This window comes from Chenopodium quinoa, unplaced genomic scaffold, assembly GCF_001683475.1.
Source record: "Chenopodium quinoa cultivar QQ74 unplaced genomic scaffold, ASM168347v1, whole genome shotgun sequence".
Taxonomy (NCBI): Eukaryota; Viridiplantae; Streptophyta; class Magnoliopsida; order Caryophyllales; family Amaranthaceae; genus Chenopodium; species Chenopodium quinoa.
Genome location: NW_018743574.1, coordinates 5,677,797 through 5,749,885, shown reverse-complemented (window position 1 = coordinate 5,749,885; position 72,089 = coordinate 5,677,797). Strand labels below are relative to the sequence as shown.

Genomic DNA, 72,089 nt, shown 5'->3' with positions numbered 1-72,089 from the left:
TTTAGGAATTAGGAGTATGTATCATGTATGAAATGATATTTGATTACATGGCCGCCTGAAATGGACTGATTAAGGGGGAAAAAACAAGAGAAAAAAAATTGAAAGGATTAATGGCTAACAAGGTATTAGGAGTAAATAAATTATCACGAGTTGACAGTTTCTCATTGTTCCGGCGCAACAAGCCGTCAAGCCTATATGAGGTAACCTCCATGCAATGGGCTCCATCCATTTGTCTATGTGTCTTGCTACAAATGGGTGCATTGTGGTATAGGTTAGTGTTATTGTGTGTTGTTTCCTCTATTGTATTATTTTGTTGCGCAAATGGAGAAGGCTAACTTGGATTCAAGTGTAACACGAGCAATTGGCGTTAGGTAATTTGTTTTGTGTACATCAAGCCATATCGCGTGACCGCTTGTTAAAGAACAAATTAACTCACATAATATTGATCGAGTAATTAACCCCTATAACACTGATGAATTAACCTTTTAACATTGAAGAAATAACCCCTGTATCACTAACCAAATAACCCCCATGGCCCAACCACATATAAGAATGTGTGAAAACCTAATCACCCTCAGCTCTAAATCTTATTGAGTACTCCTTTTGTTTTTTTTTTATGTGACATATATAATTCTTAAACTTATATACTTAAACCACTTAAAATAATTCACAATTTTTTGTATGCGGTCTGCTATATCGCGGCAGGGGTTATTCAAGTTATCCGGTCAGGGGTTACTTGAGTTAATCTTGACCGAATAACCCCTTAAGTAACCCCTGACCAAGTAATCCATGACCGAACCCCTCGAATAACCCCTGAATAAGTAACCCTTGATTGAATCTTGAAGTAACCCGTGAACGAACTCCTTAAGTAACCCCAGCCATGACCGAATTACTCGACTTATCCTTGATCGAACTCCTTATATAACCCCTTGGCCGAGTAACTAAGTAACCCCTGACCGAGTAACTTGAGTAATCCATGATCGAGTAACCTCGCTCTCCTCAAGTAACCCTTATTAACCGAGTGAACCTCTCGAGTAACCCCATGTCCAAACCCCTCAAGTAACCCCTGACCGAGTAAGTCTTGTCCGAACCCCTCAAGTAACCCTGAGTCCTTGATCGAGTAACCCCTGAATGAATAACTCGAGTAACTCCGAGTAATCCCTAACACACGGTGTTGCCTGCCGCACCAAAAAGTTGCTACTTAAATTAGTTTTTTCTCCTTTGGCTCTTGTGTTAAATGATTTATCTTCTCAAATAACGAAAACATAAAATAAAAAACTATTTAGTGCGTACACACGGATTCATTCTAGTCCTTTTAAAAAATAATAGAGAAAGAATTTTGTAATTAAGTGAAATCTATTGAGATATTTTACTTTGCGTTTAAAGAACATTCGACCAAAGCAACCAACCAATATCGATCACTTATTCCTTTTCTTAATATTTAATAAGAATCGTCTTATTAAGTACTCGTAAAAATTTCAAGTAATCAAGTTACAATTAGCACCACCACCTCCAACTTAATAGACAAACAACGTTAGTGGAGAACCACAAAACGGTGGACTCCTTTGTCAATGATTTTTGTCCATGGAACCCTTTGGTGATGACACCTGTCCTCATTCTTGATCTCCCACTTAGTTTTTGATTTTTGTGTACCAAATGAGTGCTTCACATTTGGACCTGTAATTGCTTTAATCACTTCAAAAAAAAAAAAAAAAATTAAAAATATCCATTTACTTATCAACTTCCTTACATAACTAATTACTCCTCCTTTCTCAAAATTTATAATTTTGGTTGAATTTATTTTGACTTCCCAAATCATAGTTTTCATCAAAGTATCAAACTTTACTTAAATTTTTTTAAAAAGAAATTAAATTCAGTGATTTTGATTTTTTATGTTCTAGTGAACTGAATTATGGCTTCAAGTGTGATTTACAATTCATTAACAACCTCAACAACCGTTTTCTTAAGAACCCACTTACCAACAATACTCTCATCTTCAAACGATGAACAACATCAACCTTCTTCATTGATATGCAACTGTAAATACCTGTTAAAGAAGTCAACATTTAGTGGGCAGAAAAAGAAAAAAGACAACTATGTGAAGGCAACAGCAGTGGCGGAGTCCTTTAAAACAACTCCGGCAGCCGAAAAAGAGAAGAAGCTTCGGATACTGGTGGCCGGAGGTGGGATCGGAGGGCTGGTGTTTGCGTTGGCGGCGAAGAAGAAGGGATTTGATGTGGTGGTGTTTGAGAAGGATTTGAGTGCAATAAGAGGAGAAGGGCAATACAGGGGACCAATTCAGATACAGAGTAATGCGTTGGCTGCTTTAGAAGCAATTGATATGGATGTTGCTGAGAAAGTTATGGCTGCTGGTTGTGTTACTGGTGATCGGATTAATGGTCTTGTTGATGGGGTTTCTGGTAATTGGTAAGTCCGTCTTTTTTTTCTTTTTATTTATTTTTGCTGAACTTAAATTATTTGAAACAAGTAGCACGAAAATAGGTTCGATTTGAGAGAATAAAGTCCAAGTCATTTCTGTGTTTTATTACCTCACTTGTTTTTCTTATGCATGTTTTATTACACACTTCAATGTAATAAATCTAATAATAATAACAATTTTTTATTTATGCTTCCTTCCGTGAACATTGATTGTAACGAATTGACGGTCTCTAATTAAAAAGTCACATAATTGACTTCATTACTCACTCAGTATAACATTATTGTAATTATCGGTATATTATATTGGTATTAAGTTTGAAAGGTAGCTCAATTCGTAGCTAGTTTCTCTTGTATTACAGTCATCATAGTCACGAAATCAAACCTTAGTTGATAAACGTAGGTACAATAGAGATATGCATGTTGTACTAGATAATGTGCTTTGAGCGATGGTACATGTAAATGATGCACAAGTTTGGTCGATCAGGTACTGCAAATTCGATACCTTCACTCCTGCAGTGGAGCGAGGTCTTCCAGTCACTAGAGTCATAAGCCGTATGACATTGCAACAAATTCTTGCTCAAGCGGTTGGAGAAGAAGTGATTATGAATGAGAGTAATGTTGTGGATTTTAAGGATGATGGAACCAAGGTATTTTAGGAACATAAAACACATGCCTTTATTGAATAGGCTTGGACATTTGATAAGCATTGCATTTCTATCTTCAATTCTTGATCATCTTATTTGTGTAATCCGTGTATATTTTGATTTCTGAATTTGTTATGACAAATAGGTTACTGTGACGCTTGACAATGGGAAGACTTATGAAGGAGATCTCCTAGTTGGAGCTGATGGAATTTGGTCAAAGGTAATTCAAGTCTCACAAAAGTTATAAGAATTAGAAATGTTTATGCAGATATCATTCTTTTCCTGATTTAAATTGACGTATTCCCCTGTGGATAGGTGAGGACAAACTTGTTTGGGCATACAGACGCTGTTTACTCAGGATACACTTGTTACACAGGCATTGCAGATTATGTGCCAGCAGACATTGAATCTGTAGGGTATGTTCTATTTACTATACTTAAGATTCTATCTCGTGGCTACTCTGTCAAGTATCGCCTCTTCTTTGAAAACTTTACTGTAGAAAGGAGAAAGATGTGATCAACCAGTTGCTTTTGCTACAACATAAGAGTAGTAGCTCAATTATTTCATTAGGCTAACTCTCTCTTTTCTTTTCCCTCCCCAGGTATCGAGTGTTTCTGGGGCACAAACAGTACTTTGTATCATCAGATGTGGGTGCAGGCAAGATGCAGTGGTATGCATTTTACAAGGAAGATCCTGGAGGTGCTGATCAGCCCAATGGTAACTACATATTCTCTTTCTCTTGCATTCCAACCTTCCTGGTTATTTTTTGTTACATGAAGAAGTATAACTTAGTATGTTCATGTTCTAACAATACAAGTTGTTGCACAGCTTATAGTGAATATCAGCATTACACTATAGTACCAATTTGGAGATCCCACTTAGTGCAGAACCAAGTCGATACGTTATTCTAAGTATAACCTGTCTTGCAGGTAAAAAACAAAGGTTGTTTAAAATGTTTGAGGGATGGTGTGACAAAGTAATTGATCTTATTGATGCTACTGATGAAGAGGCTATTCTTCGACGTGACATTTACGATAGACCACCTAGTTTTACCTGGGGGAAGGGTCGCGTAACTTTATTGGGTGACTCGATCCATGCTATGCAGCCCAATTTGGGCCAAGGAGGATGCATGGCCATCGAGGTAAAATTAATTTGTAGTTAGCTGCGCAAGAAGCCTAATCCATTGGCCAAAGTAAACTTGTTTTTATTGCAGACTAAAATAAAATTTCTTGGTTGATACAGGACAGCTATGGGCTAGCTCTTGAGCTGGAGAAAGCATGGCGTAAGAGTTCTGAATCTGGAGCACCAATTGATGTTGTTTCCTCGCTAAAGAGGTAAAAGCATTTATAAAAGAAAAGCAAGCATAACACAATTCCAATATTACAGTTGAAGTTGTCTATTGTAATGTACAGTCTATCCCCCATTCCCCCTTATAGTCTTGACTCTCTTGAGAGTAATTTTTTAGCCTATGTTCAATATGCAATAGATGTGATGTATTGTTTTAAACACACTGTCGAATAATCGTGATATGAATTATATCTGAATTAAGTTTAACTTACTCTGAAATAGTCTTGAAATTTTGATCAAAATGTATGAAATTGAATATTGGACAGAACAAATTTCTTAAAAATGTCTGGGAGTACTTATGATTCAGAATTTTATGATCTTGAATTATGGTTGGGTATATGTCTAAGATGATCTCTACAATACATTTGTTGCTATCCTTTGTCAGTTATGAGGGAGCTCGAAGAATTCGAGTAGGCATAATTCATGGATTGGCTAGAATGGCGGCAATTATGGCAACAACTTACAAAGCATATCTAGGTGTAGGACTTGGTCCATTGTCGGTAAGAACTCTGTTTCCTGAAGTTAGTTAATTGACTTAATTCATCATGCAGTGCCATTCGGTAACTTGATTCTTGCAATCTGCAGTTTTTGACAAAATTCAAGATACCTCACCCAGGAAGGGTTGGTGGTCGTGTTTTCATTACCCCAGCAATGCCTCTAATGCTGAATTGGGTTTTAGGTGGTAACAGGTTAGTAATTTTAACTTATTACTAATCTGAGAGCCTGTGGCATAATACATAGCATAGCCTCTGAAATCTAGCTTGTTCTTACATTCTTTGTGCCTATAATCTCCACAATATTGTCAAAGTCCTCAAATTCATTAATGAAATAAACATGGTTAACTTTCCTCCTGTTGGCTATGTTATTACTATGATCTGGTTGCTCTTGTCAGACATGTACGTATCCAAACCTTGCCTTTTTGTCAGTTATAAACTGACAGATTATCAGGACCTGTGGAACATCCTAATGGACAGGCTTTGCCAGTTTATGTTAAATTCCATAGTTTTGGTCTAATTAAAAGTTTGTCCATTTGTCCATACTCCGTACCCTTGTTAGAAGGTCAGAGATCCAACATGAGTCTTTGTGGTGAGATAAAGAGCCTGAGTAGCATAGCCTATACGGATGCACATGTTTTTCTTCTGCTTTTCCTTTCTATAAGTAATAGAAGAAAATCCAAGCCTGGGACATGTTTCTGGATCCCTGGTTGATCTCCACACGTTTTAATTGAAAGCCAGCAAGTAGTACGAGTATGTTTTTTTTTTTTTTTTGGTTCTATGCATGTTAATTGAAAGAAAAAATGTACAAGTTTATGAAAATTTAGCTTTCCCTTTTGTCATATAGTGGTTTGTCCAATACTTCAAACACGTATGATTTATAAATTATAATCATACTCTCCTACTCCCCTTCTGCAGTGAAAAACTTGAAGGAAGAATACCACAATGCAGATTGTCTGAAAAAGTAAGTATGAAAGAGCACTACAAACTTGTTCCTTGTACTAATTCATTGCAAATTTTTTCCCCTATTTTTTAATGTTCCATACACTCAGCACTTATTTGTTTTAAAATAAATAAATGTAAGGCAAACGACCAACTACAAAGATGGTTTGAGGATGATGATGCCTTGGAGCGTGCTCTTAATGGAGAGTATGTCAAGTAACCCTGCATTTTTTCTTCTATCTGATTTGTAAGAATATATTCATAAACAACTAGTAAATTCCCTTTTTCTTCTTGTTCACAGATGGATTCTCCTCCCTCAAGGAAATGTTGCTGAATCTTTAGAACCTATTTGTTTGAGTACAAAGGAAGACGAGCCATGTATAATTGGGTATGCTCCTTATCTCTTCTTAGAGTTCAATTCACTTCATAGAGGAGAGTTTAGATTGGATATATGACTATTTTTCATTAGCTTGGCTATGTACATTAATTTGGGTCATAACACCCTAAACCTTTAAGGACATTTTGAAATCCTCTTACTAGCCATCTACTTGCTACATACATGGTTTCAAAGGCAAAATATTTAATGGAATAGACAATAATACAAGATGGTAATGCTAATGAGATTATGTGTGATTTTGCACACAAATTGTGTGCCCAAGTTCATGGTAATACCTTTTTATCTCCAAGTATGTGACTTTCATCGTAATATATTTTCACATCTGAACACATTACACATACTTACCCTTATTGATACTCGTTATACTACCTACCAAAAGGGTCAGTAGAGTACTAATTGCGTAATATTCATTGCTTTAGGATGGTTATTCTATAGTTCTCATATTCATAATTTTTTTTTGCCTTTATTTGATGTTAGGAGAGCATCTCATAAGGATTCCTCGGGTATGTCAGTAGCTGTGTCTTCACCTCAGGTAATAAACTTTCATTCTTTACCTCAAATTCTCTTTTTTGAAAATTTCACCTTTGCTCTTCTATACATGTGTCATTGATTTTGCTCTCAAATTTCTCTATTCAGGTTTCAGAAAGACATGCTCAAATCAGCTGCAAAGACGGAGCATATTACTTGACAGATTTGCGTAGTGAACATGGAACATGGATCACAGAGTAAGTTGATTACTGGAATATAATTGCAGTGGCCTGAGAATTCTTCCATCCACTGAGTACATACTGACTCTTTTTTGTTTTTTTTCTCAGTAATGATGGCCGACGTTATAGAGTACCTCCTAATTTCCTTACAAGATTTCATCCGTCAGATATCATTGAATTTGGATCCGACAAAAAGGTGCTGTAGACATCCTCCCCTTCTCCATATATACTTCAATCTCCCCATCTTACATAAGTGTCAGTAAATAATAGTGGCGGACTCAGGAATTTCCGACTGGTGAGTCACAATTGATAACCAAATATGTAAAAAGAAAAATTTACCAAAATTCTCAAGAAAAATTATTTACAAAGATCATCCAAATAGAAAATTGACAAGATTACAGTACTAACTAATAATTAACAAGCTTAAAATTGACAAGACTAAAATTAACAAACTAATAATTAACAAGCTAATAATTGACAACATGACAAGCTTAGCTCTCTAATAATTAACAAACTAATAATTGACAAGATTAAAATTTGTACAAGCATTAGGTTCACATTTCATCAAAAACCCAACAACATTAACAAAAGGTTCAAAGTTAGTATTTTTTTTAAAAAAAAAAAACTTAGAAAATAATTTATTTATTTTTTTTTTTTAAAAAAACTTAAAAAATATTTTGGGCCCTGGTGAGTCATTTGACCCACCAGGCATAAGGCCAAGTCCGCCAATGGTAAATATGAGTTTTCAGTCCTAAGCTTATGATAATATTGGAATTTTATGATAATGCTGGGGTAAAGTTATCAACTTCTCATTAATTATAAAAAATATATATATGCCAACATAATAATTTCATAACAGATCAAAACATTAACATCAGGAAAAACCAAAAAAATACAGTTTTGATCCATAAGTTTTATTCAGCAAAGTTCTGTTTCTGTTGATAATAATCAGTTTTAATAATCAGCAAGATGTGAATAAAGCAATGTCTGAAATTTCATATCGTTTTTGCGTTCTTCTTCCCTTTAGCAGGCAGTGTATCGAGTGAAAGTGATGAGGACGTCTCCAAGGGTGGAACAAAATAAGCCTAATGCAGCAGTACTGCAGACTGTGTGAAAACCTTGTCAAGTTTCCTGTGTTAATTTGTTGATATGGCCTCAATGTACAGAATTCTTCAGGAAGATTGCAAAAGTGATCTCAGCCAAATCACCCCACACGTAATTAGAAGCTAGAACTCTATGTTAGCTGTGTAATATGATCTTCTAAATTCTTCATGTTGTACAACTGTACGAATTATGCTACCATGTTTGCTTCTTAGGTTTTGAAGATCGACTGAAATTATACGAGTGTATATTTGATTGAAGTTTTGCTTAATTATTGATATCATCTTTGGTATCCTGCATGTTTCCCTGAATTCCCCCTCTTTTATTCTGTCTTCCCAGTTCCTCTTCTGCTATTATGAGAGCTAAAAATGTATTAATGCATGCAACATTAAGCCTAATATATGTAGAAATCAAATGTAATTTCATATAAATTTTTTTCAAGTGCATCAATTAATCTTTTAGCCCTAAACTTCAAATTGGTCGCTCAGTATTCTATTATTGATCTTATTGACATAGTATTCAGACACCTCAACTAACTCATTAACAGATTTTTGATGTTCACCGGGCTTAGCGGAACATATAAATAAACTAAAATTACTCGTAAATTAAAGTGAGATTCGAAGACTTTTCTTCTGAATTCAAAGGGTTCGTATGACTTTTACTCAACCGTCTAGATCTTTTTAAAATTAAAAGCAAGTAAATAATTGGTCTTGTAGTACTCTAAACTTTTACGAAGTAGCAAATTATGTAAAGACAACTTTAGTACCTTCATTCATTCATATGATGTGATTCATTATGTCTTTATGTGATAGAGATAATAATTCAAGTATAGGTTGTTTGGCTATATATATCATAAAACCATGCAACGTATTGTAATATAAAATGAACCGTACTCAAATGTCATATTCACCCATAAATGCCACCGAAAATAATCAAACCATGAATTGTCTCATTTATACATGAGTTTGATTAAAATGATTCAAGAATGAAAAGTATAATTCAATTGAGATGTTAACTCAAAAACCACAATTTCATCTGGTGGGCCCATTTTTCTTGGACTGGGCCTAGTTAAGATGTTAGAGGATAGGAACTGTTTTTCTTACAGGACAATAATGTCTCATAAACTACAGACACCAAATTGATTAATAAATCAAAAAGCCCATACTTTGTATTCATTTCCATATTGGGGGCCCATTTACAATTTTTGCACAAAAGTCCAAATATTTGCTTAATTTTCTTTTTATCTTTTTAAAGAGAAAGTAAAATGCATGTGGAAGTAATTTATGTCTTCATGTGCCACACTGTTAATGTGGTACGTACTAATCACCTATTGTTTTTTTTTTTTGAGCACGTGACCAATGCAGAGGAGGACACGTGATGAAGAGAGAATAGCGGTGAAAGTTGCACATGAAGCTTTGCTTACAACGGTCGGTTTAGCCTTATGGCCGGTAATTGGCCGTTGGCATTTATTTCTCACAAGTCATTCAATGATGCTTAGATATTGTTGGAAATCTATCAAATAATGTTCATATTATTATCGGACATGGATATGTTGTAAATCATAGTATGGCTTATTTGTATATGTAAAGGTTAGTTAGGAGGGTCCAAAAGTTTGTATGGTACTCATAGTAAAGCAAATATTCGTCGTCCTACATAACAACTTTTATAATTGACTAAGTGTATAGTGATAAGAATTATTTTAAGAAAATGCGTATGATAACGTTATAATTGGATAAACTGTTTTCAATAGACTAATAACTAATATAAAATCTCAATATATGAATCTCATAAGCTGTATTTCATATGTTAATTTTTATAATTTTTCTATCTATTATACATTGACTCGTGCCAAGTAAGATAAATGATGAACTTGTTCTCATATGAGATCCGAATAAGGAATAGAAATTTTGTATATAAAGATTTTTTTAACGTACCCCTTATGATAGGTGGTATTTCTTTTGGCAACATCCAGCTTCAATAATTAAAAACATTGAACTTAAAAAAAGAAGTTGGGGTTGAGCGATTGAGCGGTGTAAGAAATAAATTTCTCCCACATGCACATACATATCACATATGCATATGCAATTTATGTACAAAAATTGGTGCACGCAATATAATGAGGTTATGATTGATTCAATATCTTGTAGCGGTGTTAGTGTACATACAAAATTCCAATGGGAAATAAGTCAAATAACCAATTTAATAATTAGCCTATTCAAATATTGCTGAAACACTGCTTTTCAATATAATTCACGAGGAAAATTAGAGGTTAATCTGTTTATATATATTACAGTGCACTTATTAATTACACATTTTATCATTAATCTTTTAGTGAAATACAGTGTTAATTTTTGTATATTTGATACGTACTATATACTGCTTTCATTATTTTTATGGAGTAATAAACTTGTTATTTGAATTATTTTTAATTAATTTTTTCGTGGCATGTCGGGTCTGTTATAATAGACTGAAATCAGCTGAACTGAACTGAACTAAACTAAGCTGAACTGAACTAAACTAAACTAAACTGAAATGAATATTTTATAAGAGAAGGAAATTAAGAGATGAGCTGAATTAAACTGAACTGAGTTGAAACTAAACGTATGAGAATATGCCTGTATGATTAAAAAAGTACTATATTGTCCTAATATATATGGATGTATCAATAATTGTTATGACCTCAAATTTATACTTGTATTGACTATAGTTCATCATTACGAACAGTACAAGATCTAACCATTATAGAAAATTACAAATAAATAATGAGCCACATTCATGGTAGTAGCAAATCTGAAATAAACAAATGGTACATCTTATATTTAGTACACTTCCTGTCCTGTAGCAAATTTTCACACTTTAGGAGTCTGCTTCAACGATATTTTTTATGCAAGTTAAACACAAAAACATGTCTTATTTATTTATTTTCCCTTGTTAATATTAGAATAGATTTTACTACAAGGATAAAAAAGACGAGATATTTTCATGTCGCATTCATTTACTTATTCCCAACAGTTGAAGCTTGAAGATAAGTCTGGGAAAATGGAATCATAATATAGCAAAAGCTAAGATATCAACATCGCACCTTCAAGCCACACCCAATCGGGTTCTTGAGGAACAACCAATCTTTACTGCTGTTGCATTGTTGATATTGAAAGGTGTGACCATCTAATTATATTTACCAACCCATGCTTATAAATATGTTTTTAGGTAAAATATGATACTCATACTCGATTACCCTAATCGATATTGCTGTCAAATTGAAAGTCACAGTTTATCCATAGATCAAGTAACCAAACCAATATTGCTACAACCTCCATTTCTTTAGGTGTTCCATTTTTAGTATGACCAACGTTGTAAAAAAAATGTAGACATATCATATGCAATATTGTTAGATACGCCTCAATAACTAACGATATTATTAATCCAAATTCAACAATAATAGGAGAGAATATCAAATCATGCCAATACAAAGTAAAAATATCATACACAACTTGTTAAGGTGTTTTTTTAAAAAAAATAGTAAAGAGAAGGGCCCTATTGAGTCGGAAACCCGAGCTAGGTTATACAATTTGAATTGATAAGGTTATGGTAATTGATTTGATGAAATTTGAGGTTAGTGCACCTGATAAAATGTATGGCCCACAGAAGACATGGTCCCCTCACCTGCGACGGCCCACTAATCTCTGACAAGCCCTTTTCTTATCACGAGAAGGCCCAAAGCCCACACACCAAAAAAATCAAAATACCAATCCCTTTCCCATTTCCTATCCCTTTCAAATTTAAAAGACCTTTGCAGGCATTCAGGGGTTTCAATTTCTTTAGCTTTAACATCGCCTCGTAGTCTTGTCTTCTAAAAGCCAAACGTTTTGGTTTGGACATCAATCCCCCCCCTTCAGCTTCACCACAGTTTTCTTTTCCAAATTCCAACGTTTTTAACCCCACTTTGATGTTTCTCCATTCCCATTTCCCGTTTCTTTCTCACTTTGAGTCCCTTCTTTAGTTCTTTTACTTTTTAAGCACTGTACGATGCATTGTAGCTCTATTTATAACAACATTGTAATTTATACGGAGTACTTCATAGTAATGTATAAAGTGAGAAATTTGAAAGTTAAAGATGAACCGCTTTCATTTTCAATATATGCAAATTCACACGTAAAATAATTTAGACACTATATTTAACATACTACGTATTTGATATATCAATCAAATATACAGCTTAAAAGACGTTTGCTATATATTATAAAATATATGTACAAAATCTATTAGGTATACCAGCAACTTAGCTAGGTTGTACTCGATCTTATGTCTCAATAAAAAAAAACAGTAGACCTTTAAATGTCTTCGTAAAGTATATACTCGCAAGTCATAAATAATTTAAAATAATTAGAATTAGGGTCTAATATTGACACAAGTGACATCCCCAATCAAACCCAACCCCATAAAAATCAATCATTCAATGAACAAAACGACAAGATACACACACATAAACACAGCAATACGACGCCGTCGAATTACCCCACATTTCCAATGTCGTCCCGTCGAGTTTAAAATCTTGATGATATAGCGGTTCCCAACGCAAATAAAAATCTTTGTTCGTTTGGCATTGTTGCGGTTTTCATTTTTTTGGTTTTTTGTATTTTAAAAGTGTATGATATATGTCATATAATGAATAAAAAATTAGTCAAACTTATTAAAAACATGTTAATTTTGTAAAAACACATTTTTCTTATTTCCTTTTTCTAGTTTTTTGTTTTCAAAAAAACTAAAAACTGAAAATAAAAAACAATCTCAAACAACCCAATATAACGTTCTCATTTTTCATACCACTCTCCTCTTTCTCGGGTCCCACTCCCTTCCTAAACGTCTCTTTTTTCCCCAAAGAGGACGCACACGTGCATTCCAATTTCAAAGTTTTAACGTTAAACAACACACTAATCCATATATTAACAATCCTAAGTATCTATAATTAGCTGTAAACATTTACATCCCTTGGATTTTATTATATTTGGCAACAAATGTTATTAACACGTACTTTAAAGAAAATATTAGAGACCGATTAAAAATTTAAAAGAGTTGTGTATTCATTCATTACGTTATTATTACAATCAAAATACTAAGTATATCCATTTTTTTTTTTGTATGTTCGCTTTCCTTTCATAGTACAACACCGAGTAAATCTCCACCCTCTTTCTACGCTTCGTTTTTTTTTTGGGAAAATGCCTAAAAAGAGAGAACCTTAATCCCTTGGTTCCAAAATATTGTTTTAAAAATAATAATAATAATACAGAAATAATTATAATTCTTAAAAAAGAAAAGATAATAGAATCTCTATGCGCAGTTACCGGTAACCCCGCCAATTAAGATGCTATTGCTGTTAGACCAATTTTTGATGATGACCGGGATACCGACTCAGCCAGTTTCCCAATCCTTTCAACCAGCTCAGGCGAGAGGTTTTTTACCGGCTTCCTCTCCTTTTCCGGTACTCTAAAATCAAACCCGAATACATCCGTAACTTCCTCGGAGCTCCACCCGGCTTTTCTCAACGAATCCGAAAAACGATCCGCTTTTAAAAGAAGAGCATCTAATACTGCTTGATTATCCAACAATACCATCTCACCACCTTCGAAGAATCCTGATGCTGACACGTGGACAATCTCTGAGACGTCTGATTCATTCCATCCACCTTCTTTTAAAACCGACCCGATTTGATTTACGTATTCCTGGACCCATTCTGGAGCTTCGGACTTTGGCATGTCGAAGAATCTCTCCGGCGAAGTTGACGAGTTTGAGTTTCTTTTCCGGCGATCAACGGCGGCATCACTCCAGAACTCCACCCATCGGGGAGTTCTGGAACCTTCGAGAGATCTTCTAGAGAAGTTTGAGTACGTAGAAGATGATGAAGACGACGAAGTTGAAGATCCACTGAAGGATCTCTGCTTCTGTAATGAAGTGTTTTCATCGAAGGTACTAGAAGTTGTTAATGATTCTCGTTCGAAGAAGTCGGATAAATCGAGCCCACAACAAAAGATCCGATTCTCGTCGACGTAAAAAACCGGGTTACCCGCTAAACACGGGTTGCAAGGGATGTAACAATGGTTGAAAATGGGGATCAAAAGTGGGGCCCGTTTAAGGGAAGTTCTCGCGATTTTAAGGGCTTTTCCCGGGTCGGAAGGTCGTGGGCCCCATGATTTAGACCAGAGTGAGTTCTTAGCGATCTGGAAAGAGATAGCTGCAATAGGGAGATTGATGAGAGCTTTGAGATGAAGACGGGCCCCAGGTGAACGCCAATCGGGAAAGCCCGGCCCGACAGGAAGGCCCGCTTGGAGGACAGCTTTAAGGTCAGGTGGAAAAGCGAACCCGAACTCGGCTTCAGAGCGGGCGAACTCGGAGTCGGTTAACCCGGGTTGGACTTGGATACCTGATGATTTAAGGTGGGAGATGAGTTTGGAAGCGAGGGAGGAGAGAGAAACGCGGGAAGGAAGAGGGGTTGGAGGAGATGGGCCAGACGCGGCACGAGCAGATAGACGACGGAGTCCGGCGATGTGAGCCGGGTTTAGACCGATCATTCTTCGGTCTACATCAACCATTGTTGTTGTTGTTGTTGTTGTTGTTGAGAGAAATGTAGGAAGAAATGAGATTGAAGTTGAAGTTGGTTTAATGGTTTCGAGTGGAGAAATGAAAGTGGAAATGGAGGGGAGAGAGAGAGAGAGGAGTAGAAATGGAAAAAGAAAAAGGTGGGGGAAGAGAGTGTAGAAGTGGGTATTAATGAAAGAAATGTGTATTGGAGGAAATAAGGGTGGCTTGTAATGGAAGGTATGGATTTTATAGCTGTAGTTTGTAGAGCTTGTAAGGGGTCCACCTGTAGATTTTGGTAATTAAGGGGGTTTCACTTTACCTAAATGCCCCTGTTCTTTCATTTTAGTACTTCTTCATTGGTTTTAATTTGCTAATCGGAGATGGTACACATTTTTAACACGGATTAAGGATATGTCATGTGATTAGAGGTAAAAAAAAAAAAAAAAAAAAAAAGTACTCTGTCTTATTAAAAATGATTTTTGAAAATACACTTGTTTAAATTAATGTCAAAGCTTTCAAATTACAGCCATAAAAATAGATTAGAAGAAGTGTTTAAGTAAATTTCAAATTATGAATTTCTGTTGTATTGTACAAATATGAGATTAGTAAATTATTAAGTAAAATAAAGGTATGTCATATTATCTTGTTTATTACGGAGTACGTAATATTTATCAAGAAAATGCAAATTCTTAAATCAGTCGCCTTAACATCAAAACATGATACAAAGAATTGAAGATTTTCAATATTGTAATAAGGAGTTAATAGATAGATAGATATATATATTTAGCTAAAAAGATACCCGATGCTTCTCTAATTTAGATGGTTTGCTTGATGATACCTTGGCATAAAGTAGATGTTTTACTTCTATTTGACAACCGTGTTGCTCATCATTTAGCTAATCTCATAGCCTTTGGTGTAGAATAACTTTGGTTGGTTCATCACCTAACTAAGCTCATACCCTTTGGTGTAGAATAACTTTGGTTGAACCATTAATTAATACGGTATTCGACTTGTTTTTCTTTCAAAAAAAATATAAATTAAATAAATATAATGTGCATAAACCTACGATATCGCTACAAAGTAAGTTGAACTTTGTGTCAACCAATTAGGCAACTATCTCTCATATTCGATCACTATCTCCATCTTCCATTATTATATCATGGAAGACTCCTCCCACCAACTTCTTCAAACTCAATTTCGACAAGTTAGTTCATAACAATTCAACAGCAACAAGAATCATCATCAGATATAGCAGTGGAGCACTCATCAAGGCATCTACCCTTAACCTCAACAACACCAAAGCTTTCATGGCTGAAGCTATAGCTCTTCATAGAGGAGTACAACTAGTCTTCAATGTGGCATTCAAAATATTCAAATTGAAGGTGATAAGTTGCTAGTCATCAACGCTATAAAAGGCATTTGGACAATCCATTGGCAGATCGAGCCTGTTATCAAAGACATTCATTCTCTTCTCACTCGGTTTCAAAACTAGAGTATCCAACATATCTATCGAGAGGCAAATCACACAGTGGATTGGATTGTTAATGTGGGGCATTTAGTTTTTGATAGTATGGGTATTAAATGTTTGTAATAATTCTAGTTTATACTCTATTCTTTCGATTGACACATTAAGAATACCATTCGAGAGGAGGGCTTCCTAATGATTTTTTTACTTACCATAAAAACAAAAAAAAAAACTATCCCAAGTGTATCAATTATTAGGCTTACACATTTAAGTTTTAACTCTTGTACAATTCAAAAAAATTACATTAACAAACATAAGAAAGTGGAATAATTATACGGAGGGTATGGTCCTTCGATCAAAAGATAAAATCATGTATGTTATAAATTTGACACTTCAAAAAGATGAGATAACATGAGAATTGAAAATCCCATAAAATTGGTGTACGATGCGTTTCATTGATTATTTGAGAAATGAGTCATCACATAAATGTGGTGTACGATGCGTTTGGTTGATTGTTAGAGAAATGAGTAAGAAAGGACCCACTAGAAGGTAGAGCAACGGCTATATGGTGAGGAATGTTGTCGGAAACTTGGAGTGGCTTCCCATTTATGCATGTGCCGAGGGATTTGCCTGCCAATCACTATTAATTCATTTCTTTAAAATTGTGTTTTTTTAATTTTATTTGTTAGTTATTGGAAATTTATAAACGTACTACTACGATAAAATATGCATGCATGTACTCCGTACTAGTAAGTCTTTATCAACTAGACTACGAATCATAACAATTGGGTGGTTAGAATTTGTTGACGACAACTTGAGTGGTTAGGATGTGATATTATGGTATTCTATTCATATTTTTACCACCTTCTCGCATCTTTCAAATCACAAAAAATGAAATTTAAAATAAAATTAAAATTGTGTACTCTGTATATAAATTATGGTTAATACATTCATATAATAATAATAATAATAATAGTTTTAATTGATTGTAAACAACTATAAGTAATAAGTAGCACAAATAACAAAATATCACACTGTTAACACAACTTATTTGCAATACACCTGTTTTATTATATGTTGGACACATATCTAACATTTAAAAGATAAGATGCCTCGAGGAGAAAACTTGGAAGAAACATATATTCATTCAATTCCCATAAGTGTGAAGATTTCGTTTACGTTTTTTTAAAAAATATAACGTCTTAAATTTGCATCTAATGTCAATCATTCAATTAGTCCATGCAATGTTTTAAGATGCATGCCTTAATTGCCTTTAGTATCTATCAATCAAATTAAATTCTCATATTATGGTCCATTTAAATCCCACAAATCACTTTTATTTGTGACCGATTTGACGTAATGAAGGTGGTATGCTTAGAGAGTTAGAGGAAGACAATATGGAAAAATGACCATTAGGTTAGACTACTAGCATCACTAGTTCACTAAGAGAACAAGATTCTTTAAATTGCTTCATTCTCAAAAGAGAAAGTAATACCCCGTGATAAGGATAAGGATTTACATATCAAGGTTCAAGGACTAATTATTCCAAATAATACAAGTAACTCAAGACCGATTTCAGAATTATACCAACTTATTCTTTTAATCTAGTTATCTACCATTCTACCCTCTCTAGGTTTTTTTTGTCAAGGATGATCAATATACTTAATTTTTTATATATAATATGCTTCGAAGGATTGTAAGTAGCAAATATATAATTCTAAATAATTTATAATGTTAATAATAATTATAATAATAATAAAATAAATTAAATAAAAAAAACAGAGGAAAACACAATCTTCCCACCACGATGAATTGAAGGTTCACTGCAACAAAAAGATGTGGTAGATTTCATATTGACGCCTGTGTGTTGCAGGCAAACCATGTGCAATCTTTAAGGATTTGTCAACAAATTAGACTTTTGTGTTCATCAATTACCTTAAGCCGATTTTACATTGGGTCTACGTTGAATATGAAATATTATTGTCATCCCAATATTTCATTCTTCGGTGATTTAATTAATTTGCTTTGTGTTCATTTAATTTGGAATTATAGCTTAGATAATGCTATTGGTAATTAACTAATCAAAAGAATTTTGTAACAAGGGGCAAATAAATGTTTATCATAAGAATGAATTAAACTATTAAAGTATAGATAGTAAAGATAAGAACTCTATTTGACCAATTTAACACTTAATGAATAGAACTTCATTGCGAACTCAATTGTTCGTCTTTTACATATATGTTGTTGAATAAATAAATAATACTCTAGACTTATCGAACTTTTTTCCATTTTTTTTAGAAGGTCTTAAAATACCCGTCTTCTTTGATACTCATACATAATTCAAAACTCATTTTTCGCATCCATTCACATACTATTTTCTTTACCCCTTGTTTTCTAATACAAATATATACTTCGAACATTTTTCTTACCATCCTACTCCTCAAGTCCTTTACAAAAACTTGCCCTGAGGCCTCCAACCTACATGCATGGTCACCCGATCCACAACTCTCTTGTTCAAAGTATCATCCCTAAAACAATGAGCAATACAAATATTGAAAATTCAATTAGCGATAAACTTGTATTAATATATAAACATCATATTTAAGACTTTATGTGCAAAATCACTCATACAATCTTAATAATCTTATTATCTCATATCAACTTCAATTCATAAATCAACACTATGAAACAGCCGTTAACGTGCAGTGGGAACTCCAAAATGGGTATCTTGACATTGCTTAGCACTCAAACATCCTTCCATTCACTCTAACTTTCAAGACACATTTTTTTAAAAAAAAAAATAAATAATAAAAATAAAAAATAAAAAATCATAGCCTAAATAAATGGAACAACTATTATTATAAATTTCCTTAATTAGATTTTTATATTATTAGACTTGTATCTTAAATTATTGTATTATTATTTGAAATTTTGAATACATTTAAAAATTGTTACAATTTAATTAAAGAGCTCAATGTTGACCTCCACACTCTTCAACTATAATTTGATGACCAACGGTTATGCATGTGATAGGAATCACACCACTACCTTCATTATATTCTTTCAATATAAATCAATACAAAGTAAATAGTACGAGTACATAATACATACTACAATAATATAAATTTTATTTATTCAATTCTATTTTACCGATCCAACAATAAAATCATCAAGTACATTATAGACTTAAAATTTACAATAATCTTAATTAGATTCATGTATTTGGTAGCAATTCTTAACTCACTTTACATGGAGATCAGTTCACAATATTAATGTGCAGAAGCCTAAATAATTGTACTTGACGATTAAAAGAAAGAAAAAGCGCATGATTCAACAAACTAAAGATAATCATCATTTGGTCGGCTCGTCTTTGGCTAGTCAACCTCTACATTCTTGTTTACATTTTGTATACTTTTCTATTAATTAATAATTAATAATGTCTTGTACATACTAAAACCTTACTCCATCCAATACATTGTAATTTCTAGTTTAGTTTATTGACTTTTTATTTAAAAATAATAAAAGTATTGTACGTATTATTAATAATCATTAAAAGTCTTGCTAGAAAATTAATGATGGGTGAAATAATAAACATTTTTTGCGTATGTAGCTTGGCAACTTCTTAAGACTAAATAAACCACAAGCTAAGAAGAAATTAAATAATAATGCAAGTTGTTAAATGATCGATCTTCAATATAATACGTAGTAGTTTCAAAGTAACTTCAACTTTAAAATAGGTATACTTACATTTTGACTTTTGAGGCACTCTCTTATAATTTATTTGATTATTTGAATAATCTTAGTCAAGTAGTCCTACTTAATTTACTTTAAGCTACATATTTCAACAGCAAAGCATGTTCTAAAGGTCTTGCAAAATTAAGAATTATAATTTTTATTTTTTTACAAAGTTAAGATATTAATATATCATCTATAATCTTGAAGTCCATAAAGAATGATCAGGTTTAAATTTAAAAGTGGCGCCATTATAAAGACCGATTTCAGTTCAATTCTAAAATTTTGGACCTAATAATAATTCCATCATCAAGTTTTAAACTTATCTAGAATAGTCCAATAGAGTCATTCTAAAATTGGGTACGTGTTCTAAAATTGGTTACCAGAACTATTGGAACCAATTTCAAAATTAGTTACTAGCTAGCGTATTTGGTACTAGTGTTGAAACAAAATGTCTTTTCATATATACACCATGAACACCCCAAAGTAAAGCATATTATCAAATGAAATGAGTAATATATACTAATATATGTAAAGATTTATCATGGAATAAGAACTAAATGTCTAAATTGAAAATGATGTGAAAGGGACAATGTACATCCTTTAATTTGTGAGTTATTAATTAGGAGGGAGTAATAGTGGTACGGTGGAGCACAAATACTACTTGGTATGTTATTAGATATGGGGGAAAAGATGGACACAAAGTGTTGTATTGTACATTTGTACATAGAATTGGTGGGCAATGTGGGTCTCCATGTACTATTTTTAGAGATCAAAAATTAATTAATAAGGTACCGATGGATCAACTGCGCCCCCAAAGTGCTATACAAGTAATGGGTGACATAAATACATACATCCCTTAAATATAAACCAATGTCATCTTATTACATTATAATAATAGCTTAATTAGTATTTAATTATACAAAAATTACTCAATATTGCTATTGTTCATGAACCATATGAGTAAGACTCGTGGAAATATTTCACCCTTTGAAATAGGATAGGAAGCATGCATGATGATGATGATCTTAGAGCGCGGTTGCCCATTGCACGGGTTTCATGGTCCATTGCTCCATTACCTATTGTTTCTTTAAAGATTATATACCAAGGAATAATAGGAAACATACATGCATGCATACATGTAAAATTATGCCATGAAAAATATTAAGATTAAAAAAAAAAATGATACAATAACATGTGGTTAATAATTGACATACATTTTCAAAGAATATGTTTGTAAGTTCTTCAGCCCCATCTCTAAAACTATTGGAATTATAATAATACAAACATGTACTTGTGATATAGGTGTTTGTGCAATGACAGGTCATCAGATACGGTTGTGTTATTTCTTAATTAGGCTATGGTGCGTATGTAGTATCTAATGTATCCATGATATAACTATAAAGAATTAAAGAGTATGAAGATAGAATTATGGCTTGCTTATTTTAATTGGAAAATTATTGGGGTTTCATTCTATATTCTTATCGTATATTCTTAAAAAAGTTGTTGAGCTTCTAAACAGTCGTAATAAGTTCATCAATGGGAAGTCTTATACGGAGTAGTTAAATTCATCAACTGGTCAACTGCGTATACCAATCACTGCACAAGGAATATACTCACTTGAATCCTTGAAGAAATTCAAAGGTTAGTTATGATAAATTCTGTTCAAAAATTCAAATGACAACTAAACAATTATAGGTACATAGTCATTTCATTGTATAATATGAATACTAATTTAATAATGATTGCTCTTATACAGTTATACATACCCAATATAAGCCGTGCATAATACGTATGGGTCCACAATATAATATAAACACCAACAAGCTAGAATTGATAAGTTGAGAAAAAATGGTTGGAGAATATGAATCAAAAATCAAAGAATATAATTGATAGTTAAGTTGGGTTGCAAACAAAAGTGTTAAATTAATTATATATCCTAAATTTTGATAAGAAACTAATATACGTGATTCAATGTCATATAAGACATATACATGTGGGGAAATATTTTCTTTGCCGGTCTCTCCAAATTTATGCAAATAATGTTATGAAAAAACAGCTGATATATCTAAATGCCCATGCATCTATTTATATAATTGACATTATTTTTGGCTCTATATTATGCACGTAGGACCAGCTTTAATTTTATGTTTTGATGATGATCTGTTTCTTTCAATGGAAGGATTATATACGAGGAGACACTTAGTTGATGATAATTATGTTAATTAACCAACAAATCATGTTTTCATGGTCGGCTATGTATTTTTCTTTCAATTACCGAGTAATATAATGTATATATTAATGCGTACAAGAGGCCAATGCCAAATCTAATGTAAAACAATAATCTCTTCATTCAAATTAACATGAATATTATATTTACTAAATATACACAAAGAAAATCGTATGTAGAGTCACATTAGCATTATTCACCATCAATCTCACAATAATTGTTTCCTTAAAAGCCGATATTTTTAGGTCATAATGTAAATTGGAGATAATATTATAGATCTAGAGTATAGAGGAGTAATTAAAATCCACACGTAACATTTTGCCCAAATTTTTTTTTTTGTACATCATAAGGGAAAGAAAAGTAATTAAAAGCCACATGTAACATGTTGCCCTAAAATTTTTTTGTACATCATTAGGGAAAAGTAATTAAAAATTGAGTCTTACACAAATGTTTCTCGTTTATATCTACTATCAAACATAAGTCAAATCCTTTTAACTGTATTGACTATCAAAGTAATAAATATTTCTGTATAATCTAATCATGAATTCAAATGGAAATGAGTAAAAGTTGGCGCTAGTAATATAGAGCCACTAAAAAGGGATTAGATTTTGACGCTTGAGGAATGATATATAGTGATTCTGTGAAAAAGTTTAACCCTAATTAATTTAATTAAGCTAAGTAGGAACTGTAAATTAAAATAGATAGTTTGCATCAGATCGATCACTTTCTTAACAGAATATAGGATGCTGATATCTTTGATGTTAACTTCTAAAAAGAGGCATCATCATCAAATATAAAGCGTGATTTAATAAAGTTAATTCTTTGTTAATTAAATCACTTTTAGTTGTGTACTTTATCCAACTTTGATTAATTTTTTTTTTTTCATTTTATTTGAAGATCTTTTTACTGTAAGAAAATTCTAAGTTGATAAACAAATAGAGTATTAATGTATTATTTTACATACCTCCCTTATACTTCATATACTAACTAATTTGCATGATTAAATACTAAAAAGTCCCTTTTACTTTCATAAAAATAAAAATAAATAAGTACGGTTAATTAACAAAGATAATATGATTATATATAATACTAAAAGGAACAATATTAGCCATCAAACTTGTAAAATCGCTAATCTTCCACTAACCTTAATCGTCAATTTGCCACTAATAAATGTTGTAAGTTATAAATTAAATAATAACATTTGAATTTCGGTAACATGGGTTGATTATTTTACTTGCTTGGCCATTACATAAATATGTTAAATAAATAGCTTTCATTTTTTCTCCTTACATTAGAACTTTTTTTTATAGAAAATATGAACACTAATCTTACATTTTTACCCGTACTTTTTTTTTTTTTTGAACAATGGTTTAAATAAATATAACAGTATTACAATTACGAGTCTTACTAGCTCCTTTGTTACAACGAGAATAAATTAAATTAAAAGACATCAAAAATCCTTAACTTGAATATGATCTATCGTTTAATTGATTCCTGAATCAATATATCTGTAAAATTTTACAAGTGCTTTTGTACGCATGTGACAGCAATGTCCTAATTAATTAATTATCATACTCTAACGAAAATTATATGTAAACAAAATGATGACATCAAGATGATGTTAAAATGAGGAAAAGAATGGGTGTGCGAAAACTAGCTTAAACACATTACAATATTTGGTTAAGACAAAATAGACCGAGGTTCGTCTATAATTGAGATTTATAGGTATTTTCTTATTTTTAATCCCGAAAAAGGATTATATGGATGGAGACGCATGTTTTGGGACGTAGGGTACATTTTTATATTTTAGCATTTACTTTTATGGGGGATATAGACTAAAAAGATACAGCATTATAGCTCCCATTTATTTTTTATTCTTAATTTAAAGGTAAAACACCTTCTTAATAAACAAAAAAATAGCAATTATTAAGTTTGAGCTAGATCCAACCTTAATTCCATAATTTCCATTCAATCTCTATGCCACTTACATTAGACTTTAAATATGTCTGTCTTCAAATGATTTTGTAGGGTAGATTACTGTTCCCCAATTATAGAATTATTTGGCTTGTGCAATTGCACGGTTTGATTAAATATAAGTATAAATTTTAATTTGTTTAAACTAGTGCTCTAATAACAAATAAGTTTATAGATGAGATATGTCATGGGTGGTTAAATGAGATTGGAAGTTAAATGGAAATGATCAAAGTCCAATCAAGTGATTAAATTGATTTGCCACAATAAGCTAAGGATAATAAGTTTGTGGAATAGAGGAGGACTGAAGGAGTATGAGGTGGTGATGAGGAGAGGTTGTGAGTTTGAAAGCTTGTAAGGGCGTGATGGGTTGTTGTAAAAGGTATGATTGTTTGACAAAACAATGGTGAATGCGTGTATGCAACTCTTTTAATTTAAGATTTTGACAAAATAATGGTGGATTGTTGTAGAAGGTATGACTGTTTGATAAAACAGTGGTAAATGTGTGCATGCACCTCTCTTTTAATACGTAGTATAGGATTTTGGAAGCAATTCATGTATTAGTTATCATGTTACACTTTTGTGAGTAACTAACTACAAAAGAAATATGACTTGTACAAAGTAAGTAGGAAAAAATTAACTTTAATATATCATCATTATTGTCATGAAACTAACAACTCCCTTCAATAGTAAATAGAATCACACAAGTAACCATGTGTTTTTATCTACTAACTTCCCATATAGTTGTAGTCATTTATAATCCATTAATCATTGTCAACTCCTCAATCAATCATCCTACATAAAACACTACAACAAGATTCATAGTCTCACTACAAAAACCATCACATCACTAGTAACTTTGTATATCTTTCTAATAACTATCAATTACTTGCCAAAACCAACTTTCCTTATAAAAAACTTTACATCTTATCGATCACCTTTCTCTTACATTCATTCTTAGACAAAGGGTGTTCATAATTCAATCACCAAGGCTCAAAATTTAACAATCGTTATATGTATGTTATCCAGCCACATATTATACTTCCTCCGTTTTTTTATTATTGCACCATAAGGATTTGGTACAAATATTTTGATAGTGGAAAAAAGTGAGAGAGATAAAGGTAAAATATAAAGTTGCCCATGTGACATATTGATAAACTAAAAAGTAAGTGTGAAAAAATAAGGGTATGTTGGGTATTTGTAGTGTGAACACAAATAATTTTTTTCCTAAAGAGGAAATGGTGCAATATTTGTGAAACTTCCTAAAAAAACAAGTGGTGCAATAATAAAAGAACGGAAAAAGTATATTAATCGATGGTTGTTATTCTTATCAAAATCTAAACATAAAAAATAACTATCAACAAACCTTAATAATCAATCAAATTGCAATGGATAAAGAACGAACACCCAAAGTTGGCAACTTGGATCAAGTATATCAACCATAATAAAGTCTAATAAACATAAAAAAATAAAAAAATAAAAATAAAAAAATAAAAGCAAAAAGGTAAAATCATAATTATTAATATATTCCAAACCAACCTTTTATCACAAGAGAAGAAGTAATCTCCTAACCATGAAGGTATCATATCATATATTTATTCACATTATAAAATAAAATTAGTACGAAATAATAAATAAATAAATAATAAGAATATTAATTGGGCAACCTCTTACTGCGGTGGAACATGCTTAAAGCTCAAGGTCCCTAAAAAGTTGGCTACTCCAACTAGTACAAGATATCACAGTCCCCTCGTGTGGGGGCTTTCACTTTTGATTTAATCCTTTGTCTTTCTCTTTCTTTTTCTTTAGATTAGATTAGATAAGATTGTAAGTTTAAAAAAAAAGTGGGAAAATGAAGGCAAACAAGTGTAAACTTTAAAAAGGTTTAATGGGCATCTCTAACATTTTATGATCAGCCAAAGAAAAGGCATCAAATTCCTTTTACTTTCCTTGATAACATTCACAAGTGCGTGTGATATATATAATTCGAATAAAGTAAAAGTTTTCCAATATTACTTTTTTGGCTTTCGAAGCTTTCATTTTTTTATTTTTTTATTCTTTTCTTCTTTCTTAGTTTGCCATCCTTGATTCGAAAGGGTAGAGAAGTTAAAGAAGATATTCTCTTGTTATGGAGTGAGTTCTTTACCTTGGAGGTTGGGAGAGAAAAAACAATCTGATACAGCAGGTGTACCACTTGAATGGTGCAAGTTTTACAATTTCGATCAATCCAAATTTTGACAATAAAATTTTTGCCTGATCGGTGTATAGTAAAACTTCCAAGGCATGACATAAACATACAACACAAAGACATTCAACTATAATATGCCTAGTCTTGAAAAAAATGTCTCATGCGACTAGAGTTGTCAATTCGGATAAATGGGTCAGGTTTGGATCGGGTCAACTCGGGTAAGGTTAATTTAGATTAATTCCATAACCTATGCGGATCAGGTTTGGGTTGGGTCATGCTTGAGCCGGATCACGTCGGGTCATGCTTCTTATCGGGTTTGGGTCAGGTTTAGGTCGGGTTGATAACATGTCGGGTTACATTCGGGTCGAGTGAACAATAGGTCGGGTTTAATTCGGATTTTCACGGTGTAAACGGGTCAGAATAATTCTCGGGTTCAATTCGAGTCGGGTTTGGTTCAAGTCAATAATTTGCGGGTTAGAATCAGGTCGGGTCATTCTCATGTTTGAGTCGGGTTCGGTTCAAGTCAATAATTTGCAGATTATAATCAGGTTGGTTCATTTTCAAGTCGGGTCATTCTCGGGTTCAAGTCGGGTTCAGTTCAAGTCAATAATTTGCGGGTTATAATCAAGTTGGGTCATTTCCAATCGGGTCATTCTCGGATTCAAGTCGAGTTATGTTTAAGTCAATAATTTGCAGGTTACAATCAGGTCGGGTCATTTCCAAATCATGTCATATTCGGGTTCAACTAACTATAAATAGATAATTATCATTTTTATCAAGCTAATTATTTCCTTTAATTATAATATATATGGTAATAAACAAGGGAAATATAGTCTATAATTTAGGAAGATAATTATCTCCTTTGACTATACAACAAATATATAATAGATTTAACTCTTAAATTTGAGGATGGTGCTCCTTTCTTTTGCTGGTCTGGACCGACTTGGTCTCCCAAAACAAAATGATTTGATCAACATGCAATAATAAGTTGGTCTAAATTGCATATTTAAGGTGATTTGAAATCGTGTCAGGAACAATTTGGGTTGAATTTAGATCGGATCAATAACAAGTCGTGTTAATTTCGAGTCGGTTAGTAACAGATCGTGTTGAATTTTTGGGTTGGGTAAGTAATAGGTATGGTAAAATTTGGTTCGGGTCAATAACAAGTAGCTAGGGTTGGATTTGGGTCAGGTCAATAACAAGTCGGGTTGATTTCGGGTCGGGTTTATAACAGGTTGGGTTAAATTTAGGTCGGTTTAGGAACGGGTCGGGTTGAATTCAGGTCAGGTTAGTAATAAGTTAGGTTAAATTCGGGTTTTTACGGGTTAAAACGGGTTTGGGTCAATTTCGGTTCAAGTCAGGTTCGGTGCAAGTTAATTAAATTGGCCGTTATAAACAGGTAAATCGGTGCAAGTTGTAAACCGGTAAATTGATTGTTTAAAAGAAAATTGAATGGTTCCACACACCCAATCAGACTCTCGAAGGGTATAAGGGACCATGGTAAACATTTCGGCAATTTTTATTTTCAGGCAAAAAAAAATCAAAAAATTCCAAAATTGAAGGCTAATATCCACGCTTTTTGAGAAATTTTAAAGGTTTCGGGGCCCAGTGTTAAAAAGTCTTGAAATTCAATGGGATACATCTCGGGGTCATATAATTCCGTTTGGAACCATATATGATCATTATTTGTTGTCATAAATGTTCGTGGTAAGCTTCAATTAATATCCACGCTAATATCCAAAATCAAAAAATTTCAAAATTGAAGGCTAATATCCACGCTTTTTAAGAAATTTTGGAGGTTTCGAGGCCTGGTGTAAAAAATATTAATATTTTAGGGGATACATCTCGGGGTCATATAATGCCGTTTGGAACCATATATGATCACTATATGTTGTCATAAACGTTAATAGTAGGCGTGAGTTAATGAAATCCGTGCAAGTTGTAAACCGGAAATTAAATTGGTCGTTTAAAGGCAAATTGGATGGTTCCACCAACCCAATTGGACTCCTGGTGGGTATTAGGGACCATGGTAAACATTTCGGTGATTTTTATTTCCGGGCAAAAAAAAAATCGAAATATTTCAAAATGAAGTCTAATATCCACGCATTTTGATAAATTTTGGAGGTTTCGGGACCCGGTGTCGTAAAGTCCTGAATTTTAGGAGATACATCTCAGGGTCATATAATGCCATTTAGAACTAATCAATATATGTTGTCATAAATGTTCGTAGTAGGCTTGAATTAATGAAATCCGTGCAAGTTGTAAACCGATAATTAAATTGGTCGTTTAAAGGAAAATTGGATGGTTCCACCAACCCAATTGGAATCCGGGAGGGTATTAGGGACCATGGTAAAAAATTTCGGCAATTTTTATTTCCGAGCGAAAAAAGTCATAAAAATTCCAAAATTGAAGACTAATATCCACGCTTTTTGAGAAATTTTGAAATTTTCGAGGCCCGGTGTCGAAAAGTCTTGAAATTTTAGGGGATACATCTCGGAGTATATAATGCTGTTTGGAACCATGAACGATCATTATTACTTGTCACAAATGTTCATGGTAGGTTTGAGTTAATGAAATCGGTGCAAGTTGTAAACCGGTAAATTGGTTGTTTAAAGGAAAATTGGATGTTTCCATCCACCCAATAGGACTCCCGGAAGGTATTAGGGACCATGGTAAACATTTCGGCAATTTTAATTTTCGGGCTCAAAAAAAGTCAAAATGTTTAAAGGAAAATTGGATGGTTCCATCCGCGTTTTTTGAGAAATTTTCAAAATTGAGAAATTTTCAATGTAGAAAAGTCTTAAAATTTTAGGGGATACATCTCGGGGTCATTTAATGCAGTTTGAAACCATATATGATCATTATTTGTTCTCATAAATGTTCGTGGTAGGCTTAACTTCTTCAGTTAATGAAATCGGTGCAAGTTATAAACCGGTAAAAAGGTCGTTTAAAGGAAAATTGGAAGGTACCACTTATCTAATTAGATTCTCAAAGGGTATTAGAGATCATAGTAAACATTTTGGAAATTATTATTTCCGGGTGAAAAAAGTCTTAAAATTCTATAATTAAAGGCAATATCAATGCTTTTTGAGAAATTTTGAAAGTTTCGTGGCCCGGTAACGAAAAACATTGAGATTATAGGGAATACATCTCGGGGTCATATAATGACGTTTGGAACCATATACGATCACTTTTTGTTGTCATAAATGTTCGTGCTAGGCATGAGTTAATGAAATCGTTGCATGTAGTAAACCGATAAATTAGCCGTTTACAGGAAAATTGGATGTCCACCCATCCAATTGGACTACCGGATGGTATTAGGGACCATGGTAAACATTTTCGTAACTTTTATTTTCTGGCGAAAAAAAAGTCAAAAAATTCTAAAATTGAAGTCTACTATCCACGTTTTTTAAGAAATTTTGGAGGTTTCGGAGTCCGATGTCACAAAGTCTTGAGAATTTAGGGAATACATCTGGGGTCATATAATGCCGTTTGGAACCATATATGATCATTATATGTTGTCATAGATGTTAGTGGTAGACTGGTAGGCTTGAGTTGATGAAATCGGTGCAAGTTGTAAACCGATAAATTGGCCGTTTAAAGGCAAATTGGATGGTTCCACCCACCTAATTTGACTCCCGAAGGATATTAGAGACCATGGTAAACATTTCGGCAACTTTTTTTTTTTCTAGCGAAAAAAAAGTCAAAAAATTCCAAAATTGAAGGCTATTATCCATGCTTTTTGCGAAGTTTTAAAAGGTTTCGAGGCCCGGTGTCGAAAAGGCATAAATTTTTAGAGGATATATTTTGGGGTCATATAATGTCGTTTGAAACCATTTATGATCATCATATATTGTCATAAATGTTCGTGGTAGGCTAGATTTAATGAAATCGGTGCAAGTTATAAACCGGTAAATAGGCCGTTTAAAGGAAAATCGAATGGATACACCCACCCAATTGGACTCCCGGAGGGTATTAGGGACCATGGATAAAATTTTGACAATTTTTATTTACAGGCGAAAAGAGTTAAAAAAAATTCAAAAATTGAAGGCATTATCCACGTTTTTTGAGAAATTTTGGAGTCTTTGGGGCCCGTTGACTAAAAGTCTCTAAATTCTAGGGAATACATCTCGGGGTCATATAATATCCTTTGGAACCATATGTGATCATTTTTGTTATCATAATTGTTCGTTGTAAGCTTAAGTTAATGAAATCAATGCAAATTGTAAACCAGTAAATTGTTCTTTTAAAGGAAAATTGGATGGTTCCACTCACCCAATTGGACCCCCCGAAGGTATTAGGGACCATGATAAACATTTCGGCAATTTTTTATTCCTGGCGAAAAAAAAGGCAAAAAATTCCTAAATTGAAGACTAATATCCACGCTTTTTGAGAAATTTCGAAGGTTTCGGGTCAGGTGTCAAAAAGAAATGAGATTTTAATAGATACATATCAGGGTCATATAATGACATTTGAAACCATAAATGACCATTACATATTGTCATAAATGTTCGTGGTAGGCTTGAGTTGATGAAATAAGTGCAGTTTGTAAACCGTTAAATTGGTTGTTTAAATGCAATTTGGATAGTTCCACCCACCTAATTGGACCACCAGAGGATATTAGGAACCATGGTAAACATTTCGGCAATTTTTATTTTCGGGAGAAAAAAAAGTAAAAAAATTACAAATTTGAAAGCTAATATCCACGATTTTTGAGAAATTTTTGACGTTTCAGGGCCCGGTGTCGAAAATCCTTGAGATTTTAGGGGATACATCTCAAGGTCATATAATGCCGTTTGAAATGATATATGATCATTATATGTTGTCATAAATGTTCGGGGTAGACTTCAGTTAGTGAAATCGGTGCAAGTTGTAAACTGGTAAATTGGCCGTTTATAGACAAATTGAATGGTTCCACCAACCTAATTGGACTACCAGAGGATATAAGGAACCATGGTAAACATTCGGAAATTTTTTATTTTTGGGCGAAAAGAAATTTAAAAAATTCCAAAATTGAAGGTTAATATTCACGCGTTTTGAGAAATTTTTTAGGTTTCAGGGCTCGGTGTCGAAAAGTTTGGAGATTTTAGGTGATACATTTTGGGGTCATATAATACTGTTTTAATTCAGAAATAATCATTATATGTTTTCATGAATGTTCGTGGTAGGCTTGAGTTAATAAATCAGTGCAAGTTGTAAACTGGTAAATTCGTCATTTAAAGGCAAATTAGATGGTTCCAACCACCTAATTCTACTCCCGGATTGTATGAGGGACCATGGTAAACATCTCGAAATTTTTTATTTACAAGCGAAAAAAAGTAAAAAAAATCCAAAATTTAAGGCTAATATCCACGTTTTTTAAGAAATTTTTGACGTTTCGAGGCGCGGTATCGAAAATCTTTGATATTTTAGGTGATACATCTCGGGGTCATATAATTCCGTTTGGAACCATATATGATCATTATATGTTGTCATAAATGTTCGTGGTAGGCTTCAGTTAGTGAAATCGCTACAAGTTGTAAACCGGTAAATTGACTGTTTAAAGGCAAATTGGATGGTTTCACCCAGATTGGACTCCCGGTGGACATTAGGGACCATGGTAAACATTTCAGCAATTTTTATTTATAGGCGAAAAAAAAATTCAAAATTGAAGGCTAATATCCACGATTTTTAACAAATTTTGGAGGTTTCTGGGCCCGATGTTGAAAAGTCTTTAGATTTTAGGGGATACATCTTGGGGTCATATAATGTCATTTGGAACCATATATGATCATTATATTTTGTCATAAATGTTTGTGGTAGGCGTGAGTTAATGAAATCGGCGCAAGTTTTAAACCGGTAAATTGGTCGTTTAAAGAATAATTGGATGGTTCCAACCAGCCAATTGGACTACTGGAGGGTATTAGGGACCATGCTAAACATTTCGACAATTTTTATTTTCGGGTGAAAAAAAGTCAAAAAAAATCCAAAATTGAAGGCTAATATCCACGCTTTTTGAGAAATTTTGGAGGTTTCAGGTAGAGATGTCAATTTGGGTAAACTGATCTGGTCAATTCGAATTAATTCCATAACCTATGCAGGTCGGTTTTGGGTTGGGTCATGCTTGAGTCGGGTCACGTCGGGTCATACTTCTTATCGTGTTTAGGTCGGGTTAATAACAGGTCAGGTTACCTTCGGGTCGGGTGAACAGTAGGCCGGGTTTAATTCTGGTTTTCATGTGTTAAAACGGGTTAGGGTAATTCTCGGGTTTGAGTAGGGTTCGGTTCAAGTCAATAATTTGCGGGTTAGAATCAAATCGGGTCATTCTCGGGTTTAAGTTGGGTTCAAATCATGTCAATAACTTGCGGATTCTAATCAGGTCGAGTCATTTTCGGGTTAAAGTCGGGTTTGGTTCAAGTCAATAATTTGCGGGTTATAATCAGGTTGGGTCATTTCCAAGTCATATCATTTCTATCAAGCTAATTATTTCCTTTGACTATAATATATATGGCAATATATTAGGGAACTATAGTTTATAATTTAGGAAGATAATTATCTCCTTTGACCATACAACAAATATATACTATATTTAACTCTTAAATTTGAGGATGATGCTCCTTTCTTTTGCTCGCCTGGACCAACTTGGTCTCTCTAGACAAAATGCTTTGATCAACAATAATAAGGTGGTCTATATTGCATTTAAGGTGATTTGAAATCGGGTCAGGAACAATTTGGGTGTAATTTAGGTCGGGTCAATAACAACTCGTGTTGATTTCGAGTCGGGTAAGTAACAGATCGGGTTGAATTTTTGGGTCGGGTTTGTAATAGGTCTTGTAAAATTCGGGTCGGGTCAATAACAAGTCGTGTTGAATTTGGGTCAGGTCAATAACAAGCCGGGTTGATTTCAGGTCGGGTTTGTAATAGGTTGGGTTAAATTCGGGTCGGGTTAGGAACGGGTTGGGTCGAATTCAGGTCAGAATAGTAACAAGTCGATTAAATTCGTGTTTTGACGGGTTCAAATAAGTTTGGGTCAATTTCGGTTCAAGTCGGGTTCAGTTCAGGTCAATAGCTTACGGGTTACATTCGGGTCGGGTTATATGTTCGGGTCTCACATACTCGGTCAACTCGGGTCTAGGGTTGGTTTCAGGTCGAGTCAAGTAGGGTATGGGTCACCATTTTTTCGGGTTTAAATGGGTCAATAAATAAATGGGTTTGAGTCAGTATTTCCGGTCTGGTCAACTTTTGACAGCTCGACAAACGAATCCTGACATCAACATTCGCAGATCCGATAGATACAATGCAATTGAAAATCCAGCAACAACAAGATACGAAGTTGGTCAGTTATAAACTTATCAAAAACTGACCAGCTCGAACAACCAAACTAAATATTTTCTGCAAGACAAACAATCAAACTAATGCGGAAGTGACTATTAAAATTCAATCCACATGGCCAAAACTGATTTTGCAAGATTAAAATCCAAAATGACCCAACCCGACTAGACTCAATCCGAACCCTCACACCTGATCCAAAAATTCTACTCGTAGTTGGCACTCATTAACATTAGTTATTGTTGGATACATGAAAATTAACCAACCAGGGAAAGACTTTATAAAATATTAGGTACTGATTTTAGCCCAGAAAAGAATCAAATCTACCTTTAACTAAAGCCGAGAGTAAACCAGAACTCCAAACTCAAAAAGCAATAATAGCCCAATAAAATAAAGGAATACCAATTCATAAAAAGAGGCAACTGCTGATAATTTGAATAAAAAGAACAGGGTAATTACATGAAAAGGTAAGGAAGAAAAAACTGGATTGATGCGCCAATCTGCAGGCTGTTTTGGGATCAAACTGTACTTGAGCAATGTTGGAACACAAAAACTGACACAAAGTACTCATGTTCTTATAAGATACAAACATGTTTTTCTCCCCCCATAGCCTACAAAATCCAAGACTGAAACCTACTCTAAGAGATCTATTTTCCACATACAAGCATTATTCATATGCAAACACAAACATACATTGAGCTCTCAGAATGTTTTCACCAGCATCAGTATCTGGACCGACTTCTGCGCCTGCAAGACAAATAAAAGTGTACCCCATTTAAGTCACCAATAGCTCGACAAATGATGGAGAAAAAAAAGGAAAGAGTTGTCGTTTTAGAAGAATAAAGAAAGAAAGTGCCATTGTTGACCTTGGAGAGCGTGAATGGGAATGAGATCGAGAACGCGAGGGAGAACGACTACGAGAGCGGGAATGAGAACGGTGTCTCCTTGAACTCCTTCCCCTACTTGGACTTCTGCTGTATCTGTGTCGTCTGCAAAAATCACACACATCTTACTCCTTAGGTACATATGTGAACGATATGCATTGACTGGATCTTAACAAAGGATAATTACTACCAACCAAGAATTCAAAAGACCATAGGTAATCTATTCACAGAAAAAAGAACATAAGCCCATGAATCATTTTCTCATTTGCCAAGTAAAATTTCAAACAAGTACCATTAATCTTTAAGTCGCCTACAGAATAAAAATTAATTGAATTAACGACACCGCTCAATTCCCTTAGATTCAGACATATTCAGCTAAGAGAATAAGAAAATAAGTTTTGATGACTTCAGTTCAGGTCTACAAGTTCAGAAGCAGCAGCAATCCAAACTTGTAGCAAGCAATAGAACCTAACAGGCTACCATCTGCTTGGGAGGAAGGAATAGCAAGGTAACTAAAATGGATCACGTATCCTATTGGTGCTCAAGCTTAAGAGCAGAATTTCTAGATGTTTTAACAATCTAAAGTACATTGCCCTCTCAAAGCGCACCTACATACAACCTAACAGGCTACCACCACACAACCGTTATTAATAAGCTTCGATCCAGGTCTCCCCAGAATTCCGCACTTTCCCTAATACTACAATTGGGGCAACATTAGCACAGTAATCAATGCAGCTCTACGACAAATTGTTCTATCTTGCTATCCTCATCGACAAATTTCTATCATTTCTCTCTGCATCTAGAACTCATACAAGTTCAGAAGGTTCATAAGATAAGCTGCAGAAACTATTGCTTAATTTGGCAGAACTCACAATACAGCAAAATGAAAAATTGATCAATCTCATAACCTTGACAATTTTCTACCAGAATCGACCCAAATCAAGAAAAAACACGTAGTCATACATCCCACGGGGGGGGGGGGGGGGACCCACTTTTCAGGTAGTCTAAAGAGAAAATGTGGCTGATTATTGGAACCAAAATGAAATTAATTGAAACTATGTACATGAGACATGATGACAACAAGCAAAACTTTTATTTCACCAGGTACCAACATTAGAACATTACTGTATGCTTCACCAAATAATTTGCCTATGGCCAAAAGAATTTAGAATTGGATTTGGGTCAATGCTAATTGCTCGTGACATATTACCCAAAGATCAAAAGAAGAATTTGAAATCCCGCTTTGACCAGCGTTATAATTCTGGTCCGCATGCACATTATCTCCCTCCCTCCCTCTCTCCCCCTCCCCTTCTCTCTCTCTCTCTCTACAGTAAACCCAACCAAAATCACAATGAATCTTCCCAGACTATCTACTCTCTCCAGCATTTGATTATATCTGCAAACCAGCTACTCCTGTCGTCATTTTTTTACGTTGACGAGATCTTTCTCTCTCTCTCTCTCTCTCTCCCTCCCTCCCTTCCTCCCTCTCTCTCTCTCTCTCCAACAGGCTACAGTAAACCCAACCAAAATCACAATGAATCTTCATTGTTGAATCTCCCACCCTCCCCTCCCTCTCTCTCTCTCCCTCTCTCCCTCTCTCTCTCTCCAACAGGCTACAGTAAACCCAACCAAAATCACAATGAATCTTCATTGTTGAATCTTCCCAGACTATCTACTCTCTCCAGCATCTGATTATATCTGCAAACCAGCTACTCCTGTCGTCCTTTTTTTACGTTGACGAGATCTCTCCCTCTCTACAGTAAACCCAACCAAAATCACAATGAATCTTCATTGTTGAATCTTCCCAGAGTATCTACTCTCTCTACTCTCTAGCATCTGATTATATCTGCAAACCAGCTACTCCTTTCGTCATTTTATTACGTCGACGAGATATAATCCATTTCAATATTTGATAAATTAAATTAGACTAGAATTACTTCTGTCGAGTTTCAGGCGTAAATTAATAAAATAAAATAATAAATAAATAAAATTAAAAAAAAAATAGCAGCAAACTATAAACTAAGAAGAAAGTAATCATATGATCATATCAAAGACATGAACTAGTCCTGAAATTAAATTTATGTGGAAGAATGTCTTTACACATTATTAGAGACAACAGGAACTAAATCTGACCAACGGTAGTGATGACCTAAATCAATAACTTTATACTTTGATAAATAAGACATCTACAACTTATCTAAATGAGAGAAGGAAAAGCGATTAAACATAAATGATGCAATTTTGATTGCTGATTGTTGTGATTCACTTTAATGCAAACAAATCAGCAAAATTCACATGCCACAGGAAAAAAAAAAAAAAAAAAAAAAAAAAAACTCAACATGGAAAGCAAAGTAGGGATTTGATTTGATTTTATATTGAAAAGCAATCCTTGTGTAGAGCTGGCAAATAGGTTGCGTCGTGTTAAATTTGTGTCAGGTTGACAGGTTAACTTCCCCCCCCCCCCCTCTCTTCTCATAACCCTAATCAGGCCCCGTTTAATAAATAGGTTGGATACCCAACTCCGATTAAAATTGACTGGCAACCCAATCTATCCACCATTAAACAGCTTAAACAACCCATTTATTAAACAAACATTAATATAAACCAAACAGATTAACATGGTAAATTAACCACTTTATCTGAACTAATTTCAGGTCCATAAAGGGCCACAATTAGCCACAAAAATCTGCAATTTACATTACTAAGAAGACACCTTTTACTATTACCAGCCACACTAAAATTATCAATAGTAGCTAGCAAGTACGCAGGTTGTCATGTCAAAATTGGGTTTAAAAGTTCAACCCTAAGCCAACTCATTTAATAAAATAGTCATGTTGTTGATTCGACTCAATAAATTATACAAGTTGAAACCTACTAATTCCGGTTCAGGTTAGACTTTACCACCTTAACCTAGTGTAGCATAAAGTTAACTGATGTAAATGTTAAAAATCACCCGTTTTCTTTAAATCACCATTTTCTTAAAAGCCACTCTTCTGTAGGTCAGCTTATATAGGTTCTTTGTTATCATTTTCATGGTAACTACCACTAGAACTCTTTCCCCCCCTTTACATAAAACTACAAGCATACCTGTATGTGAGTGTGTCTAATTGTTAAGTATGTTGTATAAATCTTAAAATTTATATATTTTTGCACTATTACATTTATTTCATTGATATAAAGAATTTAAAATTTATCTTTAAATCTAATCAGGGGTTGTTATCAGGTCAAAATACATTTTATTAGCCCTAAAAGATTATAATAAAATTATTTGAACTGGATTAATAGAAAAATTGAAAAAAATAAATAAATAAGGACCAAGTCTTTCATACTAAATCTGGACTTATTAAGTCCAATTCAATCCATCCAATATAAATTCCTAATTCCTAATAATATCCATATATAGAATTGAATGGCATACTACATGAAAGAAATCATAAAGGCCATTTAACAAATCGGTTTACTTATTACTTATCCACGGTGATCCAAAGATAAAACTTTGCCCAATTGACCCTAAGATCGTAATAAAAGGAAATTTCTGACGAAAAAATTAGAACAAAATATATAATAAGCTACCTCCGAGGGGATCGGCTGTAGCTCCTACTACGGCTTCGTCGTCTACTTCGATTCAAACGACTAGTCTCTGCCAACTTTTCAAGCCTCTGTTTCTCTTGCTCTTTTTTCTTAGCCATCTCTACAGCAGCATCCTTTTTAACTGCAAGGACAACCATAAAAGAAACTTCAGTCTTAAAAGGAAAATATAATATAAACTGCACCGCTTTTTTTTTTTTTTTTTTTTTTTTTGTAAAAAAAAATAAAAAAACTCCTTGACTAACAAAGAATTAAAGACACAAACTTGGACCATACTTTGTTTATTCAGTTGCTTGCTCATGATCCTTTTAAGCCTCTCTTGAGGTGTTTCCTTCTTTTCACCCTGTGGTTGCTTTGATGGAGCCCCTGTGGCTCCCTTTAGTTTGGCTAATGCCGAGGATGTGCTGAAATTCAAGAGAAACAACCAATCAGTAACAAGTAAATCTAACATGCCAAATGACTAACAAGGTCATATGGGGCAAAAGCAAGAATATAATAAGTGCAGTTGAACTTGAACATGAATGAAAACCACAACTTGCAAACCACAGGAATTTAAAGTACCTTACTGGGGGCTTTATCACTTTAGCATTCTTTTCTTTCTCAAGTGATGCACCAGAAGCAGGATCAACATGTAATGCCTCAAGGATACGGACTGATGAAGTTCTGCAGGAAATTGCAAAAATTAGAGACTAGCATAGGAATGAGGGATTCTGAAGTGTTACAAGTCCATTTCAGGGGAAATTCAGCTTAAAAAACAAAGCTTTCTTCCCCAAAATTATGTTGGGTAACCTAATCCTCATTTATTTAAAACCACAAAACTGTGTCCCAGGCAAATGGGAGATAATCTGCAGCAGAAAGACTGTCAAATCTATCTTGGAAGAGTAAAAGGTCCAGTGCTCCGACCGATTTAATACTTCAGCTTGAGGAGGAGATGGTGGTGGAGAGACTCCTTCCAACTTAGGCTCTCTTCTGTCAGGAGAACCCCCAAACTCAGTGATGAATTCTATTTTAGGTGCCTTAGACTTGCTTCGATGACGGTCAGTTGAATGTCCACGACTGTGCCGCCTAGAATATGATGGGGAACGGGACCGTGATCTCGATCTACATCAGTAAAGTCAGTAATTAGCAAAGATGTCCTTGGTAAAGGCATTCTACATCACCAAACGTTGTCCACATACCTTCTAGAGCGAGGATAAGCATCATATGTAGGACTCCGCCTTGATTCCCTGTGTATAGATGTCCAATACAATCATAAGATACAGAGAATTACTTAAGAGATACCTGGATAATGCAAAAGGCAGCAATCATACCGATAAGGATCATGATGAAGAACACGGGTTCCAGTTACGCGTGCAGCCTCCCTTTCTTTCTCCCTTTCTAGCTGAGAAGCCTTCCTTCTCTCCTTACGACTCAATTTCCTCTGAAACAAACATATAAGAATTGATACAGGTAAAATACTTGTAAATATGTAACCTAGCTAATAAATACATTTTAAATCCAGACAACTGGACTTACAATTGCTGGATCTCCCTTGATCACTTCTTTTTGCCTCTTTTCTTCCTCTTTTGCCTTCTTATCCATATACACAAGCCAGCCATATCTTTTCACCCCAAAATCCTTAGCTATGGCTTCCATACGTTCATCACCACTATCATCACTGTTAAATTCATCATCATCATCATCATCCTCATCTTCTTCATCATCCTCATCATCATCTGAAGAAAGAATACCCTCTTTACCATCTCCATCATATGAGAAGCCCACCTGAGAATAAGTACCCTTGATTGCAGGAGTTTGAGATGGATTCGATCTGCATAAAAATCCAACAAAATGTATTTTACGTTTGAGAAATTACATGAGACAAGGCTAAGAGAGAAAGTTAGTGACAATGTAAACAGTGTCAAGCCACACAATCTTTCTACTGGTCCGCATGAAGGCAAAATTAGCACAGCATATGCCATTATGCCATAGCCACAGACCCAAAATTCAAAGGTAACAAGTATACCAGTATACCACAAGTACCTTAAATTTGTATTCTGTTCTTGACGAATTATTATTTACCAAAGCATTTTGGCTCAATGATTTGTATGGTAACTTAGTTATGCTACACAGACCACAGCTTAGACTGCATATACTGATTAGAGTTGGAATTGCCAACAATTATCTCAATTTTACCATTTCTGCTCTCACCACCTACCTATATGACTCTTTCTAACTGTAACCATTATTGAGCATTAGAGCATTGTGCAGCTTGGGAAAATGTAATGATGCATTGTAGAAGCCATCACATATAGAGAGCCAGAAGAGGGAGGGGGGGGGGGGGAAGACACCGGGAAAATCTAAGCAACAAAGTCGACCCATGTCCACAAGTAGGAGGGAGACAGAAGTAAGCCAAGTCCACTACGTGAGCAATAACAGAAGCGCAAGAACGTGTAGAAGAAAGATAGAGAATCACGTTTAAAAAATACACAAGCAATAACAAAATTAGAACTAAGCACTTAATTTATTTATTATTCTCAGAATTTATAAATTACCAGTAGAGCATTATCTTAGTGATATGCTGGGAGCCTGGGATCAATTGAAAAATCATCATTCATTTTCAAAAATTAACTTGGTTGCATAGAGAAAGGGACACAAAGAAATCGAGATGATGTGTCATTTTCAAAAATTTCAAATACTAGAGAAAAGATTTCATGCCATTAGTTGAGGGGAGGTTGTTATCAATACATATTAGTCCTGTCATTCAGGATGGCCATACTGGTGCTAAACATCGATTACCATTATGTTATTAAACTGCTAGCTCAAACATCCAGAAAGCATACATGTGTAGATGCCTCATGCCTGTCACCAAGATTATATGCAACAATATAAAGAGATAATGTAAAACCTGTCAAGAGCAAATGGCAACGCAAACTTTGCTTCCATTACTTGATTTACATGATCCAAACCCTCTTCATCTGTAACTGTTGACAGAAAAGGCTCAAATTATTCTCGTAATAATTAGCAGCAAATAAATTGTTATTGATTAAGCAACATGAACAAAATGCATTTTCATAATTCGCTTCACTGTTGAACAGAGTATGAATGATTGAGAAAAACATATGCCAAAATACTGTTTGTCTAATACACGTCAAGACATCTAAAAAGTACCGACATCCTCTACGTCGATGCTTAATTAAATCCCGATAACGCTCAAAATTTACAAACTCTTCTAATTCTTCTTCCTCTTCAGTCTTCTCTAGCTGACGAAATCGATGGGTCTCCGGATCACGGATAAAATCAAGAAGAGCACGCCCATCAAATCTGCTTTACATAAAGGATTAGTAAGTAAATAGTAATATAATTTGTAGGGAGGGTAGCATTGGCCCAAATTAAAACATCTTCAAGGCACACTACCTGTCAATCAAATTATCCTCTTTGCCATTCCAAGGAATCCTGTATAGCATATTTCAGGATATCAGCATAAGGACAAATATTTCTAGTACAGAGCCATAATTATGATGGTGATTTTGAAGAAATTTTCAGTCAATGAAAAAAAAAAAAAATCAAGTAATACTACCTATCAAGATACACAGTTTTTTTTTTTGGTGGAGGGTGGGGGGGGGGGGGGGGAGGGAGGCATAACTTCTAACATTGAATTTTGTTTTAATTTTACCCTGAATTGCAAAATTGTAATGGACATCTTTCAAACAACTATTGGCACAATTATGGGTAGATATTCAGATAATAATCCCAATTAGAGGAAAAAATCAGACATTAACCAATAAAGTTGGACAGCAAGGAAGCAGATGCAATACAAGGCAAAGTATTTACCAGGATAAGACTTTTTCATGGAGTTCAAAAAAATAGTCTAATATGGAGTACTCTATTTATACATGTTATTATGAAACAGCAACACACAAGACCAGGGGCTACACAGTTTTCCCTTCGAAAAGAGCAAAAAAATTTTTCTTTTCCACACTTTTCCCCAATTATTAAAAAATGCGTTCTACTGAGGATAAAACTTACTTAAGTAATAAATAAATAAAAACAATTCTCAAGCTCCTTTTGATTAAGGAAAAAGTCACTCCCAAGTCTATATCAATTGATATTGTCCAGCAGCCAAGAAAGGCAATATTTTGAAATTGATGCAATTCCAGCAGTTGATCACCTCATTCAAACTTTCAGTGTTCTAGGCTCTTATCCACAAAAGTAAAAGAATAATCTGAGACCTTGATTAAACTTAGAGCGGAGGTAAACAACAATAAGCAACATAAGCATCCTTGAAAATAATCACTTATCCATCCACAAATAGGCTGTTCTCAAAAGACACCCTGCTACTACTTGCAAAACAATCATGCCAAACGCAAGTAAGAAAATTCTAGGTGACTTCAAAGACAATCTGACAAAGAGCACTTCACACCCCACATCATATATAACATACACTCCTTAATAATTTGTACACACTATACAGAATTTACTAAATAGTGAATACAAAATGTTATTCAAGCCTATTAAACTTTAAACCTCGTGAACATGCCGGATAAGCAAAAATTATATCCACAACCACCAATAAAATAAAAACCTTAAAAACAACTTTATACTCATCCTAATCTTATTCCCTATTCCAATAATCAACATATTTCCAAAACTATGAACCACATATTGTCGCAAAAATCGACGAGAAAACTCATTTCTTATCACACACACTCAAAGTAGAACATTAGAAACTGCTTTGGTCATTTTCTCTTCCTATAGCTAAACGCAAATTTCGGATATCTGAAAATCAATAATCATACACACTCTCACTCCCCTAAGCATTTCTATTAACCTCCGAACATATATTTTGATATTTTCCTCAACAAAATTAACCTCGATCAACAGTTGAATTTCTACACCAAAACCAGTTCATTTATTCAATGCATTCATCCTTCCTCCACCACCTTATCAAAAACCTTTGATATTAGGTTTCTAATTCATTCAATTACAACATATTGTCATACAAATTGCTAACTAACAGTGACATAAACCATAAAATAATGAAATTGGTTAGCAGAGGAGAGAGAAAAAAAACGAGAAAATCAAAAACTTACAGGCCCTGTTGATCCTGAGTGGCCTGGTAAAGGCCATCATCGCGATAAGTGCGACAACGAGAACCGAGGATTTGGATAGACTGCTGAGGATCGCCGCGTCTCTTAGCCAAAAACAGTGCTCTTCGCTGCGCTCTCTTCCTTGCAGCATCCATCATGTCGTGCACTTTCTTCTCCGACCTACGCGCTTCGTGCCACATCTTTCCTCTCTCTCTCTTTCACTCAATCAAAATTTGCAGGTGAAATCGAATTAGGGGAAAAGCAAACCCTAACCCTAGAAATAGAAATCGTCTTTCGATCAATTTTTGGGGGAAACGATGACCTCCCCTTCTATGTGGTTTTGGATTTCTACTGTTTTTGGAATATCCGGTTTTCTGATGAGTCGATATTTTTGATAAACTACTCGGGTTAATATTTCGATTAATGCTAACTATACTCTGTAAAGTACGAACTACGAAGTATTATGGTACTTTCGACCGAGTATAATTGGAAATTTTTAATTTGTATTTTGATGCGCTGCTCCCTTGGACATCATTTCTTATTGGTACTCTAAATTACAGGTGATAATTGGTCGGGCGGGGTCAAGATCCAAAGAACAACCCATTTCTCAGGTTGGGTTATACTTCGGGCCAAAAAGTTCATGCCTAAACCCATCCAAAATGATCGGACCAAACGGGCTTTTCGGACCAAATTTCGAGCTGGGCAAAAAAAAAAACACTAAATAAATTTGCATAAAAATGATTTCAACCCTCCAAAAGTTTTTGAAAAATCAGGTTGGATCGGAAAATTCTACCCAAAATCGGGCTAGGCCACATTTGATCAGCTCTACTCTAAACACCAAAAAAATATAGTGAAAAGTAGTTTTAATTGGTAAAATTAATCTTCATTTGAAATAACTACTTATATACGAGTATCAATTTGTTATAAATCAGGTGAAGATAGTTGGGTTATAATTTCCACAGTTTCTAATGAACCAATGTCATGAGAGAGGTTATTATATACACCCGGGTGTACCGTACATCAATGAGTATTTATTTTCATTTTGATATTGTTTTTCATATTATCATCAAATGAAGAGCAAGAACTAACCTTAATTTAGTTACGTGTACGATACACGCGGGTGTTTATAACAAATTCCAATGGTGTGACTCATGATGATGAGCTAGTAAGCTACCTAAGTTTAATATTCTTTGTATATTATAGACAATAGAATAAAAATTCATCAATAATGAGATGAATATGAATGAAGGCCTGTTCTGATTTACTGAACTGGACTGATTGAAGTTTAACTCAATTGAACTAAACTAAAACCAATATTTTATGAGAGAAAGAAATTAAAAACTGAATTGAACTGAATTTAAGTTAAAGAGAACATGCCCTGAGCTCTATCGACTAAATTATTCACGGCTCCATTACAAAAAATGAATATAAATCAGGTTTAGGTGTCATGTTTTCGACTTACATTAGCTACATTACTACTTAGATCAACCAAAAAAAAAATAATGACACCCTGGAGATTCAAATAGGCAAAATATATACGAGTATATGAAATTTCATCGATATCAAGATGAAATTTGCTTGTCAATTTGATGAACAACTCACTAGAAAAAAATCATGTGAACGGTGAACTGCTTTGAAGGCATCACCTTTTCAACTTACAATAGCCTTTTTTTTTTTTTTTTGTTATCTGATTATATAATAAGCTACTGACTGCTTCTAACTGTATTCAAATAGTGTATAATTTATTCTAACAAATGTTATCTAACAAACACATTACATACTTCTTTGACTTAACTGAATTGTATCACTATTAATTGCGCTGCGCTACAAACAAACGATCAAATTATACCGTAACTAAAAGAAAATAAAATACAAAATGTACAAAAATATCATCACTATTTAAATGGAATGTTATTTATCAACTTGATTTACGAGTCAGATTACAAAGCACATAACACGTGTAAATCATTTATAGGTATCATATTTCAACCTAAAATATTCTTTTTCATATTTGTTTATTTTTAATCTGTTAACTGTTTCCAACTGTCTTCTAAATGTATAAATAAAATCGTATTAAATGTGCAAATACACGTGTTTTATAAACGACTTGATATCAGCATTTAAGAGTGAAATAATTAATAGCCAATGAAGCACGTGCATATAACTTGGTTAGATTGTCTTAAATCATTCTAGTTCGTTAAGGTGGTTAAAAACCCTAGCTAACGAACCAATATATAATATTGTTGTTTTTTCACACTTTAGTTTATCATTTTCGAAAACGACAATATATAAAACACAAACATACTGGTATATTTTGTTATTATTTCAGTTTATCATGGATATCCAATATGACAGTTTTTAAACAAAATATTTCTTGCTAATCAAGTCTAATTCTTACTGCCAACTCAGACAATCTCATACACGGTGTATAAGTTTAACTTGAATTGGAAAGCGTGGCTATGTATTTAAAATGTCCTTGAATATATAGCTTGAGACAATCTCCATGCACATGCATTAAAATTACAATCTATAAAATTAAGATAACCAGATGTCATAATCTTAACCCCTAATTTAAGACTTCTTACAAATTAATCATCATTGCTAATACTAATATCATACCATACTATACTATACAAACCAATTGAGATGACCACGCCATCAATTATGCCGGCCATGGAGCAAAAGTTTTTACAACATAAAAAGTCTTTCCTTTGAAAACAAACCAATAGCAAGTTGACACTAATGATAATGACTATTAATTATACTCCAGCATTACCTTAAACCTAAACCTCTTTAGGCGATGACCCAGGCTAAAAGCCTACATTATATTATTACAACAATTTTTCCAATTCTATTATCAACCCAATATACACTTCCCCCACATACTTAGAATTTGTTATATACATCCGGGTATACGGTATATTCGGGTGTACAAAACAAGCTCTTCCCCATACTCCTATAATTCATAATACCTTGTAATTAAATCACAAATATTTAAAAGAAACTATTTTACCATCATAAAACCACCTTAGATAGTTTGGGCCAAAGGGAAAGAGAATATTGAAATACAATCACGTACTTGCAATGGCTCCTACATGGGTTTGTTTGTTCACCTTAATTAAAATAAGTTTGATTAACATAAATTCTGATCAAAGGTTAATAAAGGTTACTCGTACTCAAGTTAAAATCAGAACTAAAAAAGTTTAATAATGTCTAACAAATTCAATTTAATTAAGTTCAGTTTAATTTTGTTCAGTTCAATTCAGTACAAGCCGATCTAGTATAGTTCAAATAATGAAAATAATGTGATGAATATGTTACACCATAATGACTAAGTCTTATGTTAATAAGGCGTTACAATACTACATACACACAAAACTTGAACAAAAAGGGCAAGACAGGTCATAATGACGAAATGAACCAACTATACCATATGAAACACCCCCTTTCCTCCTCCTATATAAAGAGTGATGCTTAACCCTCATTTTCTCTCTCCTCATTTATATACTTCCTCCGCTCCCCTCTCAAAAAACACCTGCACCCTCACCCTCCCCCTCATGGGGACCCAAACCACCTTAACCCAACCCAAGCGCAACCCACCAAGGCGGAAAGCCACCCCGCTCGTGAAGCAGAATTCATGGTCACCTGACTCAGCCCGAGAAGAATTATGGCTCCGTCGCAAAGAACAGATTGGACGACGTCGTACCAAGAGTCTTACTGACGAGGATTTGGAAGAACTCAAAGCCTGTTTTGAACTCGGGTTTAGGTTTGACCCGAATGAAGCTATCCCCGATCAGAGGCTATCCAGTACTCTCCCTGCTCTTGAATTTTATTATGCTGTTAATAAGAACTACAACGACACCGTTTTGAAGTCCAACAAGTCGTCGTCTTCTTCCTTGTCAACGCAAACTGGTACTGCTTCGTCGTCGGAAAGTGATCTTTCTCTCTCCTCTCCTATTGGCAGCCCTCTCATTATTTGCCCTGGTAATTAATTCCTTTCTTTCATCATTTATTAATTTAATTTAAATTTAATTTAATTACATAATTTAACGTTAGTTTTATTTTCCGTCGATTTTTTTCATGTGTTGGAATTTTTCTCGTGTTGTTGTGTTAAGAGTTTTTCATGTGTGCTTTATGGTTAAAAAAAAAATTAAAAAAATTAATATTAATGAAGCGAGATTTCCGGCGCATATTCATGATTACTTTCTTAGTTGTGTCACGAATTATGCCCCTTCCTTTAATACAACAATCATAGCGTATAATGTATGGTTTTTATTTCCATTACTTATTAATTTGAGTTATTGTATGAAACAAGTTAATTCGAATATTCGGATTTTAAACCATAAAGTACTCAATATATTAATTGTGTCAAAAGTTGAAAGTTTGGTGCAATTTAAAGGAAGTCGTTTGAATTTCAAATGTAGTTGAAAATGTCCAAATTGAATGCTCTTAATTGATACGAGTAAAAGAATATCATTTGCTAATCAGCTATTTGGAAATTAAAATGAAAATATAGTGAAATAAACTGCTGGAAGTTTAGTGAAGTAACATTTACATAAAATGGAACTTTATGGAATACAATTAGACTTTTTAATAATGGTGATAATTCATATGTAGTGTGACTCATATTCATCATAACTCGATCAACATGTACATTTAAATTTATTTATTTATTTCCATCAAATGAATGAACTTTGAGATTGAACCGTAACATTTAAGGAGTATTAAGATTTTTTAATTGCAAAAGGAAATACTAATGTGAATGAAGTAATCATACAAGTCGTATCTTTAATGAAGATATTAAATGTACGTAATTTTGAAAAAGGTACATTTATGACAAAATCCTATGCATTTAATGTTATAGAATGTTTATTTTGTATTCTTTGGAGTACTTCTATATGGTTATACGTCCTAGGTCGTCCTATAATTATTTAATTTACTCGTATTTCACAAAGTCTTATACAAAGTTCTGTCAAAAAATAAAAAGTCTTATACAAAGTATAGTTTTAAGATTAAGGTTTAAACACAATCGTACCAACTCATAATATGTACTTGTTATAGTAGGAGCATTAGCAAAGTAAATTATTAAACATGCTCTTTATTTGATCACATTCTCCCTAAATGCATGCCAATTAGATTATCATTATTGTTTGCACAATTAGACATCCAACCCATAATCAAGACAATTTTGTACTCCATTTAAGCATGTAATCAGTGGCGGATCGAATCTTCGCCTAAAATATTAGAGAGGCCGTGATTTGAATCTTTTACCCCTCGATCAAAACAAATAATTATGTTCCAAATATTTTACAAGTGAAATAAGGTTTTTTAAGTTCATTAACTAATTAATCACAATTATTTATTGGGGGTCAAGCCCCAAATGGCCCCGATAAAAGGTCCCGTCTGCATGCAATAACTTTCACCACTCTTGTTGCACCTCATATAGTCATATGTACCAATTACGTACCAAATGTTCAATGTGGACTATGGTGAGTAAGTTAACAACATTTTTTTTGCCAAGTTAATTAATCACGATGTCGATAATGATGATTATAATATATGATCGATTATGCAGGCGATGATCCGAAGACAATTAAGACAAGGCTGAGGCATTGGGCACAGGTGGTTGCTTGTTCGGTGAAGCACTCATGGTGATGAAGCTGCTTAAAGGGGGGGTTAATTAGTGTTGTGCATAACCAGGAACAACAATATAGCTTTATATTTAGCAAAATTAACCCAAACAACCTTAGACAAAATGGAGATACATTGACCAGTTTAATTTTACATGCCAAACTTAAATAGTGTTACTAATCTCAGTTCTCATCTATTTTTTCCTTTATGGCAGAAAGGAAAAACTATAGTTAGATATTATGTATCTCTATTGATGTGAACCAAATTTTGGTCAAGTTATAATATCGTAATTTTTAGTGGGTCTTGATTTTAATGGGTTACATTATTATTATTCTTTCGTAGTGGTTTAAATTAATTTTTGAAAAAAAAAAGGATTTTGATTTTTAAAAAACCAACAAAAAAAACTTTGATGTGTGAGGTGGCAAATAGTGAAAATGGGTTCCATTTCAAACATACAGCTGGGTTTCTGACCTGTTAAAGTGATTGCTTTGCATGACTATGCAAGATATTCTGTCAAATGGAGTAGTACGTAGTAGTATAATGTATAAACATAGTCGTTCTCAAAACCATAAAGTCTAGCAAATAATCATTGAGTCTTTGGATTTAATAGTTTATGGGGTCTTCATGGAATCTTTGGGTCGAAGTGTTGTAGGCGGCTAAAGGCGCGATATACATTTGCCATATACATGTATTATACTAGTATATACTCCGTAGTCCATATATGTATAATACTGGTATTATCATAATGTTGAAAGAAAAAAAAAAGTGTAACATTGGAGTACCTAGACTAAAAAAAGGAATCAGGTGTTAGTGAAAATGTTACTCCATAACAATATCGTAACGTAGATTATGAAAAATGACCTTTTTATGATGTGGTTCTCAGCTTCTCTCGCTACTTATTCCTTCTCTTTCACGTACTTCTCATTGGATATACATGCATGTCGATGATGATTTCACGCTAATTATTCATGGTGCAATTAAAACTACATTATCTTTAGTTTATCACCAGTTGTATAGAGTTTTGTATTATCAACAATTATATTCATATATAATATACAACTTAGGATGAATCTAACAAAAGCTCTATCACTTGATTCACTTTTGTTTTCAGATATATCCCTCAAATATGGTCAAAGGCTATACACAAATGGATATTAAAATCATACCATGAAAATTTTTAGACTTGAACACCATATATTTTGTTAAGTGAACATGCCCTTAGTTGTATATACATTCCCTTTCTTGGAAATTATATTTGTGGAAGGTAAAGTAATAATGAAGATCATTTTATACTATAGTTCTTGAATATTTAATTGAATCGAATTCTTTCTTCTTTCCCATACTTGCTCTCATTTTTACCATATTTCTCCCAACTATTGTTGCAACCCATTCGTTGACTAGTTTGATTGCAAGCTCTTAATGAAAGGTTTGATTATGAGTGTAATTGAATAGAGCAACCTTTTTTTTTCTTCTTTGGTTGGTAAAAGCTCAAAGTCGTGAAAACCCAACAATACCGGTGGAAAGCCCCAATCTTTATTTTCTTTTAAGTTTTTTAATTTTTCTTAGGTTACAATAATGTCTCCCTCGAAAGAAAGGGTTTATCTCCTTCAAAAGACAAGGTTTTTTCGATCTCGTTCGAAAGACAAGGTTTTTCAGACTCCTTCGGAAGACAAGGTGTTATTTGTATTTAATTTGGTCTCTGGTTGTGCGGGGCTACTATTGATTATGGCTCGGATTCGGGTTACGGAATCAACACAAGAATTTTCTTTCTCACAAAATTGCGAAGCGGTGACGGATCCACTCAAAAAGTTGTATGAGACAACAAATCGAGAATGTGCCGAATTGTTATATTTATGTATTTGGATTCTTAGCCCTTCCCTGATTAATTCTTATTTGATTTTGTTAAATTCGTTTTCATTATCGTTAATTGTCAATTGTAGATGTCGTATGGCTATTATTAATGAAATTTAATGTCCTTTAAGACTTCTTTAAAAAAAAAAGTAACTTCAAATTAGACTAGGTAATAAAATCTTACTTGCACCTATGTTTACAATTTTACAAAGACTAAAAAGAGGAAGATGCACCAAATAGTAATTTGCCTAACTTATTTTTTATTATTATTATTTTTTATGATATTTAGTTTCATTTATGCGAGCAAATAAGCTAATTGTACATTTCTCTCTTTTGTTTTATTTTATTTTTATTTTTTATTTTTATTTTTGGTTTAGAGAGCCACAATAGACGGGTGATGAGACATAATCCTTAGATTTCTTGGAATCAAAAATAAAACTCTAACCACGTGAGCTATCCCTCACACTCATATTTTTCCATATAATTTTGCACTCAATTGATTATAAAACTTTTCAAATCCCCTTATGTCAAAGTAATGGGTGGATCAGCGGATGTTTTAAAAAAAAGTTATGGGGTGGAAAGTGGGTCCAGTGGCCATGCAAAAATTCTAAAGAATAAGTTTTCAATTTTTGGGCTGTCAAGCGATGTTATTTTCTCGTTGGGCTCAGACTACTATTTGTACTGGGCCGTATCGTCGTCTTACATTTGTTGGTCAGCTCACTTGAATCCACAACAACGAAAAGATTTGCTACATGGGTCGTAAAAGATGTTTACTTTGATGTATCCAGTAGACAATCTTATCATTCTGTTCTTGTGACTTGTGAGTCGTGACATGAAGATCACAAGATCAAATCCTCTTAAGGACTCTTTAATAATGGAGTCCTTCACACTCCTAAATTCCTAATGAATATAACCTTTCAAAATAAAACTAAATTAAGTAGCAAGAGTACGAGAGGTGTCAATTAAATAAAATCATCATAGCTATCTTTAAAGTAGCATGACAAGTACACTTGTTTTTTGCTCATCAGTTCATGTTCCACTCATTTTGCTTGTGCCAACACACCCCTCCCACCCTAAAAAGGATATTTAGATTATATTCCATAAGTTGAATATTGGACTTGTCAGATAATATAAACTCCTTGATTAGAGTGATTTCCATTGATCAATATTTATAGGGTTACAATGAGAAACCTAATCATATTAGGTAACATAAGATATGTATAGATATCAAAGACAATCTTATACAAAATATATCCTAAACCTAAGATGAGAATATTCTATGGACATTCTCTATCACACCCCCGCAGTCAGAGTGGGAGAAAATCGGATGCTCAGACTGGATCTGAATCACGCGTCGAACGGTAAGGATAGTATAGTAACCCATGATCAAAAGAGAAGTAGTAGACGTGTGCTGGTGATGACGATGAGAAGCAACAACCACGACCTACGTATAGTAGAGATATGCACTTTTAGGCCGAAGGAGAAGAGTCACGCATGTACTTGGGCCAAGTTGCAGATCCAGAGAAGAATAAGTTAAGGGATCAAACCATCATCGGGGAGGACACTACACTACTACGTAAAATCACAGCTGAAGAAAAACAGATAAAATTGCGCAAGAAAAGATTAAATCCCACCGCTTGAAATTAATCAATTCTCAAAAGAGAAACCAGGTAGCAAGAATTAATACTCCACAAAGATTCCAAGTGCTGCAACAATAAAAGGAGCTAACTTGATAGCAAAAGAGATCTACAAAAGTTGACCTTATTGTGATATACCACCACCAAAACAAAATCTATGTGATTATGTGTAAAAAAAAAACCAATCAGGCAATGTAAGAATCATTGTTGGTCATGGGGAGGTGGAAATAGAGTGCGGCACATGGAGTAGGTTGACATATGTGGTTATTGCCAGTAGGGGGAGGCAGTAGTGTATGCGATTGCCAACAACGATGGAGGAGGCTTTCGCGATTGCTACTGTTGGTAGGAGGCGCAAGGTTACATAAAGATTCTAAAAAAAACTTTGACAAAAGAAAAAAAAAATCTATATGTGTGTTTGCGGAAGCCTAAAAAACTTTGTATATCCCGCCGGTGGGTTTAATTTTCTAACCCACTGGCAGGGTGAGAATTTTTGTATATGATCCCAAGATCTAACCTAAGCTCTGATATCATGTCAGGTAATATAAACTCCTTTATTAGAGTGATTTCCATTGATCAATATTTATAGGGTTACAATGAGAAACCTAATCATATTAGGTAACATAAGATATGTATAGATATCAAAGATAATCTTATACAAAATATATCCTAAACCTAAGATGAGAATATTCTATGGATATTCACTATCAGACTTAGTTTTGAACCAGTAGATAATTAATTATAAAAGGCTTTACCTAATAGCAGTATGGAAGTAATATTAGTTCAATATATTTTAGACTCGATTGAAAATTAAAGAATTGGAGCTCCCCACCTCAATGTTACCATACACAAGCTTAATTAGGATGTTTAAAATTAATGTACACCCTCTGTCCTATAGTGACACAGTCAAATTTTGCACACATAGCGATGTATTTAGTTTAACCTTATTTTATTTACCGAATAAGTAAATATTAAAAAATTACTACGTATTTTTATAAAACTTTATATAAATACATACAAGTATGTAAGTATATAACAACATATTTTAGGACCATTCTTGTAATTAAGTAATCACGCAAATATCTCTAAAAGCTCACAACAAACCCATATCAAAAACAGATCTTTAAATTAGCACGAAATTTCAATCTTGTTTGACAATAAACTTGTGGACTTATAGTGCCATACATACTTCCAACTTCCAAGGATGCCCTTAATTTGATACAAGTTCACTATCACTCATTCACTCCAACATAATTATTGGACGGTGAAAAATGACAAAAGGGTACTGCTAGCTAATAATTGTTTCAAATTAAATTTAAATTAAACTCGTGTAACATATTCATTTTATGTTACCAACTTACCATTAATTGGTTGATCCATTGTCCATGCCTTGAGATAACACAAAACAGTACGTATATATGGTCATCATACAACAGCACCGGCATGCGTAGAAGACTAGAAGGGATCAAATTCTTAACTTATATAGTTCCATTTTCAACGTCTCACCAACTAAATTAAAGCAACGAATTTCAATTCTATCCGTGAGATATTAAAGTTAAATCAATATGCACCATAAATCCATAAAATTATAAAAGTGAAAATTATAGGATCATAATTTTGTAGCATATAAATACGTACTAGAAAATATATTCATTGTATGACCAATAGAGACATACGAAGAAAGCAAAAAACAGTTTATACATTTACTCGTATTATGCAAACAAAACATACTTTGAGATATTAAAGTAAATTAAAGCAACGAATTTCAATTCTATACTTGAGATATTAAAGTTAAATCAATATGCACCATAAATCTATGAAATTATAAAAATGGAAATTATAGGAGCGTAATTTTGTAGCTTATAAATAGGTACTAGAAAATATAACCATTGTATGACCAATAGAGACATACGGAGAAAACAAAAAACAGTTTATACATTTACTCGTATTATGCAAACCAAACATACTTTGGTGGTCTCTTATTAATTGAATGAACGTAGACATACATTTTTAGTATATTTATACTCTACTTTAGCTTAAAGTTTCACATTAATATACATGTTCAATTAAAATGTAACACTTAAATAAAAAGAGATGTAAGAATTGAAACAAATTGTTTAGTTAATCGTTGGGGAGTGGAGTGAAGCAACTAATTAAACAGTTAATTCCTTTCTTTCAAATCAAACAGAGGATGTAAGAATTGAAACAAATTGTTTAGTTAATCTTAGGAGAGTGGAGTGAAGCGACTAATTAAGGGCTTGTTTGGCATCAGTTTTGGTTTTCATTTTCCTGTTTTTTTGAAAACCAAAAACAGGAAACAAGAAAAAGGCGTTTCCACTTTTCTGTTGTCAGTTTTCAAAATTATCATAATTTTAATAAGTTTATATAACTTTTGATTCATTATGGGACTCATATCATATACTTTTAGAAAAAAAAAAAACCAAAAAAAAAAACCACAGCAATGCCAAACGAACCCTAAACAATTAATTCCTTTCACTCTATTAGCACACACTCAAATATATTTAAATATTTACGGATTATTATGGAGTACTAGGGTTGGGGTAAATTTATAGTGGTATCAAATTTATGGTTCAAACATCCATAACTTATCCCAAATGATTATACAAATTAAAATGGTAAGGGCATGCAAGATTACAAGTTAATGATAACCTTATTAAAAAGCAATAAAAGAAGAAGAAAAAATTGTGTCACAATCGAAGCCGAAAGAAGTTTATGTTAATCTTTTTGCATAAGAAACCATTGCATATGCAATGGAATGGGTTAGGTGGAATAAGGAGTTGCTTTTATTTCCAACAAGAATTTAACCGTCAAGATTGTAAACGTGGCATAAATCCAGATCATTACCAATTTCTACACTCTTTCAGAAATTTTATAAGAACCTTCTTTTTCAAATGAAAGTATGAATACTCTGCAATTTAATATGCTTACACTAAAAACCTTATTATACCCCACATTTGACATTTCATGGATACTGTTATAAACTAAACATAGGCTTGATCACATCGTAAGATTTTAGGTGGGTCATTTGATTGGAGAAAAAATTTGTGCAAAACTTGTTGACATAGTAATATATGATTTAACAATTAGATTAATAATTTATTTGGATTAAGGAAAGAGAAAAAGATATGCAATAAACTTATAAATAGGGATGGAGTAAAACACAACGCAAAGTAATATTTTTTCATAAATTAATGATCAATTGTGGGAAGTAATGTGCTATATGCAAAATTAAATATTGTTTCAATAATATATTGTTATATGTTTACTCCATTATCTATAATTTTAATGTTTAGAGATATATAATGATAAATTAATATGATTTTATTGTAACTCATATTGGTTGTAAATTGAGCTTGAATATTCTTTATCAACCTTTTTTTTGATATGAACTTACTTCCGGCCCTATTCCACAAAAATATTGAAGATAAGATAAAACAAAACAAAAAAAAATTATAAAATTCCTTCTCCATATGTTAACATACTTTTCTATTGTTTACTATCTCCACCCTAGTCTTCTGTAAATATAGTCTTACCTTTTTTTTTTGACTCATTCTTTCAAGAAAATTCAAATTCTAAGTATTGTAGTCGTCTTCTATAAAAACAATTTAAACCTAGTATTGAAGTAGTGAATGAAAGTATTCTTTATTAACATAACATCAAACACAAATATTTCAAATCAAGAATTTTACTTCTACAACCGATTATACCATGCAAAATATAACTAAGATTATATTTTATTCTCATGCACAAAATACAAGCATGGAAACCAAAAGAATAAAAAATAAAAAAACTTAAGTTGTGCTACACATATAAACCCTAGTAAAAAAAAAACTACTCATACATATTACTGGATAGTAATTAGTCAACAATAAACCAAAATGCAACCATGTACACTTTATTTATCAAAATAAAATAAAATAAAAATCCCAATTTCTAATTATTTGCAAGTTGTAAATTAAAATTAGTAAAATAAACGAAAAATTGACAATAGCAACTAAAATGAATTCATTAAATTTTAAAGAATAGTGTCTTCTTGCAAGTTCCTTAAAAACGTCAACATGACACGGCTTTATCTAAGAGTATACTCGTAGTAGTTGTTGCCAACTTCAACTTCCCATTAACAAAATTCAAACCCAACGAAAGTGGAGAACTTACTCACTTTAATTGTTTATTTTTTGTTTTTTTAGTTCTTATTTTTAATATTCAAACATGACTTTGGAAAATCAAAGAAGAAAAAAGAGTTTATGAAGCTTTCTAGAACACCCTGTTTTGTCAAGTCACTTTCTATAAATCTCTTACTTTTGAGTTTTGTCTTCGTCTATATTTCTATTTTTATAAGGACTCTACGTGAAACATCTGCATATTCGCATTTTCTTTCTCTCTCTTTCCTTTTGTTATCAAAAAATATGATCTTGCAAAATCAACAACCATTTTCTTCTAATTAGCAGAAAAACAGAGGATAAAGGCAAAAACAAAATCTAAATCATGTATTCTGGTTCATTAATTTCTGGGTTTTATTGTTGGGGATGGGAATTTTTAACTGCCCTTTTGCTTTTTAGTTGTTCTTCTTCTTCCTAAATTGTTATTCTTCCATTTTTCTAGATTAATTAGCTATTTTTCTTGAGTATATTTTAGGTAAAAAAAACAGGGGAAAACAGGGGATTTTTTTAAAAAATAACTCATATAGTTGAGTTTATAGAGTAGTTGAATAAAAATGGGGCAAAGGTCAACTCCTGCGCCATTTTTGACGAAGACATACGAGATGGTGGATGATAAAACTTCAGATGATGTAATTTCATGGGGGGAGAATGGGTCAACTTTTGTTGTTTGGAAAACTGCTGAGTTTGCTAAGGATTTGTTGCCCAAATTCTTCAAGCACAACAATTTCTCAAGTTTCGTTCGCCAGCTTAACACCTATGTAAGTTTTCGAAAATTAATAATCGCGTTGATAGTGTAATTTTTACTATGATCCTGGTTGAGTGTTTGATAAATTTGATTTCATTTATTCAGCAATATTTGTTATCATATCCTGAAATTGGCTAAGATTTTATGTCAACGTTTACTTATGATCCACTATCTTCAATTGTTAGGAATTTATATATATTTTATTTTTTTATTTACTTTTGTTAGAAATGAGAATTTGGATGGGTCAAATCAAATCCATAATTTGTGGAAAATATGAATTATGAGTTATGAGGCCTTTTATTATTACTACCTCCATTACATATTATTTGCAACAAAAAATGTCTAATCGTTGCAAATAATATGTAACGGAGATAGTAATTTGAATTTAAATTACCACTAGATGATATGAGTAGTTTCATAGATTGACTATTATGACAATTTTAATAAGTACGACTATATGAGTACAAGTTATTATTGGGGATCATTAAAAAAAAACTTCATTAAAAAACACAAAAGTATAATTTGAATTAAATTAGATGTGCCTACTGCCGATTGCCTAGATACGATAGTCGTTAAAGACTAAAGAGTGGAGGGAAGACAATATGTGAACTTGTATAAAATTATTCCCATGATATTTTGTCAAAATTAAACGTGTTCACACTATTGGGTGAATTTATCGAAACAAGAATTATTAAAAAGACATTTGTGTTCGTTATCATGGGGTAGTTGAATTATTTGCTTGTTTTTTTTTTTTTTTTTTCAATCTTAAATGTACTAGTCCGACCAAGAATATCTTTGATGCTAAGTTGTTTAAAATTATGTAAACAAAATTATATTTAAAAAAATATATGTAATGTATGTAAATATTACAAAAAGTTTAAAAACGCTTAAAAAACCTACGGAAGAATGATTTTAAAAATGTTCAACTACGTACTAACATGCATATAATGATTAAGAAGTTTTTAGAAGTATTTCACTTGACAAATTTTCTCTTAAATTATATACCGGTAATTGTGAAAATTTCCAATTAACGTTTAGTAAGTTAAATAGATATGGTGCAATTACTTGTCTTCGTAAAATTTTCCAAGTTAAATCGGGAGGAATATTTGAGGATGTTCACTATTGCCCCATGATTTCATAGAACAAAACTTACACTAGGGTATGTTCACTTTAGTTTAGTTCAGTCCAGCTCTTAATTTCCTTCTTTCATAAAAAAATCATTTCATCTCTATTCAGTTCAATTTAGTTTAGCTTAGCTCTAATTAGATCAGTTCAGTTCAGTTTAGTTCAGCTAAATGTGAACAGGCCCAATGTGTAAAAAAAAAACTAAAAATGTGTATACACATGGGTGATGACATTTTATAGTATGAGACTATGAGTAATTGCACGATGGCAAAGATAAATAACATGTTTGTTAATTAGACAATTAGTTGGTAGCTAGTTGAATGAATAGGTTTGATTAAAGTTTCTCAAAAAAAAAAAAAAAAAAAAAAAAAAGGTTTGATTAAAGAGTTGCATGACTTCATCAGATGCTAACTGACTATTTTAATTATCCTAAAATAGCTTATGTAATAATTTCTCAAAATGACTCTTACAAAGAGCATAATAGACTAATTCCAATAACATTTTGCATAATCTATTTTCCAAACATGAATAACAGTAACTGTTTTTGTGGTGTGACACTTAAACCCTCTAATTGCTTTATTTATAAAATAAAAAACCTCGTCAATTATCTCTTTGCTAAACAAGACCTAAAACAGTAAATTGTACGGATAAAACCGTTAAGCGACATCTGTGGCTCTTTGCTTTGATTTTGTTTGAGATGCCTAAAAACTTGCCATTGCATAGAAGTTTTTCACATCTCATCTGTCATTTTTGCCAGTCAAATGAAAGTATTGTCAAGTTTATACTTTCTTCACAATATCTTCCAAGAGTTCTTCTAGGAACTTTCTCCTCACTTTACTTGTTGGGTTGAAATTAAAGTTCATAAAACTATAATAGTCCAAACATTAATTATCATTGTATTTTAACATAATTTCATAGTAAAAAATTTCTACGTAACATTCATACTAGTCCATATTTTTTTCCAAAATCACGGCGCACACTTTTGACGAAATGCACATTTTGTAAAACAAATTTCAGGGATTCCGCAAAATTGTGCCGGACAAGTGGGAATTCGCCAATGACAACTTCAAGAAAGATCAAAAAGATCTCCTCTCCGGAATCCGCCGCCGGAAAGCAACACTCGCCGTAAAAGTCACCGGCGTCGTCACATCACCGTGCATATCCGGCGACGACGCTGGGTCCACATCCACGGCATCACCAGGTTCCGTAGAAATCGCGGATTTATCGGGTGAAAACGAGAAATTGAGACGAGATAACGAGATGCTAAACTCAGAGCTAGCCCAAACAAAAAAACAATGTGAAGAGTTAATGGGCTTTCTTACGGCCCATTTGAAAGTGGGCCCAGATGAGATAAACCATATCCTAGAGCAGGGGATGGTGGTATCATGTGGGGCCCACAAAGATGGGTTTGTTGGAGAAGATGACTTTGGAGGTGTTGATAATAATGAAGAAGAAGATGGTTTCAAATTGTTTGGTGTTTGGTTGAATGAAGTTGGTGGGGTCAAGAAAAGAGGAAGATGTTATGATGAATTTCAAAGGGACAATAATTCTAATTTGGGCTTTAATGGAGCCCAATGTCGTCGAAAGATCATGAAGATTCCTTCATAAATTACTAATAGTATATACAATAATACTACTAATGCATAATTTGTTCAATTTTCTCGTCTTATAAATGTCTTGTATAAGGAGAAATGGTTATGGATTAGTCAATGTGGTTGTTGAAGTTTGAAGATTCATGATGGATAGATGAAACAATGGCGGATTACAATATGCATTTGTAATTTGTTTTAGATGTTTCTGTTTAGTTTGGACTATATATTGCTATATGTATTTATGAATGTATTAAATAGTGGACATTGGCTTGAATAGAACAAGGGATAATAGGAACTAATCCTCTAATATATTGTTAAAGTAAGTGGAGTTATACAATTTGCTCAAAGTACATATTTTATATGTGTATTTAGACATTAGAGACATAACAAAATCTACCAACAAAGTTTCAAGTGAAATTCAAATACTCGATAGTATGTTTGGCAGCAATCTTTTATAAAAACAAGTCTTATCGTTTTTGGTATAAAAAGATCTTACTAATTCAACTAGTTAGATTGTATTTGTCTAACCACATGCAGTCATGTTTAGAACGAGCTAAGAAAAAGTCATGTTGTGCCAAACTTTCATAAATGAGGCTCATATATTGCGAGACTCATGTGCCGTCCTTATAGGCCACCAATAAGTCTGTTAAAATGGGGTCTGGCTGTTGAGCTCGTGCCGAGTTCGTGCCACATTTTGAAAATGAAGCCTATGCACAGCCCACCTACGTGCCTCTCGTGCTATGCTAGGCTTATGATGGGCTCGTGTTGGGTTTAGGCCATTAAGCCGAAGGCGTATTGTCAATTTTGTAGCCCAAAACAAGTGATGGATAGCATACCCACAAATCCTTGGTAGAACTAGCCCATTTGTATATTTATTTTAAGTTTTATGGAGCTCCAAGAAAGAACAAATTCGTATGGCTCTCATTTTCTCACACTTTCCCTTTTCTCTCCCCTCAAAAGCATCACCATTTTGCCAGACTTCTCTTCCTTCATTACCCAATTTCAGATTTCCTACTTCCACTCTTACTCGTTCTAGTGTACGATCATCAATGGACAGTGATGGACGGCCAGGATTCAAGGACTTCCCTTACGCATCACCACCCATCAAAGATCTGATGATTGATTTGATATCAACGGTTGAAAATCGCCTTGATTCATTGCTACTACCATGTACACTTCCACAGGATGTTCAGTACTTTGAAAACCAAAGTGGGACCGCCCATGCTTCTCTTCTACTTCGCTCTGGTGCTCCCTCTTCTTCGGTACTCTCCACTTTACAACTTCCTCATTACATTATTTTGCTATGAAATTATGTTATTTTAAAATTATGTTATTTTTAGTTATGCTACTTAAGTATTTTATGTGCTATGTGATCATGGCTTGACATAAGAAATTATTAATTTCTTTTACTATAAAAAAATTGTTATGCTATCTTACTTGATCAATTGGCTTGACTCCGAATAAGGGTTGTTGTGTTGTTGAAATTCGAACTTGTGACCTATACTTCGTAAACACATAAAAAGTGATACTTGTGGAATTGCTAGTACTTTTGGTAGTAGTATTTGTGTTTGTGTGTGAACCAAACGACCATTTGATATCCTACATTAAGCATAATATTGTGTTCCTTTGTTATAGGTAATACGGAGTAGAGATTAGTGGACTACTACTTTATACAAATTCTAGTACATTATTTTAAGATGTCCGAAAAATGTAACATGACCTTTAATGAAGAGACATAGGGACTATCCTGATTATGTTTCTATTAACTATTATTAAGTCTCAACACCATTAACATTTTGCTGCAACGTTTGCAGATTGACTTCATGTTAAGTTCTTGGTTACATTGTGAACTACCAACGGGAGCAGCTTTAAACATCACAAGTTTATCATCTTACATGAATAGCTCAACCGATGCACCACACTTGGTGATTGAGTTCATCCAAAGTAGTCCCACATCTTTGGTTCTAATCCTCGATTTACCTCCTCGAAAGGACCTCATCCTTCACCCTGAATATCTGAAGACATTTTATGAAGATACACAGCTAGAGAAGCAAAGACAGGTCCTTGATAAAATCTCTGAAGCTCAACTTTATGTCTCCCCGTCTCTTTACATTCGTTCCGTCTTCTCTCCTACTGCAGTTGTACTTCGTGTGGACACTTCCTCAAGTGGAGGAGACAGATTGGAGCAGATTCTGAGGGACGATGTTAGTAATGCAGCACAAGAGGTGTTGAACACATGGTTAAGCTTATGCGCATTAGGCGAAAAACAAGACATTGGAGATGATGAGAAGGCTTGTTTGAAGAAGAGGGATAGCTTGTATAAGAGTAAGAGTATTGAGACTGATATTGGATCTAGCTTGCCTAGGATGTTCGGTCAAGAAAAAGCTGACCGTGTTTTAGAAGTTCTACAAGCTATTTTGTAGTCACCATAATCAAGAAACATTGTTTGTAATCAATTAAGCATAAACATTGTATTGATAACTTTTTTCTAGGATTACATTTTCTCCTTTCTGCATATTTTAATTGCAGAGTGAGTACATTGAATATTCAGCAAAAAACTGTCAATCCGAAGTTTGAAGACAATTAATTAATCTCAATATTTCCCCCTATAAATCATAGGCTAAAAGTTGAATCAATATAAATGTTTCCATGACTTTTACACAATTGCTTCTTTCCTTAACATTCTAATGACAACAGCTCAATTTTGCTCACGAACAAGACACTGAGGGAATCTGAAAGGTAGCGTCATCACAGCATTGCCGTCAACATTTCCTTGACTTGCAATGCCGAAAGCATAGCCAAGACCAGTAGCTACAGGTACTGCTACTGCATTTCCGACTTGAATGTACCTATAAAACATGTTACAAAAAAATTTACAACAATTCCTCTAAAGTTATACTAGTGAAAGGTGAAAGATAGTTTTTTGTGAATAAATAACTTGATCTTCAGAAGTCTTACCTCTCCTTGATAGGGCCATAGAGTTGGTAGCAATCAAGAAAACCTTGTAGCCTTGCATTTTCCCGTATGCTGAGCACTCTATCTTGCTCAGGATGTAGAACAATCTGGAAAAAAAAAAAATCAAATCTTCAATACTATTATGACATTACAAGTGACAAAAACGTCCCAAAATTGTGTTGCAAACAATGAGGTTACCTGGTTGTGAGGTTCAGCTCGGGTAACAACAGTGGCCACTGTCTCATCCCACCACAATCTACCAAATGGTCTGAAAATAACATTATACACCATATCTTAGTAAAATAGAAAATCTAATACGAAGTATGTTTAACTCGAAAAAAAAGTGCACATACTTGGAAGAGCTGCCCTTGACGTACGAAATTGCATAATCAGGAACCTAATCATAAACATTTTAAGGTTACACTCACTTACACCATTACAATAGCATATTAAACAGATGACAAAAGCATTTGAGTGATAGTTACCAATGGTTTCTTTGAAGGAAGAAGTGCTCTTTCCACATTAGGATCCAAGGATACCTTGTTCTTAGCATCTACAAGCACTCCGGGCAAGTCTCTAAAATTTGCTCCCTATATAAAATACAAGGCATAAGAACAAGATCGTATCGAACTAATTTTGCAAAGAAAACAGAATGCTAACCTTTTTTTTAGGAATCTCACAAACTCTTAAAATGTCATCATCATTCAATTTCAAGGGGCGGTGGTCGAAAAGCGAATGACTTGATGCAACTTCAGTTGAACCATTGAATGATATCATTTCTGATAAACCAATTTACACAATAAAATATCATACAAGTTTAATGAAAAGGTGAAGAATAAGCAATAAAAATTCTACAAAATTGAAATAAGATACAGTATCCATAAACTCACCCTCTCTTGGTAGTCTGATATACCGCTGGAATTCTGATTGTGGAGCTCCTCCATAAGGCCTCACATCTTCCTCCTCGTCATTTTTAACCTGAATAGATAAACATAAGATATTTTATAAGACAAACAAAGATTATTTGTAACAGCTACCTTACACCAATAGAAATATATATATCCAACAATCATGTACCTCAGGTAAATCTGAGATAGCATCCCCCAATAATAGAGCCTTCTCTAACTGAACAGGGCTGTTTTTGCCATGTGAGACATTAATATCCTGCATGTATTACACAAAACTGTTACAAACATATAGTGTCATTAACTTAGAAGCTTTATTTTTAATGTGCAAAGAATGCCTTACTGAAAACTCAACGGGAACTCCGCCTCTTGTAACAACATCATGAGTAGGGAGAGGAAATTGAGGCAGTTTCTGTCACAAAAGTCAGAACATGAGTACTGATGGAAGATTTTGCTTTTAAAGGGAGGGGGTAAAAACACTTGAATGACTACCTCACAGGGTCTATATGTAAAAGGTTAAGAACAGTCAATCACAATGACAACTTAGCAATTTACCTGTGAAGTGTGTGCACCCCATAGAAACACCCTCATCCGATATTGAGGCAGACCATATGATCCAGCCGCCATGATCCCCATCCGTGTTTGGTAGTTCATACCGATAAGTCTTCCAACTGCATAGCGGCCCAAAAATCCTCCAGCAAATTTCAGTAAATCCACCACATTCTCCATGAGGACATACTTTGGCCTTAAATATTCGACTATGTTCATGTAAACTACTAGCTGCTGGTTCTTTGAATCGTTTAAAGGATTATTTGTATCTCGAAATCGGTTGAATCCACTAACCCCTTGACAAGGAGGTCCCCCACATATAAAATCAACATCCCCCTATACATTGGCATTATATGTAAGCCTTTATACCAGTATACTAAAAAGAAAAAACACCATGCCACTAGGTAATGTAATTCAAAAACACTAGTTTCTTACAGGAAGAGGCAGTAGTTTTGATTGGTATCCTTTTGTGACAAATTCCTTAATCCTTTCTTCAGAGCCACTGTAATATATGAAAGCAAATAATTAGACCAGATTAACATCAAGCATAGTAAAACAGAAAAATACCAATGACAATAAAGCAGTCATAATCTAGCCTATAGTATTCAAAGACTATGAGGCCTTATTTTATTGCCAATAAAAATAAAAAATAAATAAAAAGCTGTCATATACCTCAATCCATCAATGGGCTCCCAAGTATCCTCTTCAGGTCCATACCCCTTCCAGTGTACCTTTAATCAATAATTATAGAATTAAAAAATAAATTTATTTTTTTCCGAAAAATAGATGAATACAACAACAATATTTCATTGATAAAGCTTGTGTTATGTAAGCTAGAGAGAAAGAAAATACCTTAAAGTAAAGGCCACGTTTTCTCACATTATTGGGATCCCCATAGCATATATCTAGTAAGCTCTCTACCTCAAACTCACCAGGAGATAGTGGATCGTCATTGTCTTCTTCTTCCTCTTCATCTTCAGGATTCGCCATCTCCGAGGGGGGTGCAGGTGACAATACTAAATCATTGCAAAGCTTTTCCCATTCTTTTAATAGGGCAAGGAAATTCTCAGCCATCTCATTTCTCACCTATAAAAATATTTTGTTATACTGTGCCGTTACTTCTCCACTATTGGTAAGGGTAAGCAAGAGTTAGAAAGTCACCTTAGTTTCTGGATGGTTCTTGCTTAAAGATTCACAAGCATAAGGGTTCAAATCTACCGCCCATCGCTAAAAAATAATTATAAATTGAACTTTTTCAATATATGATTATGTCACTATATCCAAAGTAAAGTATCATAACAAGTTAACAGTTCAGCTTACATTTACAAGTTTTACTCCTGCTAAAGTTGCACCTAGACATAAGCCTGTTGACATGGCTCCGCAGCCGGAATATAGATCTAATAATGTCATCTCAGTGACTGGTTGCGCATTACTAGAGGCATCATCAATGGCTTCATTTGAACTATGATCACTTGAAATAGTTGATGAAGTATCACTACCACTGCCTTGGTTTTTCTCATCTAAATAATTATGAATGAAGTAACAATAAGAATGAAAGCAAGCTCTAAGTTGAAATATATAGAGATTGGTGGACAAGGATAACATACCAAGCACCATATTTTCAAACGTTAAATATGGTAATTTATATCGCATATTACAGTATAAATAATCATCAGGCTTCTCAACCCCAACCTATCAATATTCATAGAGACATAGAATTAGACTTTTTTTTATCAGATTAACATAGAAAACGAAATTCAGATTTATGTACTCAAATATAACATACATCTGAAGGGTTGTAATCAATTTTGACTTTTTTAACAATGCATCCTAGTGGATTATCATCTTTGATATCTGAAAAGAATACTCTTTTCTTATCAACAAAATTTGCATGATCTTTAATGACCTGATAAGAAAATAAAAGGCAGAATTTTCAGTAAATAGTTCATCCAATGAACAATTATGTGCCAAATTTGTGTGTTTCAAAAATAAAATTTGAACTCACAGAATCATCAGCTCTATAGAACCATTGAGCTGTAATGTATGGCTCCTTATCAACAGTCTCGAAGAATTCCACAATTTTAGCAATGTAATCTCTCTGCCCTTTCTCTCCCTGCAGAACAGGACATTGTGTAAAATAAACATGTGCAACAAGATCATTTTTGTATTAGAGAATTCTCCATTTGGTAGCTCAAGCACAGACATTTGCTCAACTCGAACAGTGATATAGTTTGATGTTAAATTCGAGGTGTTAATGCTATTAAATTTCGACAATCATTACCAAAAATACTTTGATATATATTTGATACCTATGCTGGTCATATCTATTCTCAATTATCAACCCTATAACGCAGGCTATTTGTTCAGCTCTTTGTGCTTGTTACTACCATATATATATGAATTTAAGCTGAGCCTTCTAGAGCCAAATAGACACAACTCATCAATCGAATATTATGTAAAGCATTATTAATGTTCTAATTACAATACACATCTCATCAATCGAATCGAGCTTATATTATGTAAAGCATAATTAATATTCTAATTAAGATGATATCGAATAAAAATCAAATGTAAAATTCAGGATACTTCGAATCTGTACATCTCAATTGACTAAGTCCATATCTACATCAGTATACATCATATCAAATGTAAGAAATTATCCTAACCTGAATGTATACATCATCAAGAAGCTTGATTACAACACCATCAACAACAGCTTGGGTGTAGTGGTTTGAGGCTTGCAAAATTTCCTCACTATTCCATTCTCTGAAATGTAAAACAAATAAAAATCAACTTTAAAATACAACCAAACTGATTAATTAAACCTAATTGTAATTTTCCACAATTCTTACACTGAAAACTTTGCTGCATTTACCGCTTTACCCTGAAATTTTATACATGAACAAAATTTCAATTTACATAAAATTTTAACCAAAATTCAATTTAGAACAAAATTAGGTTAGACAAAACTGTACCTTAGATAAAAAGCGATGAGGCCATTGTGCCTTCGCTTGTTGAACGGGAACAGGTTTACCGATCAATTTACACTCTTCTTCGTCGGTTGGAGTTGTGATTTTCTTCTTTGGTTGTACAGATTCTTCCTCAGAACACCTCTTCAGATTCTGCGGCACACTCTCCTCCATCGAAAATTCAATTGCCAAAAAACCTACTGTAATTGTTCAACCTGTTCATAAAAATTACGAGATTAATTACAATTTCAGCCTATAATTCGTCAAAAAAAAAAAAAAAAAAATCCACTTGTTCATCAAAATTACCAGTTTTAAACTACAATTCCAGACTATAATTCGTCACAAAAAATAAATTTGATTCTATGAACACTAATGAAAAAAAAAATAACAGAAACAAACGCAGAATGTATGAAAAACAAAATTGAATCGTAAACCCTAATTCTTCTGATGAAAAAATTGAAGAAAAACTAAGGGTTGTTTACCGTAGGTTTGATTGAGGGTTAGTGAGGAGGGGGGAGAGAGAGAGAGCGCAGTTAATAGTGTAGAAGCGGTGCACGAAGAGATGTGGGTGAGGACTGAGGAGAGAGAAAGGACTTAAATTGAGCGTGGGTTAAATTGAGGGAAAGTGGAAGAGGTGAACATGGAATTATTTTTTGAATGTTTATTTTTTGAATTATGAGCGGGAAAATCGGAATACTCTAATTTTTTGTCAAAAAAAAATCTGATTGTGTTTTTGTGATCTCTTGGATTAGAGTAAAAAAAGCCTACTAGCCACTAGCCAGTACGGAGTACTCAGTAACATCTGCTTTCTTTTTGATTTATTGAGAAGAGTAATCTACTCCCTATATATACATTATCGAGTACTCTATACTTCCTATTTTTTTAAAGTTAATATTCCGTAATACGTAATTTGAGATAAGCTTAAATTGTTATGCGATATTGATAATAAGTTTTATTCTTAGTGATTTATAATAATCTTACGTAAAATTAATGAACCATTTAATTGAGCTAAGACAAGTAGGATTGGTTTGATCAAAGTAAATTTAAGCAAAACACACAGCACGGGTATAAGATTTTATTTATATTATATTTAAATTTTGGGATTAATAAAAATAATATTAGCGTCAAAACAAATTAGAAAGATGCGGACTAGATAGGTTAAATTAGCGTTTTTAAGAAACTAATTACCGGTGTGCAATTGAATTTGATTCATTTATTAGTTGTAAAGGTAACAATCACTAAGTCTAGGTACATATGTATTCTCTCTTACTAGATTAAGTTTATATTCAATTCATCTAATTTGATATAAATCTTTTGATTTGATATTATCTGTCTTGATTTGTTATTGTAATTGAATGATTTAGCAAATATTGATCCTATTTTACTGATCTTGATGAAATGAGATGCCATTGAATTTGTATTGATATGAAAATTTCAAAGATTTTTTTATTTAATTGTTAAAAAAAGTTTACCAATAGATAAAAAAAAAAAGGCGTATTATAATTTAACCTAGTACATGGCCATTTAATATGAATATGTACAGTTGAACTTTGTTAAAGTCGAACTTAACCCGAGTTCCTCTTTTTATCACAAGCTTTTTTTATACACTCGGGTGTACCGTACACATATACTTGTAAATATTATATTCTAATTTTGATGATTGTTTTTTTATTTAATCATCAAATAAAGAGTAAACACTAACCTTGGCTTACTTATCTTGGGTGTACGGTACACTATTTTTTTCCCTTTTTAGAGGGGGGGGGGGAAGGGAAAGAGTGTGTATGTGAGAAAATTTTAAGGAGATCACTTGAACACCCACCTTCTAAAAAACACATAAAATCCTCTTAAAATAAATATTGTGAAAATTGAACCCTAAACAACCTAAAATTTCTATTATTCTAAAACGATTACACTCAAATTCTCCATAAATCTAAATAGTTCGAAATAACTTTATAAGAGATGAATTAATATAAACATATACCAATTATAAATGGTGATTTATGAGCAAGTTAACACTCGATGGATCCTTTGATATAGAGAAATAATATTATTGTCTATGAGGGAATCATACCTACATAGTAAGATTAACATTCTCATAAATCCTCACCTTCCAATTAGATATGGAGTACTTCATACAATCTACGGAGTAGAACTTTTTGATTTGAACGTTATGAGATCAAAAGTACAATGATATTGTTTTAGACTTGTCTATATGTCTGGTATGACATACAAAATAAAGTGTGCAAGTTAACTAAAGGTGTCACGACACAATTGGTGAGAAGAAACAGCAAAAGTTAATTGTATAATTATAATTGTAAACTAGTAAATACGTAGACGTCACTAAACTTGTAAAGTGGTCCAACTCTCGTTCTCGTCAACAAATGCAACCTAAATTCATTCAACATACTGAATGTGTTCAACAATAACTTTTGAGTGCCTCAGTCTAATTTGACTTGACTTGTAAAAAAATTGTGTATGTTATTATGTGTGGTTGACTAGTGTTTAGTGGTGAAAATAAATTTTATCACAAGCATTGTCTTTGTAATTTCGTATCTATATTATAATTCAAGAGTCATTTTTCCAACTTTTAACCACATCACTCCAAACTATCAATCCTCAAATTCTGTTAACTTTACTTTTAAAAAAAAAAAAAAGAAAAATTCCATCATAAGTACTTCCTACTCCGTATTTCATAACTTCCACTAAGCAAATTCAATAACTTCAACTATTATATTTACAAAAGAAATTTATTAATATCACAGTAATAAACAAATATTATAAAATATATGATTAATATATTCCGTGCTTTAGCACATATACGCCCCAGTACAAAATAAATGCATAGTTTTGAACAAAAATATAAGTATAAATAAAAAATAAAAAAAAAATTTGTGGTTCATGGATTTGGAAGGACAGATTTTATTTAGGATATGGGCAGCCCACTACAAAGTGTGGGCCTAAAGTGAGCAAAAACTAAACAGTGTTTGAATTAGATATCAACACATCCCCGTTTGAAGTTGCGTTTTTATGTCGTTGCTCCCTCAAGAGGTGCACGATCCCTTTTCATAGGGAGACTGCAAACGCCAAACGATCACTGCTATATATTGCTATTGACATCAACCTAACTTGCTTTCATTTTTATGGTCGGTATTAACTTCCATTTGGGTTTGTTGGTGTTATTTGGACCACCCTAGCTAAAGTCCTAAACCCACTACTCTACTAGTAAAGTACAACTAGCTAAATCATTAGGCTTATCTAACATAATGCTCAGGTGGGCTGATAGTGACCAAATTTGGATTGATTATACTACTATTTAACTTCATGATTTCATTGAATTTCTTTATAACAATTCGAAGTTCGGGGTAATACACGATGAAAAGATATAAATATCCACATGAAGTTTGTTAGAGGATGATGTAATCCCCTTATTATTTGCTCCCTAATTCCTAAACAACTCGAAGGGCTAAGGCGGGGTTGTAGCCTTGTAGGATTGTGAGAGGATCAATTTATACTTTCATTTATCTTAATATGAAGTATACTGAAATAACAAAAACTTTTGTATACATCCGGTTTACAGTAATATTAGTGTACATCGAGCAGTATAAGGGTAACTTTTAGCTAATTTTAGAGTAACTTTTTGTCTTTCTTTGGGTAACTTTAAACATAATACAATTTTTATATAAATAGATAACGAGAAAAGTTTTATAGAGGTAATTTAATTACATTCAATCACTAATAATTGATTTTTAGTCAATTAAAACGTGATTCTTTACCAATAAAGCGTAGATAATTTTTATTTGAATTGGGTTACTTTTACGCATATTGGGGTAACTTTTATTCATTTCAGGGGTAACTTAAGGGCCTGTTCTCTTCTGTTGAAATTCAGTTCAGTTCAGCTCAACTCAGTTCAGTTCAGTTCAGTTCAGTTCAGCTCAACTCAGTTCAGTTCAGTTCAGCTCTTAATTTACGTCTAATGATATTGCTAATGATATAAAGCCAAATTTCATTCTTTTAACAACAACAACAACAACAACAATAATAATCAATAAGTAATAAATAATAATAATAATAATAATAATAATAATAATAATAATAATAATAATAATAATAATAATAATAATAATCATCATCATCATCAATAAATAATAATAATAATAATAATAATAATCAATAAATAATAATAATAATAATAACAATAATAATAACTGAAATAATAATACTACTACTAATAATAATAACAATAATACTAATAATAATAATCAATAAATAATAATAATAATAATAATAATAATCATCAATAATTAATAATAATAATAATAATAATAATAATATGTACATTTGTATATACACATATCTATAGTAATAAATAATCAATAAATAATCAAAGATCACTAATCCGTAGTTAAAAATCACTAATTAATAAGTTCAGTTCAGTTCAACTCAGTTCAGTTCAAATCAGTTCAGTTCAACTCAGTTCAGTTCAGCTGAGTTCAGTCAATCGGAATAAGCCCTTATAATCATTTTATGCTATCTTTATAATGGATGTACAATAATTATTGTACACCCGATTTTTTTAAAATTTTGTGTTGAAATAAATTGGTCTAACATATAAATATCTATATTTAAAAATGAATATTTATGATACATTATCTTATATGACATATATAGTAGTATCATATTGTGTAGGCAAAACTTAAGGTTTGGGGGGGGGGGGGGATTGGTCCTATACTCCTATGACCTCCCTAAATTTGAAGGTAAAAAAACAATGAAAATTTAGTTGAACAATTTATAAATATAGTTATAAATTTATACGATTTGTCCTTCTTAAGAGGATTGTATAAATTTATACAATTTGCCCCTCTTAAGAGGA

General features: G+C 33.2%; 7 protein-coding genes across 8 annotated transcripts; 4 read left to right on the top strand and 3 right to left on the bottom strand.

Moving 5' to 3' along the window:
- Positions 1–1,514: 1,514 nt before the first annotated feature.
- On the top strand, positions 1,515–8,363 carry LOC110682308 (zeaxanthin epoxidase, chloroplastic-like). Of its 2 annotated transcripts, none has more exons than XM_021858619.1 (16): positions 1,515–2,427; positions 2,924–3,086; positions 3,229–3,303; positions 3,399–3,499; positions 3,685–3,800; positions 4,013–4,224; positions 4,326–4,417; positions 4,816–4,930; positions 5,016–5,119; positions 5,843–5,888; positions 6,009–6,073; positions 6,168–6,254; positions 6,741–6,795; positions 6,900–6,988; positions 7,079–7,166; positions 7,998–8,363. In XM_021858619.1, the coding sequence occupies exons 1-16, from the start codon at positions 1,913–1,915 to the stop codon at positions 8,082–8,084; spliced, it is 2,010 nt and encodes a 669-aa protein (XP_021714311.1). In that variant the 5' UTR covers positions 1,515–1,912; the 3' UTR covers positions 8,085–8,363. The 2 variants fall into 2 exon arrangements, with proteins under 2 accessions (XP_021714311.1, XP_021714312.1); XM_021858620.1 differs by having other exon boundaries at positions 1,517–2,427; positions 8,001–8,363.
- A 4,764-nt stretch (positions 8,364–13,127) lies between these two features.
- Positions 13,128–14,966, bottom strand: LOC110682307. Its single transcript, XM_021858618.1, has one exon. The coding sequence runs from the start codon at positions 14,656–14,658 to the stop codon at positions 13,429–13,431; it is 1,230 nt and encodes a 409-aa protein (XP_021714310.1). The 5' UTR covers positions 14,659–14,966; the 3' UTR covers positions 13,128–13,428.
- An 18,966-nt stretch (positions 14,967–33,932) lies between these two features.
- Positions 33,933–43,524, bottom strand: LOC110682305 (CLK4-associating serine/arginine rich protein-like). The gene is made up of 13 exons (XM_021858617.1): positions 43,086–43,524; positions 41,410–41,448; positions 41,168–41,316; positions 40,901–40,976; positions 39,529–39,823; positions 39,324–39,433; positions 39,192–39,239; positions 38,917–39,114; positions 38,575–38,676; positions 38,290–38,417; positions 37,999–38,137; positions 34,408–34,530; positions 33,933–34,288 (listed from the first exon to the last, which is right to left on the bottom strand). Exons 1-13 carry the CDS (start codon positions 43,280–43,282, stop codon positions 34,264–34,266), a joined length of 1,629 nt encoding a protein of 542 aa, XP_021714309.1. The 5' UTR covers positions 43,283–43,524; the 3' UTR covers positions 33,933–34,263.
- Positions 43,525–46,452: 2,928 nt separating this feature from the next.
- On the top strand, positions 46,453–49,276 carry LOC110681716. Its single transcript, XM_021857845.1, has 2 exons — positions 46,453–47,066; positions 48,658–49,276. Exons 1-2 carry the CDS (start codon positions 46,553–46,555, stop codon positions 48,735–48,737), a joined length of 594 nt encoding a protein of 197 aa, XP_021713537.1. The 5' UTR covers positions 46,453–46,552; the 3' UTR covers positions 48,738–49,276.
- A 7,179-nt stretch (positions 49,277–56,455) lies between these two features.
- Positions 56,456–60,192, top strand: LOC110682304 (heat shock factor protein HSF24-like). Its single transcript, XM_021858616.1, has 2 exons — positions 56,456–57,137; positions 59,267–60,192. The coding sequence occupies exons 1-2, from the start codon at positions 56,934–56,936 to the stop codon at positions 59,855–59,857; spliced, it is 795 nt and encodes a 264-aa protein (XP_021714308.1). The 5' UTR covers positions 56,456–56,933; the 3' UTR covers positions 59,858–60,192.
- Positions 60,193–60,724: 532 nt separating this feature from the next.
- On the top strand, positions 60,725–62,332 carry LOC110682303 (red chlorophyll catabolite reductase, chloroplastic-like). The gene is made up of 2 exons (XM_021858615.1): positions 60,725–61,103; positions 61,656–62,332. Exons 1-2 carry the CDS (start codon positions 60,756–60,758, stop codon positions 62,262–62,264), a joined length of 957 nt encoding a protein of 318 aa, XP_021714307.1. The 5' UTR covers positions 60,725–60,755; the 3' UTR covers positions 62,265–62,332.
- Positions 62,311–68,103, bottom strand: LOC110682302 (DNA (cytosine-5)-methyltransferase 1-like). The gene is made up of 22 exons (XM_021858614.1): positions 67,702–68,103; positions 67,226–67,434; positions 67,103–67,134; positions 66,917–67,016; positions 66,256–66,363; positions 66,037–66,156; positions 65,858–65,942; positions 65,571–65,770; positions 65,412–65,477; positions 65,103–65,336; positions 64,923–64,981; positions 64,686–64,752; positions 64,257–64,586; positions 64,045–64,113; positions 63,874–63,960; positions 63,687–63,774; positions 63,457–63,575; positions 63,282–63,386; positions 63,150–63,193; positions 62,995–63,064; positions 62,800–62,903; positions 62,311–62,690 (listed from the first exon to the last, which is right to left on the bottom strand). Exons 2-22 carry the CDS (start codon positions 67,391–67,393, stop codon positions 62,540–62,542), a joined length of 2,406 nt encoding a protein of 801 aa, XP_021714306.1. The 5' UTR covers positions 67,394–67,434; positions 67,702–68,103; the 3' UTR covers positions 62,311–62,539.
- Between the last annotated feature and the right edge of the window lie 3,986 nt (positions 68,104–72,089).

Bases quoted from the DNA above. Each gene is read 5' to 3' on its own strand.
- LOC110682308 (XM_021858619.1), top strand. From the start codon at position 1,913: ATGGCTTCAAGTGTGATTTACAATTCATTAACAACCTCAACAACCGTT. The intron at 4,225-4,325 runs GTAAAATTAATT...TGGTTGATACAG, and splicing joins GAGGATGCATGGCCATCGAG to GACAGCTATGGGCTAGCTCT. The intron at 7,167-7,997 runs GTGCTGTAGACA...TCTTCCCTTTAG, and splicing joins AATTTGGATCCGACAAAAAG to CAGGCAGTGTATCGAGTGAA.
- LOC110681716 (XM_021857845.1), top strand. From the start codon at position 46,553: ATGCTTAACCCTCATTTTCTCTCTCCTCATTTATATACTTCCTCCGCT. The intron at 47,067-48,657 runs GTAATTAATTCC...TCGATTATGCAG, and splicing joins CCCTCTCATTATTTGCCCTG to GCGATGATCCGAAGACAATT.
- LOC110682305 (XM_021858617.1), bottom strand. From the start codon at position 43,282: ATGTGGCACGAAGCGCGTAGGTCGGAGAAGAAAGTGCACGACATGATG. The intron at 41,317-41,409 runs GTAGTGTGCCTT...TATGTAAAGCAG, and splicing joins GAGGATAATTTGATTGACAG to ATTTGATGGGCGTGCTCTTC. The intron at 38,677-38,916 runs GTCGGAGCACTG...AATTTCCTGCAG, and splicing joins CAAGCTGAAGTATTAAATCG to AACTTCATCAGTCCGTATCC.
- LOC110682304 (XM_021858616.1), top strand. From the start codon at position 56,934: ATGGGGCAAAGGTCAACTCCTGCGCCATTTTTGACGAAGACATACGAG. The intron at 57,138-59,266 runs GTAAGTTTTCGA...AACAAATTTCAG, and splicing joins TTCGCCAGCTTAACACCTAT to GGATTCCGCAAAATTGTGCC.
- LOC110682302 (XM_021858614.1), bottom strand. From the start codon at position 67,393: ATGGAGGAGAGTGTGCCGCAGAATCTGAAGAGGTGTTCTGAGGAAGAA. The intron at 64,587-64,685 runs GTAAGAAACTAG...GCCAATGTATAG, and splicing joins CAAAACTACTGCCTCTTCCT to GGGGATGTTGATTTTATATG. The intron at 63,194-63,281 runs GTAACTATCACT...GTTTATGATTAG, and splicing joins TTCCTTCAAAGAAACCATTG to GTTCCTGATTATGCAATTTC.
- LOC110682307 (XM_021858618.1), bottom strand. From the start codon at position 14,658: ATGGTTGATGTAGACCGAAGAATGATCGGTCTAAACCCGGCTCACATC.
- LOC110682303 (XM_021858615.1), top strand. From the start codon at position 60,756: ATGGCTCTCATTTTCTCACACTTTCCCTTTTCTCTCCCCTCAAAAGCA. The intron at 61,104-61,655 runs GTACTCTCCACT...CAACGTTTGCAG, and splicing joins CTGGTGCTCCCTCTTCTTCG to ATTGACTTCATGTTAAGTTC.